At 35.4% G+C, this 72,089-nt stretch overlaps 3 protein-coding genes across 4 annotated transcripts; 1 reads left to right on the top strand and 2 right to left on the bottom strand.

The window, feature by feature from the left end:
* Positions 1-38,659: 38,659 nt before the first annotated feature.
* On the bottom strand, positions 38,660-39,276 carry LOC121230446 (uncharacterized). Its single transcript, XM_041115273.1, has 2 exons — positions 39,168-39,276; positions 38,660-39,035 (listed from the first exon to the last, which is right to left on the bottom strand). The coding sequence occupies exons 1-2, from the start codon at positions 39,274-39,276 to the stop codon at positions 38,773-38,775; spliced, it is 372 nt and encodes a 123-aa protein (XP_040971207.1). The 3' UTR covers positions 38,660-38,772.
* Positions 39,277-39,393: 117 nt separating this feature from the next.
* On the top strand, positions 39,394-44,363 carry LOC107887251 (uncharacterized). 2 transcript variants are annotated; one of them, XM_016811440.2, is made up of 13 exons: positions 39,394-39,610; positions 39,700-39,768; positions 39,875-39,926; positions 40,026-40,099; positions 40,178-40,308; positions 40,512-40,697; positions 40,836-40,953; positions 41,043-41,182; positions 41,335-41,451; positions 41,527-42,201; positions 42,837-42,959; positions 43,665-43,729; positions 43,917-44,363. In XM_016811440.2, exons 1-13 carry the CDS (start codon positions 39,586-39,588, stop codon positions 43,918-43,920), a joined length of 1,779 nt encoding a protein of 592 aa, XP_016666929.1. In that variant the 5' UTR covers positions 39,394-39,585; the 3' UTR covers positions 43,921-44,363. The 2 variants fall into 2 exon arrangements, with proteins under 2 accessions (XP_016666929.1, XP_016666930.1); XM_016811441.2 differs by lacking the exons at positions 40,836-40,953; positions 41,043-41,182 and having other exon boundaries at positions 39,404-39,610.
* LOC107887252 (enhanced ethylene response protein 5) lies at positions 44,356-48,227 on the bottom strand. Its single transcript, XM_016811442.2, has 13 exons — positions 47,855-48,227; positions 47,617-47,753; positions 47,407-47,500; positions 47,227-47,316; positions 47,044-47,109; positions 46,642-46,731; positions 46,505-46,561; positions 46,208-46,269; positions 45,508-45,595; positions 45,201-45,277; positions 45,046-45,120; positions 44,854-44,959; positions 44,356-44,771 (listed from the first exon to the last, which is right to left on the bottom strand). The coding sequence occupies exons 1-13, from the start codon at positions 48,020-48,022 to the stop codon at positions 44,640-44,642; spliced, it is 1,242 nt and encodes a 413-aa protein (XP_016666931.1). The 5' UTR covers positions 48,023-48,227; the 3' UTR covers positions 44,356-44,639.
* Positions 48,228-72,089: the final 23,862 nt, after the last annotated feature.

Genomic DNA, 72,089 nt, shown 5'->3' with positions numbered 1-72,089 from the left:
TGGACAAAACTTTGTTCTTTTCACCCCTTTTTCTTTTAATAAAATTTCATATTTCATCCATTTAATTCTTTAATACAAAAGACATGAAATGCCCATCGTGGAACATTTACCTAACCCATTATCAATTTTTATCAATTTGTACCATAAATTATGGATATCAAGTGCACATATTGTCTTCAACAACATCATAGCCGGCCACTTCATGTAAAATGGGAGGTTTGTCATGCAAATCCTCCTATTTTGCACTCCTATTTGTTTGGCCACTTCAATTTAGCATATAGCATTTTCAAACATTTTCACATAGGTCCTATTTCATAATTTCACCCCCTTTTTCTTATGGAACAAAAATTAACTAAAATTATCGGGTTCTATCTTAAGCTTGGGCCTTCTAGAGGCCCACTAACATAATTAAAGCTATGCCAACATTCACAGAATTCCCGAAAATTGGAGCGTTACAAGTCTACCCCCTTAAAGAAATTTCAGCCTCAAAATTCACTTGATCCAAATAGTTGAGGGTATTGTTGACGCATAATCTCTTATGATTCCCAAGTAGCTTCTTCCCTTCCATGATTACGCCACAGTACTTTTACCAACGGAACCGACTTCCTTCTTATAATTTTAACCTCTCGATCTAAAATTTGTATGGGTTCTTCCTCAAAGGTCAAATCAGTCCTTACTTCAATCTCCTCCACTGGCACAACATGTGAGGGATCCGATCGATATCGTCTTAACATAGCACATGAAAAACGTCATGGATTCTGTCTAACTCTGGTGGTAACTCTAACTGATACGGTACTGGCCCTACCCGCTTAAGAACCCGATAAGGCCCTATAAACCGCGGACTCAATTTGCCTTTCTTGCCGAATCTCAAGATCTTCTTCCAAGGTGAAACCTTTAAGAAAACCATATCCCCAACCGCGAACTCTTTGCGCTTTAGGTCCGCATACGACTTCTTTCTATCAGATGCCTCCTTTAATCGATCTCTTATCAACTTAACCTTACTTTCAGTATCTGCCACCAACTCCGGTCCAAGCACTTGTCGTTCACCCAACTCTGTCCAACACGTAGGCGTACGACATCTCCGCCCATAAAGTGCCTCATATAGAGCCATCTGAATACTTGCTTGGTAGCTGTTATTGTATGCAAACTCCGCCAATGGCAAGTAGTCCTCCCAGCTCCCACGAAAATCGATGATACAACCCCTTAACGTATCCTCCAAAATCTGAATAACACTCTCCGACTGTCCATCTGTCTGTGGGTGAAAGGCAGTACTGAAATCCAAACGTGTACCCAATGTCTCCTGCAACTTCTTCCAGAACCGAGATGTAAACCTAAGGTCTCGGTCGGAAATAATCGACACTGGCACTCCATGTAGTCGCACTATCTCTGCCATATACAACCTAGCCAACTTTTGCAGGGAGTAATCAGTACGAACTGGTATGAAATGGGCAAATTTTGTTAACCTATCCACCACTACCCACACAGAATCTTTCTTGGTGGGTGTCAAAGGTAGCCCACTCACAAAGTCCATAGTGACTCTCTCCCACTTCCACAATGGAATTTTCACCGATTGCAGTAATCCAGAAGGAAATTGATGTTCAGCTTTCACTTGCTGGCATGTCAGACATTTCCCCACGAACTCCGTTACTTCTCGTTTAAGCCCAGGCCACCAGTACAGTTCTCGCAAGTCGTGATACAACTTATTCCCTCCAGGATGCATGGCACAAAGTCCCCCATGAGCTTCCTTCAATATTGACTGTCTCAAGTCAGAGTCCTTCGGAACACAAATTCTTCCTCGGAAGCATAAAACTCCTTCAGTATTCAGTCCAAAATCCTCATTCTCACCCTTCTCAACTTGCTGAAATCGAAGAACCAACGAGTTATCCTTCAACTATTTTTCTTTAATCTGCTCAGTCCAAATAGGCCTCACTTGCAATTCTGCTAACAGACTCCCATCATCAAACAGACTCAAACGTGCAAACAAGGCTATCAAATCAGAAACAATCCTTCGACTCAACGCATCAGCCACCACGTTAGCCTTACCTGGGTGGTACTCAATCGAACAGTCGTAATCCTTAAACAACTCTACCCATCTTCGTTGCCTAAGGTTTAACTCCTTCTGACTTAACAGATACTTTAGGCTCTTATGGTCCGTGTATATGATACACTTTTCTCCATATAAGTAATGTCTCCAGATTTTCAATGCGAAGATCACTGCTGCTAGCTCTAAGTCGTGCGTAGGGTAGTTCGCTTCATGAGACTTAAGCTTCCGCGAAGCATAAGCGACCACCTTACCCTCTTGCATCAGTACACATCCTAACCCCACATGTGACGCATCGCTGTACATAGTGAAGTCCTTCCCAAACTCCGGTTGAATCAACACTAGTGCTTCAGTCAATACCTTTTTTAAATGGTCAAAAGCTTTTTGCTGACTCTCAGTCCAGAAAAATGCTACCCCTTTCCTTAATAGTTTCGTCAATGGTGTAGCAATCAGAGAAAATCCTTCTACGAACCTTCGGTAATAGCCTGCCAAACCCAGAAAACTCTGAATTTTCGATACTGATTTTTGTGGCTTCCATCCCAGAACTGCCTCAACTTTTCGAGGATCCACTCTAATTCCTTCAGCAGAAACCACATGACCTAGAAAATCCACTTCTCGCAACCAAAATTCACACTTACTAATCTTTGCATACAGTTCCTTCTCTCTCAGCACTTGCAGCACAATACATAGATGCTCCTCATGTTTCTCCTCGATTTCCGAGTATACCAGAATATCATCGATGAAAACTACCACGAATCGGTCCAAGTAAGGTTGGAACACTCGATTCATCAGATCCATGAAAACGGCAGGTGCGTTCGTCAACCCAAACGGCATAACTAGGAACTCGTAATGACCATATCGAGTCCTGAATGCTGTCTTATGAATATCCACTTCCTTTACCCTTAACTGATGGTATCCAGATCGAAGGTCAATCTTGGAAAATACTGAAGCTCCTCTAAGTTGGTCAAATAAATCATCAATCCTTGGCAAAGGGTATTTGTTCTTTATCGTCAGTTTGTTCAACTGACGGTAATCGATGCACATGGGCATTGTCCCGTCCTTTTTCTTCACAAATAGCACCGGTGCTCCCCATGGAGACACGCTTGGCCTAATGAAGCCCCTATCCAACAAATCTTGAATTTGAACCTTTAACTCCACTAACTCCTTTGGTGCCATCCTATACGGTGCGATGGACACAGGCGCCGTTCCAGGCAACAAATCTATTCCAAACTCAACTTCTTGGTTTGGAGGCAATCCTAGAAGCTCCTCCGGGAAAACATCTTAGAACTCCTTTACGGTCCTAACCTTATCCACTGTCAGTCCCTCCTCTTTTGACTGACTTACAAATGCCAAATAAACCTCACAACCTTTCCGAATCCACTTTTCGGCTCTTAATGCCGACACTACATTGGACAAATAATCCCTTCATTCACCTATCACCATAACCTCCTCATCCTTTGTGGTCCTTAACACCATTCATTTAGCAGCACAATCCAAAGTCGCTTTATGCTTAACAAGCCAGTCCATTCCCAAAATGAGATCAAACTCTCCGAACGGTAACTCCATCAGATCTCCAGGGAAAATCTTACCTTGAGTTTTTAAAGGTACATCCCTATACAGTTTGTCTACCCTAACCGAGTGACCCAAAGGACATAGTACAGATACCCCACTCACAATCTCCTCAGAGTGCACACCCAACGACCCAAATATGGCACATGCAACATAGGAATGAGTAGATCCAACATCCACCAAGGCAGTATACGGCATGCTAGAAACCAAATACGTACCAGTTATGATGTCAGGTGCGTCACCCTCCTCGCGGTGACGAGCAGCATATACCAAAGCTGGCTGACGAGCCTCAGTGTTAACAGTACCCTTACCAGGTGCCCCACATCCACGGCCATTGCCACCGCGACCTCGGCCATGACCTCTCGACGGTGATGGTCCACCTCGCCCTGTTTGCACGGGTTGCACAGCCCTTTGTTCAACCACTTGAGCCTGAGCTGGCCTCTTAGGACAATCCTTGATCTTATGTTCCTTTGATCCACAACGAATACAAGCCCCAAAACATTTCCAACATTCCCCCAGATGCATTCTACCACAATATCCACAAGCTTGTGGTCTAATAGTGTTCACCGGAACTGCTCGATTTGTTCCTCCATCCCAGCTCTCTTAACATTTCAGTTTGCAGCACCAGTTGGTCCAGCATCTCTCCTGAACCGATTTTGATCCCTGTCGCGATTCCTTTGTTCAGCTTGCTTCACCTCTTCGGCTATCTTAGCCTTTTCTACCAGTGCAGCAAAATCGCGCTCTCTTTGCGGAGCTATGAGCACCCTTAGCTCATCCCTGAGGCCATCCTCAAAGCAAACACTGTGCTCGTATTCGGTAGAGACAATACCATTAGCATACCGGCTCAATTGCAGAAACTCTAACTCATATTCAGCAACGGTCTTACCACCCTGGGTCAGGTTCAGGGATTCCTTCCTTCACGCATCCACATAGCATACTTCGCCTTGAAGGACTGCTTAAACAACTCCTAAGTTACCCTCTCAGCTGGGGTACCCTCTCTCAGAGTGATCCACCACTGATACGCCTCGTCTCGTAGTAAGGATACTACTCCTTTTAACTTTTACTCTACTGAGCAGTCCAAGTCATCCATAATCCGCTCCGTGTCTTCCAGCCAGTACTCAGCCACATTCGGGGCTACTCCAGATACACCCCTAAAAACTTCCGCTCCGTTGGCCCGTAGTCGCTCAAAAATGGACCCCCTATTCATGGGCCCGATATTAGCTCCGGCCACCCTTTCCAAAACTCTTAACATGGCCTAGGACAGAGCGTCATCCCCCGCGGCCCGATCATACGGCCCATTCTCATCCACCAGTGGTGGTCGTGCTACTCCAGCGGGTATGTGTTCAGAAGACGAAGATCCAACTTGAGTACTACCTCGGCCTCGACCACGGCCTCGAACACGGTCTCTTCCCTGAGTAGCTCTCGTACTCATATCGATTTATCTGATTACGAATTTTATGCAGTTAGTTTACTGTTTCCACTGTTTATTACAGAATATCTTATGAACAGATAAGGTTTCAGAGTTGTTCTCGCGTAACCACAGTTTAGCTACTATCTCAGTTTCCTAGGGCTTAGTTTACCCTACAGTCTCAGTTTCGTAGCCTTTACGCTATATTATCTATAGTACTATCTCTAACATTTACTACTAACTACAGTACAGTTCAGTATATAAAACAGAATAGTACTTACAGCCTTGGTGCTGGGGATTCTGTGTGCCACCTCATCAGTTTTCAGATAAACTTAAAAGATTTAGGCTTTTTTAAATCCATTTTCCAAACATTTGTGTTAAAAAAAAACAAGTTCGGAGATTATCTCCTTTAAACAGGAAATTTTCAAAAGTCAGGTTTTTCCAAAAATACCCTCTCTTTTTTTTTGGCATAAAGTTTTGAAAACCCTTTTTGAACCCGATCCACAGTCGAGTTGTTGCAATTGGGCTCTGATACCACTAAATATAGGACCCCAAACCTGGCCCAGACGTTAAGACCGAATCCGACATGCCACTTTGAAGTCAAAAACCCGTGTTCTCTTTTCAGTGTTTTAAAAGCCGACTTTTGTTAAACTAACCAAGTGAATGGAAGCTGGGCACCAGGTAGGTATCCATAATAGAGGAGGTGAGCCATGAAGGCTGCTTAAGTACCAAGCTCTCCGATTGGATCCAATCCTAGACATGCCCACATCCATTGCCACACTTGGTTATAACAAGTTGAAATTTCTTTGAGTGGTTATCTTTGGTAAATTGAATATTCGTGACATCGTGCTATTTTAACAAAAAAAACAAGTATCGTTTTGAAATTGTGCCCTAAGTCTAGCCCATCTGAATTATTATCCATCAATTTAAAGTTGTTTAAAATAATATAATCCCAGAAAATCAAAGAAGAAAATAAAGTTAAAATGGCCTTATTACAACCCAAAAATTAAATAGTAATTAAAAATAACTAAAGAAAACTAGTCTCTTTTTCAAACCCAAAAGTATTCACCATGGCCACTCTGAATCCCCCCCGGCTCCAAGTCACCCACATCAAGGCTCACCTGCAAGGTTAAAGAAGGGGTGAGTCTGGGGAAACTCAGTGTGTAAGGAAAACCCATTCAAAGCCCAAGTCAGCTCAAGCCCATTGGGCCTAAACCCATTCAGGTAACAGTGATACTGGGCCAGAGCCCTTTTCAGATTACAATAAACTGGGCCATAGCCCCTTATTCAGATAACAGTATGGCCCATAGGCCCATTTCAAAATACATGCAACTTCAATAACATATACAAGCCCATTTGGGGAGACTACTCAACCCACCAACCACTACACTCCACTCGTACCAGCCATACACTCCATGTGGGGAAGAGCTCAACCCACCCAGCCCAACACTCCACAGTTGCAGCCTTGCTGCTCAGTTAACAGTAAATTGAGGAAAAGCCTCCAGTACGTGGACAAGCCACTTTCAGTACTTCCTCCGTCAATATCCCAGTCCCATGCATCAGATAATAACAACATAGCATGCAGTAAATAACAACAGTCAAACATGCATTTAGGTCAATTTAACCCTAGGGGTATTTCGGTAATTTATCTCCTAGGGGTAAAACTGTAAATTTTTCCACTTTTAAAGGTATTTCAGTAATTTATCTATTTTAGGGTTTTTCATACATATTCCTACCTTTCAAGTACTAATAGAATTACGTACCGAGGGTTCTTACCGAATTGGGCCCGTTGGCCCATCATTCCAATTTTGGCCCATTAAGCCCAAAAATATCGAGGGCACAGAAATCATGCACTTTGCAGTCCAAACATTGCAGCTTACCAAAAACATTAATCGATTTACCTCACGAGCATTCGCACACCCGCAAATCTACAAAATACCGATTTTCGGCATTTCGGCTTTTCGACTTTTACCGATCTAGACTAAGAAAGAGGGTGTTAGTTACACACCTGTTTGCGACGATATGCTGATGAGATCCACACACGAACCGCCTACAATTGGATTACTAACACGTTAATCTAACTATTCAAATACAAACTACGTATTAACCCCTTACAATATTCGGCCAAGCACACCTACAGGTCATAGTAAGCTTATAAGAAATCAATAAGCAACTCATTAACAAATTTTTGTCAATGTTTACCACATAATCATAATTTCACTGCAAGCTGTCTTCCTGAGCAACAGTCACTAAATCATTTATAACTGGAGCTACGAAACTCCAAATCAAGTGCCGTTAATTTTCCCTAAAAATAGACTCATATATCTTCTATCCATAAAATTTTCAGAATTTTTGGTTTAGCTAATTAATACCAGATTTTTCTCAAAGTTTCCCATGTTTCATTGTTTGACTAATCTGACCACTCTTTATTACGAATCAAATTTCTCATTTTACAGAATTCAAAATATGTTTTCGTTTATTTCATTTGCAACTAGACTCATTAATCTTTAATTACATAATTTATTCAGCTTCTAATTCATCTCCCACAATTTATGGTGATTTTCCAAAGTCACGTTACTGTTGCTTTCCCAAGAAGATTTATTACCAAATCACTCTTTCACACACCTATCTTGCATGCATGTTATTTAAACATGTATATCACCAATCAATCATCACATATCTATGATTTTTACTTAAGCATAATTTCCATTTCATCATTTTAAAGCACAACATGTTAGCCGATTTTTCCCTTTAGCATCTAAGGCACACGCATGATCATTTGTTTGGCTCAACTTCACCTATCTTCCATTTTTCATCAAAAGAACATGAAACAACAACCATTTCCTTCATTTTAATTCATGACCAAATGCTCACAACACACCCAAAAACCAAAATATGCTTCAAGAGTTAAGGTAGAATTAAGAAGAACTCATGAACATCAAGATAGAAGCAAACTACCATGAACTTACCTTCAATTTTCTTCCCCAAGTGACCGAACATTCAAGAGCTTTCTCCTCTCCTTTCTCTTCTCTAACTTTCGACTATGATGAACAAAGATGGACAAAACTTTGTTCTTTTCACCCTTTTTTCTTTTAATAAAATTTCATATTTCATCCATTTAATTCTTTAATACAAAAGACATGAAATGCCCATCGTGGAACATTTACCTAACCTATTATCATGGAACATTTACCTAACCCATTATCAATTTTTATCAATTTGTACCATAAATTATGGATATCAAGTGCACATATTGTCTTCAACAACATCATGGCCGGCCACTTCATGTAAAATGGGAGGTTTGTTATGCAAATCCTCCTATTTTGCACTCCTATTTGTTTGGCCACTTCAATTTAGCATATAGCATTTTCAAACATTTTCACATAGGTCCTATTTCATAATTTCACCCCCTTTTTCTTATGGAACAAAAATTAACTAAAATTGTCAGGTTCTATCTTAAGCTTGGGCCTTCTAGAGGCCCACTAACATAATTAAACCTATGCCAACTTTCACAGAATTCCCGAAAATTGGGGCGTTACAAAGAAGATGAGTGATTTTAATTCATCTCTCCACTAACTTATTTATATACACTTAAGATTAAGTATTAATTAATCTAAATTAATCAAGTTTAATTCATTAATTTAAGAAATATAAATTAATCACAATTATGAAAATTTGGTTGCTATCGTCATCATTTCCCACTATCTCAAAGTAAAATAATGGTATATTTACCATTTTAGTCTTTAGATAATTTCTAACTAAGTCCTTAAGTATTTTCTAAATTAAAACTCAATAGCAATTGGACTTTTACAATTTTGTCCCTAAGCTTTAAGTAATAATTTTCTTGGTTAAATTATTTAACCAATCTTTAATATACTGCGATATCAACTCCGTACATCTTCCTGTTTTATTCTTACACGCAATCGATTTATTAAAATAGGGTTCCGAAACCATATTTTTCAACATCGAAAAAAATTGGGTCGTCACAATATGCTTCCAAGTTTACTTGATCTAATCTAATCTGTTCAAAGTAGGGAAGTTTATTTCCTAATCAATCTTCAACGTCTTGGTATAAACGATTTAGATATCATCGATGGCCTTGGTAACGCCCCAACTTTCTTATATTTGAATTGTTAAAATTATGTCAAGTGATTTGGTTTTGTTTGGTGGTTGGTGCCTTGGATGTCTACTTAAAGTCTTGTGTTCAAATCTTTGTATGTGTAATGAAAATATTTTTCGTTAGGGTAGAGTTTGATAAGATTTGTTAAGTTATAGGTGGTTCGTATAATATTTTATTTTATTTTTTATTAAAAATTTGATCTCCTAAAATTTCTCTCAACTTTCTTTCCCATGTTCATCTCCCTATTTTTCCATCGTCCCTCTCCCATCATCATCTTTGGTTACTTTTCTTTTCTTATTTTGCTTTGGTTGTTCTTGCTACCTTTTCCCTCTAGTGTTTCTTTTCTACTACAGTCTCCTCATGGCTGCCATTATTATTTTTCTTGACGTGTCCCTTTGTTGCTTCCTTAAGGTTTACATTCCTTCTTCAACTCGTTGGTTGTTTTGGGTAAGTGGTAGACCCTGTTTGGTAAGTTTTTGGTACTTATTTATCTATGAGGTGGTAAGTGGTTGAATTGGAGGGTTTGGGTTGAATTGATTGTTAATTAATTCTTACGATTTTGATTAGGTGCAGATTGTGAAGCAGTGAATCCTTCGATGAGTTAGGTGTTTTAGGTGTTGTTGAATTTTTGGGTAAGTGATCAGGCATTAGGTTTTTGGGAACTATTGTGTAACATCCCCTAACCCTATCCCGTAGCTGGAATAGGATTACGAAGTATTACCAGTCACTACAGTTCAATTACGATTATTAAAAAAAATAATTCAGCTTATAAAATATGTTTTATTGTCCCTTTAATGGCCCTTGAGACTTAAAGTGAATGTTAGAAGCAGACTAAGATTCAATTGGAAGCTTATAAAATTTTACGTGTAATTCTTAAAATTACCTTTAATGGACAGGACCACACACCGTGTGACCTAGGAGACACGCCCGTGTCTCCATGACTCGCCCGTGTTGTCACCTCGTGTGACTCACACGGCTTGGACATGCCCGTGTCCTTCACTCATGTACTCCTCTGATTTATTGCTCATGAATAAACTGGTTTCACATGGCCAAATCACACGCCCGTGTGCTCAGTCCATGTGATATTATTTTCAATTCGAACCTAGTGCAATTTTCACACGACCAAACACATGTCCGTATACTATGGCCGTGTGCTTCACACGGCTGAGACACACACGCCCGTGTGTCAGGCCGTGTGGACTCAAAATGAACCTTAATGTTCAAGTTTACCAACCCTGCAATCTTGGATAACAAACAAATTAACATCCAATTTTCCAACCAGTCCAAAATACAATTAAATACATTTAATTCATAATGAATCTGCTAGTAAAACAGTTTTACGCATGAAATTTAATAATCATTTAAACTTAGTAGCTTCAAACTCAATATATATGTACCAACTAGTTAATTCAAGGTATGCTATATAAAGGACTATATTATAGTTACTAACTTTGCATTCATAAGTTAACCATCAACATTCTTACATTAATCATACTTATACTCAAAATAGCATCAAAGAAACCTAGGTACATGCCATTTCTCAAGTTGAAATACTTCACCAAATATTTGACCTCGGGAGTTGGTTTGGATGCTGAAATGTTGGTTACCTTTATACCTAACCTGGGAATGGAAATAAACCGTACGCTGAGTATACACTCAGTAGTATTTCTATAAACCAATACTTAAATTTTACATCTATACTTTAACATTGATTTTAATAAATGATCATAACATGAAAATTCAATTAATTATCTTAATTCTATTAAACATATATCATTAAAATCAAAACAGTAAGATAATGCAGTTTCAGTCAGTTTTTTTCAGAATTCAGTACAGTAGATTGCCCCTATTAACGTAACTCGGCCCTGGACGGATACACGGATCCAACCCACACATCGGGAAAGTATACAGTGTTTCATTGACCGGAGCCAGAATACACTGTAACAGTAACAGTAACAGTAATAGTAACAGTAGCAGTACACAGAGTACCTCATCAGAACAAATCTGGAACAGTAACAGTAGCTGACACTTATAATGCCTCATCGACACAAAGTCAGAATATCCCTGAACACTACCAATCCTATGGCATGCCAACTATATCCGACTAGCCTGACACTGTTATTAGGTTTTCATTTTACTTTCAAATTTTCGTATAACAGTTATTACATTTCAAATTTAACAATATTTACCTTTAATTTACTTACCATACATAATAAAATAATACATACAACATTTAATTTAAAAGCTCAGTTTATAGAAATACAATCCGTAATTCTCGAGTTTCGTTATCTTCTCTCACTTTCTTTTTTCCCTTCTTTGATGACGTTTCCAGTGCTACGTTAGCTACGAAAAAATTAACATTTAAAATCATCAATACGTATCATTTAATAACACACTCTTCTATTTTCCATGTAACTTTTACATAAATTCCAATTTAGTCCTTCCACCATAACCATTGTTTCTCTTCAAATAAATCTCATATTTTCATTTAATACCTACTTTAAACAAGTTTCAGTTCTTAATATTCAATATAAAACATCAATTTTGAATTTCTTTCAATTTAGTCCCTCAAACATAAAACTTATAGATTCCTTTATAATTTAATCCCTTAATCATTTCTAAATTGAAATTCATTCAATTAAATCCCTAATTCAATAATTTGCTTAACATGAATCATGCCTTAAAATCTATGAACTTTCAAAATATCAACTTAAATCAAACAATATTTGTCTCTAGGATTCTAAGAACATCAAAATTATAAGAATAAGGACTAAATTGGCTTACCAATTAAGCTTCAAACTTTAAAACCCTAATTTCCCCTTTTTTTTCTTTCCTTTTCTTTCTTTCCTATTTCATTTTCATTCTCTATTCTATTTTCTTTTCTTTATTTCTTTTATTTTATTTTATGCTTTATTATATTATTATATTATATTTAGTAATAATTATTATTTGCTTAAGTAATAAGTAAATACATATAAGTATTTACAAATGTATAAACATGTGTATTACACATTACACTTGTTTCTTTTTGGTTCATTTGCTAATTCAGTCCCTTCAATTTTCTTTAGTCTATAATTAAACTTTTACACTATATTCAATCTAGTCCTTACACTAAATTAACCTTAATTCTAGCTAATTCACTTTATTAAAATCTAATTAATCACTCAATTAGCTTCATAAATATTTCTAATAAATATTTACGAACCCGATTTCCTGAAATTGTAAGCCAGAAACACGATTTTTGAGATCCATAAATTTTAGGTCATTACATTTCTCCCCCTTAATAAACTTCGTCCTCGAAATTTACCTGAAAAAAGAGATGGGGATACTGTGATCTCATTATATACTCTAGTTCCCACGTTACTTCTTCAATATTATGACTTCTCCACAATACTTTTACTAAGGGAACTCGTTTATTACATAATTCTTTTACCTCACGTGCCAGTATTTTAACTGGTTCTTCTTCATAAGACAAATTTGATCGAATCTCTATATCTTTAGTTGAAATCACATGATAAGAATCATTTATGTATCTTCTTAATATAGAAACATGGAACATCATGAATCTTCTGTAATTCAGGAGGCAGAGCTAAATGGTATGCTACTGGTCCAATTCTTTCTACAATCTCATATAGTCCAATGTATCATGGACTCAATTTACCTTTTCGACCGAATCTCAAGATTTCTTCCAAGGAGAGACTTTAAGAAATACTTTGTCTCCAACTGAGTACTCAATGTTTCGACGTTTCAGATCTGCATACGATTTCTGCCTGTCAAAAGCTGCTTTCAATCTTTCTCGAATCTTTCTAACAGTACTTTCTGTTTCTTGAATCAACTCTAGACCAACCATTTTTCTTTCATTCAATTTCATCTAACACATTGGTGTTCAACATCTCCGACCATATAGAGCTTCATATGGTGCCATTTGAATACTTCATTGGTAACTATTATTATATACAAAATTCAGCTAACGGTAAATAACATTCCCAACCTAATTCAAAATCAATGATACAAGCTCGGAACATGTCTTCTAAAATCTGAATAACTCGTTCTGACTGTCTATCGATTTGTGGATGAAAAGTTGTACTAAAATGAAGTCGAGTACCAAGAGACTCATGCAACTGTTTCCAAAACCTCGATGTAAACCGTGGATCTCGGTCAGAAATTATCGATACAGGAATACCATGTAATCTCACAATTTCCCGGATATAAGTTTCTGCCAATTTCTGTACTGTCCAATTCGTTCTAACTGCTATAAAATGAGCTGATTTTGTAAGCCGATCAATAACCACCCAAATAGCAGTTTTCTTACTTGCTGATAATGGTAACCTGGTTACAAAGTCCATTGTGATACAGTCTCATTTCCATTCAGGAATACTAATAGGCTGAAGTAATCCAGTCGGAACCTGATGCTCAGCTTTGATTATTTGACATGTCAAACATTTAGCCACGAATTCTACTATATCCCTTTTCATACCTGGCCACCAATACAGTTCCCGTAAATCACGATACAGTTTTATTCCTCTAAGATTTAATGCAAAAGAACTGTCATGTGCCTCTTGCAGTACTAACTCTTTCAATTCTGAAGTAGTTGGAATGCAAAACCGATTTTGATATCTTAAACAATCATGTTCATCAATGCTAAAATTTTCTATCATACCATCCTGCACCATATCTCTATTCTTAATTAGTTTTTCATCTTCTAATTGTACAGTTCTGATTTGATTAAACATTACCGACTTTACTCTTAATTCAGCCAAAAGACTTCCATTATCAACAATACTGAGCTGTGCAAACATTGCTCTCAATTCAGTTGCAACGTTCCTACTTAATACGACCGCTACCACATTAGCTTTACCTGGATGATAATTAATAACACAATCATAATCTTTTAGAAGTTTTATCCACCGACGCTGTCTCAAATTCAATTCTTTCTATGTCAGAAGATACTTGAGACTTTTATGATCAGTGTAGATATAACACTTCTCACCATACAGATAATGTCTCCAAATCTTTAGAGTAAAAATCACTGCTGCTAATTCTAGATCATGAGTCAGATAGTTACGTTCATGTGGTTTAAATTGTCGTGAAGCATAAGCAATTACCCTTCCACTTTGCATCAGTACACACCTGAGACCATTTAAAGAAGCATCGTTTACACAACAAAATCTTTTCCCGACTCTGATAAAGTCAATACTGGTGCTTCTGTTAACATTTGCTTCAACGTTTCAAAACTTTTCTAACATTGTTCACTCCAAACAAACGAAACATTCTTTTGTAGCAACTTTGTCATCAGTAAAGCTATCTTTGAAAATTCATTCACAAACCTTCGATAATATCCGGCCAAACCAAGGAAACTACATACTTCTGACACATTTTTGGGAACTTTCCACTGAATTATGGCTTCAATCTTCTTTGAATCTACTCTAATCCCATCTGCTAATACTATATGAAAAAGAAATACAACCTCTGATAACCAAAACTCACACTTGTTCAATTTCCCATACAATTGTTTCTCTCGCAATATTTGCAAAACAATTCGAAGATGCTGCTCATGTTCAGTTTCAGATTTTGAATATACTAGAATATCATCAATAAAAACCACTACAAATTGATCCAAATATGGCTGAAAAATTCGGTTCATAAGATCCATAAAAGAAGCCAGAGCATTTGTTAATCCAAATGGCATCACCAAAAATTCATAATACCTATACCGTGTACGGAATGCCGTCTTTGGTACATCACTCTCCTTTACCTTCAATTGATAATATCCCGACCTCAAATCAGTTTTTGAAGACACAGAAGCTCCTTTTAGTTGATCAAATAAATCATCAATACGAGGTAACAAATATTTATTCTTGATAGTCACCTTATTCAACCATCGATAATCAATACACAACCGCATCGAACCATCTTTCTTTTTAACGAATAACACTAGAGCTCCCCATCGTAACGTACTAGGTCGTATAAACCCTCAATCCAATAAATCCTGTAGCTGTATCTTCAACTCCTTCAACTTAGTGGGTGACATTCGATATGGAGGTATTGACACTAGATCTGTATTCAACTTCTCCATCAGGAGGTAGTCCAGGCAATTCTTCAAGAAATACATCAGGAAATTCACATACAGTTCAAATTTTACTGTACTGACTCTCAACTGAATCAGAATTAATAACATATGCTAAAAAAGAAGCACATCCTTAATAAATGAGCTTACTAGCTTTAATTGCTGAAATAACACGAACTGATCTATTGGTCCGAATACATTTACTTCAATTTGATCACCATTCTCATTCTGAACAGTAAATTTCTTTCTATAACAGTCCAAAATTACTCCATGTTCTGACAGCCAATCCATACCCAGTATAATGTCAAAGTAACCGAATGGCATAATTAATAGATCAACAGAAAAGATTTTATCTTGAATATTAATGGATATCTTTGACATATCTGATTCACTAACATAGTTTGCCCCAGTGGACTAGACACCTCTATCATTATTCTAGATAATTCAGGTTTTAAATTTCCCATCTCAACCAGTTTTATAGTAACATAGGAATGTGACGATCCTGGATCTATTAAAACATAAACGGGTTCTGAATGTAATAAGAATGTACTTGTTACCACATCGTGTGCATCTCTTTCTTCTCAAGTTCTTACAACATATGCTCGGACTGAGGCTGTTACTTCAGATTACTGTGTGGCATTTTCACTAGCTCTTCTAGTACCTCCTCTAGAGACTAGACCACTTCGGCCTGACCCTCGGCCTCTGGAAGCATATTCAGATCTTTATGATACCGTTGGTGTTGCCTTACTAATTTTTAAACAATCCTTTACAAAATGATCAGTGGGTCCACATCGGAAACAACCCCCAATTAATCTTCTACACTCATCTCTATGTCTGTTCCTGTAGTGTTCACATTCTAGAATTTCAGTATTCTGATTTGGACTTTTAACACTACTAGTGGATACAGTTGTCTGTTTTCTTCAAATTCTATCACCTCTTTCTGATCTAGAGCTGAATGTCCAATTATCTCGAGATTCCTTTAACCATTTAAGTTGTGGACTTGAACTAGTAGTTCTAGGACATTTTTCAGTTGAATGAGCAACTTCAGACTTCTTCTTTTTCCCTAGTACCTGTTCAATCATCTTAGCTCTTTATATTAAATCCGCAAATTTAGTGATTCGAAGTGGCATCAACTATAGTTTAAATTCATCATGCAACCCTCTCAAAAATCGTTTACATCTGTCAGCTTCAGTCGGTACAAATTCAATTGCATATCGGCTTAGTCTAAAAAATTCCCATTCATAATCCACTATAGATATTTCGCCTTGTTTCAAAGTTAAAAAATCCAGTTTTCTATCTTCCATGTACATTTCCCCCAAATATTTTTTTCCTGAAATTCTCTTTGAAAGAACTCCTAGCTTATTTGTTCTTCTGTATATTTTGAATTACTGTCTTCCACCATACATACGCTTCTTCTTGCAGTAAAGAAACGGCACACGTTAGAATTTCCTGTGGGGTACATTTAGGTTGCTTCAAAATTCTTTTTGTAGTTTCCAACTAGTTTTTGACTTTTGACGGATCATCTCCCTTCAAACCCAAAATTTCAGTAGCTTCATATTTACGCAATTCTTTAATCAGGGCTCGTTGGGTAGTAGGAGTACTAGTCGTTGCAGGTATGGTTCCTACTACTTTTTGAAGAGCATCAGCTATTACTCTGACTAATTCTGTATTATCTCTTTCACTAGTACCAACCCTTCCAGTATTTGACAGTTGATTACCTACTGGGTTTACACTTGGAGTTGCAGACTTTGATTCATTCATATCATACGGTTCATTATCTTCACTATACATTTCTTGATCAGTTTCTTCAATTCTTTCGTCAGACATCTTTAACACTATAAAACAGAAAGAATTCAATCAATATATAATTCAGCATCCAATATTGACTCAAATTTAATTTAAAAATGGCATGTACCTCTAGACTCATTTTCGAGCTTGATTTAGTCCTAGAATCAACTAAACCTAGATAGCTCTGATACCACTAAATGTAACACCTCCTAACTCTATCCCGTAGATGGAATAGGATTATGAAGTATTACTAGTCACTACAGTTCAATTACGATTATTAAAAAAAATCCAATTTATAAAATATGTCTTATTGTCCCTTTAATGGCCCTCGAAACTTAAAGTGAATGTTAGAACCAAACTAAGATTCAATTGGAAGCTTATAAATTTTTTTGTGCAATCCTTAAAATTTCCTTTAATGAACAGTACCACAAGCCCGTGTGACCTAGGAGACACGTCTGTGTCTCCATGACAAGCCCGTGTTGTCATCCTGTGTGACTCACACGGCTTGCACACGCCCGTGTCCTTCACCCGTATACTCTTCTAATTTATTGTTCATAAATAAACTGGTTTCACAAGGCCAAATCACACGACCGTATGCTCAGCCAGTGTGGTATTATTTTCAATTCGAACCTAGTGCAGTTTTCACATGGCCAAACACATGCCCGTATACTATGGCCGTGTGCCTCACACTGCTGAGACACACACGCCCGTGTGCCAGGCCGTGTGGACTCAAAATGAACCTTAATGTTCAAGTTTACCAACCCTGCAATCTTGGAGAACAAAAAAATTAACATCTAATCTTCCAACCAGTCCAAAATACAATTAAATACATTTAATTCATAATGAATCTTCTAGTAAAACAGTTTTACGCATGAAATTTAATAATCATTTAAACTTAGTAGCTTCAAACTCAATATATATGTACCAACTAGTTAATTCAAGGTATGCTATATAAAGGACTATATTATAGTTACTAACTTTGCATTCATAAGTTAACCATCAACATTCTTACATTAATCATACTTATACTCAAAATAGCATCAAAGAAACCTAGGTACATGCTATTTCTCAAGTTAAGATACTTCACCAAATATTTGAGCTCGAGAGTTGGTTTGGATGCTGAAATGTTAGTTACCTTTATACCTAACCTGCGCACAGAAACAAACCGTATGCTGAGTATACACTCAGTGGTATTTCTATGAACCAATACTTAAATTTTACATCTATACTTTAACATTGATTTTAATAAATGATCATAACATGAAAATTCAATTAATTATCTTAATTCTATTAAACATATATCATTAAAATCAAAACAGTAAGATAATGCAGTTTCAATCAGTTTCTTTCAGAATTTAGTACAGTAGATTGCCCCTATTAACGTAACTCGAACCTGGACGGATACATGGATCCAACCCACACACCCAGATAGTATACAGTGTTTCATTGGCCGAAGCCGGAATACATCGTAACAATAACAGTAACAGTAATAGTAATAGTAGCAGTACACAGAGTACCTCATCGGAACGAATCCAGAACAGTAACAGTAGTTGACACTTATAGTGCCTCATCGACACAAAGTCGAAATATCTCTGAACACTACCAATCCTATGGCATGCCAACTATATCCGACTAGCCCGACACTGTTAATAGAGTTTTCATTTCACTTTCAAATTTTCGTATAACAGTTATTACATTTCAAATTTAACAATATTTACCTTTAATTTACTTACCATACATAATAAAATAATACATACAACATTTAATTTAAAAGCTCAATTTATAGAAATACAAACCTTAATTCTCGAGTTTATTTGTTATCTTCGCTCACTTTCTCTTTTCCTTTCTTTGATGACGTTTCCAGTGCTACATTAGCTACGGAAAAATTAACATTTAAAATCATCAATACGTATCATTTAATAACACACTCTTCTATTTTCCATATAACTTTTACATAAATTCCAATTTAGTCCTTCCACCGTAATCATTCTTTCTCTTCAAATAGATTTCATATTTTCATTTAATACCTACTTTAAACAAGTTTCAGCTCTTAATATTCAATATAAAACATCAATTCTAAATTTCTTTCAATTTAGTCCCTCAAACATAAAACTTATAGCTTCATTTATAATTTAATCCCTTAATCATTTCTAATTTGAAATTCATTCAATTAAATCCCTAATTCAATAATGTGCTCAACATGAATCATGCCTTAAAATCTATGAACTTTCAAAATATCAATTTAAATCAAACAATATTTGTCTCTAGGATTCTAAGAACATCAAAATTATAAGAATAGTGACTAAATTGGCTTACCAATTAAGCTTCAAACTTCAAATTCCTAATTTCCCTTTTTTTCTTTTTCTTTCCCTTTCTTTCTTTCCTATTTCGTTTTCATTCTCTGTTCTATTTTCTTTTATTTATTTCTTTTATTTTATTTTATGCTTTATTATATTATTATATTATATTTAGTAATAATTATTATTTCCTTAAGTAATAAGTAAATACATATAAGTATTTACAAATATACAAACATGTGTATTACACATGTAGCATATTTTTACCATACACTTGTTTCTTTTTGGTTTATTTGCTAATTTAGTCCCTTCAATTTTCTTTAGTCTATAATTAACTTTTACACTATATTCAATCTAGTCCTTACACTAAATTAACCTTAATTCAAGCTAATTCACTTGACTAAAATCTAATTAATCACTCAACTAGCTTCATAAATATTTCTAATAAATATTTACGAACCCGATTTCCAGAAATAGTAAGCCAGAAACACGATTTTTGATATCCATAAATTTCAGGTCATTACATGTTTTATGTAGTTTAAAGGTCAATTCCTCATTCCGGTTTTGGTAATTAGTGTTAATTGGGTTCAATTGTGAATGAAGTGTATAGAAATCATTGCTACTGTGATACCGACTTTTCAACAACATTCAGTTGTGTGTTCTAACCCGAAAACATCGATTCAAAACTTAAAAAACTAAAAAATTAAGTTGTTTTCAAACTACAATCTACATCGCACGATCGCGTTTTAGTTCGTGTGCACCATACAAGCATGTGGTTGGTCGTGTAGAGTGCACGGGCTTGTGTAATTACACAGGCAAATTAAATAGGGCGTGTGGGCCACATGGGCTAGCTTGTTGACCTATGTGGGCCCATTTTGGTCTGTTTGTAGAGCCCATTTTTGTAATGCCCCAAAATCTGTTATAATTATTTTTTTATATGTTGTTGTTACACAAATGCATGTCTGCTTCAGTGGTTAAGGGTTGTGGGAAGTGTTGGAGTGGTTCCAAGTTCAAGCATTGGCTTGGGAAATTTTTGTTTTTTAATGAATAAACCCTTAGCTTTAGTTAGTAGATTTATAAATAAATCTTGTTAAAGATATGATAGAATGGGCCTGCTAGTCTAGTGGTTAAGTGGAGTGTTAAGGGGGTGGAGGTTTGGAGTTCGAATCTCTGCGAGATTAAAGGGGATTTATTTTTACTACTTTTCCATGGAAGAGTTGTAGTTTGACCAAAATTCTGAGTGTTTGAGGAGTGTGGGGATGTCGTGGATGGTTTTTAGAAGGTTTTTGAGGGATTTTATTTTATTTTGTTATCTCTTTTCAAAAAATTCAGCTCCTTTCACTTCTCTGAAGATTTTGAAGATAGTTTTCTCTGCTTTCGCAGGCTACTGTTCATCTTCTTGCTCTTTTCCTGACCAATTATTGCTAGGTGTATTTTCCTATAATTCTTTTGTGCCCTTCGGCTTTGCCCCTTCCCACGACAAGCGTTCCCTTCTCCTCTCTTATCGATTTTTTCTTCTTCTGTTTCCCTCTTTGTGCCGTCTTTTTTTGTTTTAGTGGCTTTTGTTCTTTGCATTTTTTCCCTCTGCCGAATTACTGTGGCTTTGACCCCTTTTCTTCTTTGGTTTTATTTTTCAATTGTCCCTTTCCCGTTATGCGGTTCTGCCCTTTTGGTAAGTGTGTGATTTGTTTTGGTTCAAACCGTTTATGTGAATATCTGTTAATAGGGGTTTCGACTGGAATGAAGGTAATAATTCAGGAGCTAGTGATCACTCTTTATCAACGGTTTATATGTATAAGGCCTCAATTGTTCAAGCAGGGTAAGTGGTTGTCAATATTTTGTTCAAGCAAAGGTTGTTTTAATTCGATTGATATGCAATTAAATTTGTGTCATGGTTCCGAATTAACTGTGATTTACGATTTGATTGTGGGGTTCTTTATTGACTACAAGTGTTGATAGTTTTGGGTGTGCTTTTGTGTTGGAAACAAACAAAGTGTGTAAACACAACCTCAACTATGGAAATCAGCAAAAGTAGGAGTAAGTGAACAACGACGCCACACGGGCGTACGCTCACTCGTGTGGTAGCCCGTGTGACTAAACATGGACGTGTGATCAATGAAGCCGGCCATGTGCCATTTTATGGGCTGGGCTGAATTGGGCTGTGTAGGCTCCACAGGCACGTGGGCCCCACATGAGTGAACCACGCTGAATGTGAAAATATTGGGCCAAGCCGTGTGATCCACACGACCAAGGTCATTTTGGGCCGTGTGGGCCCGCATGGGCCCTCAACATGGATCGTGGGCCCATTTTCACTGTTTGACTGCTAAGGTTGCACTGGTCGCCCAAGACGACTATGGACCTATTGTTGGGTCGGTAAGCTTACCTAGACCCCTACTTGACTGAATGACTGTTATGCCCCTGTGTGATGTATATATATATGTTCATGTATGATTATATTTTAGCATGTTATTTTTAACTATATTGAGTACATGTATAATATTATGATATGACATAACATGATTGTATGATGCATTGCATGGGGATGGGTTCTATACTGATCGGAGGAAGTGTACTTAAAGGCTTCGAGCCTATATTACTGGCAGCCCAGCTGCATATTACTGTATAGTGTCACATTCGGTACTTTTCAGAGTGTACGAATGGGTTGGTTGATTATATCCCCACGTGGAGTGTAGGGTTGGACAGAGATGGAGTGTAAAGGTTGGATGGGTTGGACTTGTATACTGTTTAAACTGTTACTGTACTGATTATTGTTACTGTAATAGGCCAAGGCCAAACACATGACTGTTTCTGTATTAAGATAGGCTAAAGCCCAAACTGATATTGTCACTATTACTAAAAAGGGCTTGGGCCCAAACTATGCTTATTTTCTGACCGTTTGCTTATATGGGATTACACACTGAGTTTTCGTAAACTCACCCTCCTGTTTTGTACAGGTAATCCCCAGACATAGGTGGATCGGTGCAACTGAGGACTCAGCAGTGGCCACACAACCTATCTAATTTTAAATAGGATTTCATGATTTCGATTTAATTGTTGGGATAATTTACTGTAATAATGGCCTCTTTGGATTTTTATTTGTTTTGGTTTATAACTGCTAGCAGTAGGAAAAAACGCGAGTTTTCAATAAGATAAATGTTTTATCAAAGATATCACGAATACGCAACTTGTTTTAAGAGCTTCCACAATAAATGATGTTTTAAAAATTAATAATGTTTTAAAATTTTTGACAATGACTCACATTTTGAAAATGAACGACACATCTTAGAATCATCATTAAGATCACACAAAGAGGTTAAACAGAAAAAGAGTTTTCATCGATATCACACTTTACGAAAAACACTTCAATGTGACATCGCCAGATTCGGCCATAATGTTAGGCTGGATTTAGGGTGTTACATTTAGTGGTATCAGAGCCAGGTTACAAAACTCGACTGTGGATTTGAGTTTCTTTTAAAACTTGGAATTTCTAAAAGAACTATTTCAAATGATTTGAAGTATTTTGAAATGTTTTACTGAATGTGTGGTACACTGAGTCTCTGGCGCCAATTCTGTAAGTCTTCTAAAACTGTTGTTTGTTTAAACTGAAATGCTGAGACTACTGTAGTTAGTAGACTGCATTGAAACACTCTAGTTAGGGTAAACTAAAAACTGTAGTAAGACTGCGACCTTCAAAAACAAACTCTGAATTACTGATACTGTTTTCCATAAAAATATCTGTTAATAAACACTAGAACTGTAAACTGATGCATAAAACTGTTAATACAGATAAAATGTAATTCGATAATGAGCACCAGAGGTACTTGCGGATGGGGTACAAGAGGCCGTAGAGGTGCTCGACCTGGGTCTTTGTCGTTTGGCCACATACCTAATTTAGAAACTAGTGAGACACCGACTTCACCTGTGATTGAGACTAGGTCTCATGATCCAACGGGTGGGGACGATGTACTGTCCCAAGTAATGCTAAGAATTCTAGAGAGGGTCGTAGGGACCAATCTTGTGTTGTGGGACGATAGTCGGTTAAAGAAAGATTCCGGTCTGATGGAGCTAAAATTTTTAGGGGTATTGCTGGAGTTGCTCCTAATATGGCTGAGTATTGGATTGAGGCCACAGAAAGGATCATGGACAATCTCAACTGCACCCCAACCAGAAACTAAAGGGTGCAGTGTCACTGCTGAGGGATGAGGCTTACCAGTGGTGGCTTACGGTTAAAAAGGGCACTCAGCCTTATTGACTATCCTGGGAGTTTTTCAAGACTACTTTTTAGGGAAAGTATGTGGGTGCTAGTTATGCGGATGCTCGGAGGAGAGAGTTTCTGAATCTGACACAGGGGGATAGATCAGTGGTTGAATATGAGGCTAAATGTTTACAACTAAGCCTCTATGCACGAGGGATGGTGACAACTGAGTACGAGCGATGTGTTCATTTTGAGGATGGTCTCAAGGATAGTTTACGTATTTTGATAACTCTACAGAGGGAGTGAGATTTTGTTGCATTAGTTGATAAGGTGAAGATCACTGAAGAGGTGAAGCGTGTTGAGCGTCTGAACCGTGAGAAGCAGAGAGGTAGGAAAAAGAGGGATTCGGAGCCCTCGAGTTCCTTTCTGAGGCTTAAGAAAAAGGCCAAAATTGATGGGCCGGTCAGAGTTGGGGCCCCTGTTGCTGCTACTGGACCGCAGCCCCATGCTTATTGTGGGAGACGCCATCAGGGCGAGCGCTGAAAAAGGACCGGGGCATGTTTGAAGTGCGGATCATTGGAGCACCATATCAGAGAGTGTCTACGGAGGTCTGATCAGATGCAAATTCCAGGTTTAGGTACTACGCGGTCGCTGAGGGGAGTTTAGCAGCTACTGAGAGGCCGTGGTTAGAGAGTACCAGGCAAAGGTGTTGGGCATACTAAAGCGAGACAGCCAACTCTAGTTTATGCTGCACATCACCGAGAGGATGGAGATGCTCTAGATGTTATCACGGGTATGTTCTTTATCTATGATATACCTTATATTGCACTGATAGATATAGGATCTACTCACTCCTATATAGCTTGTACTATGTCCGAGACTCTGGGTATCTTGGTTGAAAGCACTACGAGTGAGGTTACTGTATTGAGTCTATTGGGACAGTCGGTGAGGGTAAATAAACTGTTCAGAGATGTTCCTTTGGAGGTTCAAGGGGTTATCTTTTAGGCAGATTTGATGGAACTTCCTTTTAGAGAATTTGATTTAATATTGGGAATGGACTGACTAGTTAAACATCGAGTGAGCTTAGATCGCGCTACTAAATAGATTGTACTGAGAACTATGGAGGACGACGAAGTAGTTGTAATTGGGGAACGTCAGAACTACTTGTCGAATGTGATTTCTGCATTAAGGGCCGAAAAGTTAGTTCGAAAGGGATGTGAGGCATATCTGGCCTACATTAATGTTTTAGATTCTGAAGTTTCTTCTGTTAAAGATATTAGAATGGTTAAATATTTTTCGGACATCTTTCCTGAGTAGCTACCTGGGTTACCTCTAAATCGTGAATTTGAGTTTGGGATTGAGCTCTTGCCAGGTACAGCTCCAGTGTCCATAGCCCCTTATAGAATGGCACTGAAGGAGCTTGTGGAGCTTAAAGCTCAGATTCAAGAATTACTGGATCGTGGGTTCATCCGCCCCAATGTGTCTCCATGGGTAGCACCAGTTTTGTTTGTGAAGAAAAAGGATGGATCCATGCGTATGTGCATTGATTACCGGCAACTGAATAAATTGACCATTAAGAACAAGTACCCCCTACCAAGGATAGATGATCTATTCGACCAGTTTTGAGGAGGTTCAGTTTTTTCTAAGATTGACGTTTGATCAAGGTATCACCAGTTAAGGATTAAGGAGGCTGAAGTGCATAAAATAGCATTTAGGACTTGATACAGTAACTACGAGTTCCTAGTAATGCCATTTGGACTGACGAATGCACCAGCGACTTTAATGGATCTGATGAACCGAGTGCTTCAGCCCTATCTGGATAGGTTCGTAGTGACTTTTATTGACGACATTCTGGTGTATTTGAGAACTGAAGATGAGCATGATGAACATCTCCGAGTGGTTCTGCAGATTCTGAGGGAGAAACAACTGTACGCTAAGTTCAGTAAATGTAAGTTTTGGTTAGGAGAAGTAACATTTCTGGGCCACGTGGTTTCTACCGAGGGGATTAGGGTTGATCCTCGAAAGATTGAGGCGGTATTGGAATGGAAGCAACCTGTAACACCCCTTACCCGTGTTTGACACCGGAACAGGGTAGAGGCATTACTGGACTTAATCACTAATCATTGTATAAAAACCGATTCATAATTTCACTCTAATTTAAAACTTTTTCAAACACATTCAAGCTGTCCCTTAAAAAGAGCTTACAAGGCCCATATCATGCTTTAATTCAACCACACACATAGGCAAGCATGCACATTCATAAATTGCATCATTTAATTAATAACATAATCAAGACTATCTACATTAAATGACTTTATACAATAGAGACCTTCAAATAACATAGGTTAGTATTTTAAGCCAATTCCTAGCTACTTAATAACAATTAAATGAGTCTCCATACATGCCAAAGACTTAAAATACTTTAAAACCTTTATATATCGATCAATACTTTGATAGTGTGATTTAACCTCCGGCGACCTCCAACCTGAGCTAACATCTACGACACTATAGGAAAAAGGAAAGGAAGGGAGTAAGCATTATAGCTTAGTAAGTAAGTATGTAAATATTAATAAACAATACATTATCATACTTTTAAAGTCACAATATGTTCCCAGAATATTACCATCACAAACACACATACTTTCACTATTACAATCATAAACAGGTTCAAAATAAGTTGTCTAGCAGAGTACCAGCAACTAAATTATTTATTTCTGGAGCTACAGAACTCCAAATTACAAACTGTTAATTTTCCTTGAAACTAGATTCACATATATTCTTACCATAAAATTTCAGAATTTTTGGTCCAGCAAATTAGTATAGTTTATTCATTTAAGTTACCCCTGTTTCACTGCTCAACTGTTCTGACCACTCTTCACTACAAATCAATTTTGTCCTCATACAGAATTCAAAGGATGTTCTCATTTATTTAATTTGAAACTAGACTCATTAAGGATTTCAATCATATAAATTATATCCCCTAATTATTTTTTTAAAATTTTTAATTATTTTTCCAAGTCAGAACAGGGGATCACGTAGTCATTCTGAACCAGTCTCTCAAAAACTTAAATATCTCATAATATAGAATTCCTTTGCTTGCTCTGTTTCTTTTATATGAAAATAGACTCATTAATATTTAATTTCATATCTCATTGAGCCTCTAATTAAATTCTTACTATTTTTGGTGATTTTTCAAAGTCACGTCACTGCTACTGTCCAAAACAGTTTTATTGCTAATTCACTCTTTCACACTTTCTTTGTATTAACCTCATTTTAACATACATATCACAAATCATTTTCACCACATTTCATACATCACAAGTATAGGCTCATGATTACAAGGTCACCATAAAATCATCCTCATGTATAACTTACTTGTTTATAACCTTACCACATCTCAGTCACTTAATGAACACATCATTCACATAACCAAGTTCTTGCACTTATTCATCACAAAACTCACAAAGCAGTACATAGTAAGTCTCCTGTTGGACACTTCAAATCAATCTTCGATACTTGGTGGTTTCAGTACATAGCTCCACCCATCATATAGTTCGGCTTTCTTGTACACATGGTGAACACTTAGTACCACCCATGTGACCTAGCCAGTTTATCTCATAGCTCTCTTGTCTACATGGTGTCCTTCACCTGGAACCACGCATATGACCTAGCTACATATATTCTGTAGCTCTCTTGTCTACATGGTGTACACATAGTATCACCCATGTGACCTAGCTACATCATAATGTCTCGTAGTTCTCTTGTACACATGATATGCACTCAGCACCATACATGTGACCTAGCTACATACCATCTGTATCATCCAATCTTTCCGAAGGTTCAACCGGGATTTCTCTCTCTTTTCCAACAATTTCACCAATCAAGTAATTATCAACAAACATATTTCCAATATTATTATAAAATATCATAATACAAGTAAAATTGATGTATTACTTACATATAAACTTACATCTCATTTAATATCAAGGCAATAACATTAAATTACACATTGCATTATTAAAAATCATATGAACTTACAATTGCTCATAATATCCATAATCATAGAAATCACATTTATGTATGATAATTCAATGCACTTCATGTACCATAGACATATTTTTAAATCAATTCATAAACTTGGCACCATAAACATTTAATTTAACATAATTCAATTAATTCATTAAATTTAACTTTCAAATATAAATTACAACATTATTACATTATTATTATCATACCAACTTACATACTTTCTCATTTCCATGTTGAATTAATATTGAACATTTAAATCATCATAATTATACTTACTTTCAACACCTCGGCAATCATAGTAAATATATCAATTTTACATTGAAACATGCATAAATTAATGCTTATTATACATATGAACTTACCTCGATACTAAAACGGCCATTTTACCAACTTTCCTGATTTTCAATTTTTCTCTCATTCTAGATTCAAATCACGTTTTCCAAGATCTAAAACATCATATTTTACTTATTTAATCAATGTACTATTCAAAACAGTCCTTAACTCAAACTTTGGAAAAATTACAATTTTGCCCCTAAACTTTTGCATATTTACACTTTGCCCCTAGGCTCGGGAATTGAACTTCATCCCTTATTATTATGTTTTATGACATCCTGATCATTTTTACCTTCTATGGCAGCATCAAATTCTCACTCTAACACATAGTTATGAACAATAACAACTTTTGCCGATTAAGTCGTTTTACTCATTTTTACTTAAAACCGCTTAGCAAAAGTTGTTTAACATAATTTCAGCCTTTATATTCTACCATAAAACATCAAAATAAACACATTTCACCTATGGGTATTTTTCCAAATATGAACCCTAGCTTAAATTATTGCTAGAATAAGCTTAATCAAGTTACTGGGATTCCAAAATCGTAAAGAACTTGAAAAACGGGGCTAGAACGGTCTTACTATTGAGCTTGGAAAGCTTGAAAACCCTAGCCATGGCTTCCCCCATGCTAATTTCGGCCTCCATGAAAAAGATGAGTCAATTTTGGCTTTATTTTCCCTTTTTATTTCTTTTAATTACCAAATGACTAAAATGCCCTTAAGGCCTTTCTTTAAAATTGTCCTATTCATGCCCATTTTTCCCCAAACGAAATATAATGGTATAATTAACATTTAAGGACCTCCTCTTTAAACCCCCCATTTCAATCATGTACTTATGAATTAGAACACATATTTTGCAACTTTTTCAATTTAGTCCTAAAAGTCCAATTAAGCACTTTATCAGTAAAATTACTTAACGATATTTTTACACAATATTTTAATCAATAAATAAACCTTAAAAATTGATCTGAATAAATTTTTCAACTTCAAATTCGTGGTTCTAAAACCATCATTCCGTTTAGGCCATAAATCGGGCTGTTACAGCAACTTCTGCAAATAACCCCTAATAGGCAAATTAAACATGCAATCTATAAAATTTCTTATCAATACTTTAACACATGCATCTAATCACTCGGTAAATCATAAAAATTAATCGAAATAAACTTTTCTATCTCAGATTTGTGGTTTCGTAACCACTATTCCATTTAGCCCTATTTCGAGATGTTACACAACCTAAGACTGTATCAGAGATCTACAGTTTTTTGGGACTGGCAGGGTATTATCAACGATTTGTAGAGGGTTTTCATTGATTGCAGCACCTTTAACTAAGTTGTTGCGTAAGGGAGTACCATTTAACTGGACTGATGCACAGCAAGAGAGCTTCGAGAAGCTCAAGAAGGTACTGACTGAGGCCCCTATCTTGATTCAGCCAGAGTCAGGGAAAGATTTCACTGTCTACAGCGATGTATCACATGTTGTTTTGGGATGTGTATTGATGCAGGAAGGCAAGGTAGTAGCGTATGCATCTCGTCAGCTAAAGATTCATAAAGCAAATTATCCGAAGCATGAATTGGAGTTGGCTGCGGTAGTATTCGCACTAAAAATTTGGAGGCATTATCTGTATGGTGAGAAGTGTATCATCTACACTGATCACAAGAACCTCAAATATCTCCTCACTCAGAAGGAGCTAAATCTTAGGTAGCGTAGTTGGATTGAACTGCTTAAAGACTATGATTGTACGATTGAATACCATCCTGCTAAGGCCAATGTGGTGGCGGATGCACTGAGTCGTAGAGCTATGACTGATCTGAGGGCGATGTTTGCTCACCTCAATTTATTTGATGATGGTAGTTTGCCAAGCTTCAAGTTAAACCAACGTGGATGGATCAGATTAAGGGTAAACAGATGGAAGACGAGTCGTTGGGTTTTTGTTTTCGATAGGTTGAGAGTGGAGACACTGTGGATTTTGGAATGAATAGAAAAGGGGTGCTCTGTTTCTATAGGAGAATCTATGTACCAAATGATACTGATTTGAGGCAGTCTATACTATGAGAGGCGCATAGTAGTCCTTATGCTATGCATCCTGGCGGGAATAAGATGTACCGAGATCTTCGTAAGTTATATTGGTGGCTGGGTCTTAAGCGTGAAGTTACCGAATTCGTGGGTAAATGTCTAACTTGCCAGCAGGTTAAGGCCGAGCATCAGTTACCTTCGGGTTTGTTGCAGCCAGTTAAGATTCCACTTTGGAAGTGGGAGAGAGTAACTATGGACTTCGTTAGTGGGTTGCCCCTAACGCCTACTAAGAAGGATTCAGTATGGGTCATCGTGGATTGATTGACTAAGTCCGCCCATTTTATACCAGTTCGTACTGACTACTCTTTGCAGAAGCTGGCTAAACTGTATGTGTTTGCGATAGTGAGACTGCATGGGGTACCGGTTTCCATAATATCTGATAGGGATCCTCGCTTCACGTCTCAGTTCTGGAAAAAGTTACATAAAGCTCTAGGTACAAGATTGGACTTCAGTACTGCGTTCCATCCTCAGAAAGACAGTCAGTCGAAGAGGGTGATACAGATAATGGAGGACATGTTAAGGAGTTGCGTGATTGATTTCCGAAGAAATTGGAAGGATTACTTATCGCTAGCAGAGTTCGCTTACAACAACAGTTACCAGTCTAGCACACAGATGGCACCCTAGAGGCATTATATGGGCGTAGGTGTTGCACTCCTTTGTGTTGGACTGAATTGGGCGAGCGTCGTGTTGTGGGTCCTAAACTAGCTTCTGATACCGAGAATAAGGTCAGGTTGATTCGAGATTGACTGAAAGAGGCATCTGATAGACAAAAGTCATATACAGATCTGAAGCACTGAGAGATAGAGTATTATGTGGGGGACTTCGTGTTTCTCAAGGTCTCACCATAGAAGAAGATGTTAAGATTTGGTCTATGGGCAAGCTAAGCCCTAGAATCATTGAGCCTTATCGTATACTGAGACGAGTGGGTCCAGTTGCCTACTAGTTAGAGCTACCTCTAAAATTGGAGGGGATTCACGATGTTTTTCATGTGTCGATGTTGAGGCGCTACCGCTCTGATCCCACGCATGTTGTTTCTGTTGAGGAGATCGAGGTTAGGCCAGATCTGACTTTTGAGGAGGAGCTAGTCCAGATACTGGACCGTGATGTTAAAATTTTGAGAAGAAAGTCCATCCTACTGGTTAAAGTTCTTTGGAATAATCATAGTTCTAAGAAGGCCACGTGGGAGCCCAAGGATGCAATACAACAACAATATCCTCATCTGTTCTGATCAGGTAAAATTTTGAGGCCAAAATTTTCTTTAAGAGGGCAGAGTTGTAACACCCCAAAATTTGTTATAATTATATTTTTATATGTTGTTGTTATAGAAATTCATGTCTGCTTCAATGGTTAACAGTTCTGGAAAGTGTTAGAGTGGTTCCAAGTTCAAGCCTTGGCTTGGGAAATTTTTTCTTTTTAATGAATAAACCCTTAGCTTTAGTTAGTAGATTTATAAATAAATCTTGTTAAAGATATGATAGAATGGGTCTGCTGGTCTAGTGGTTAAGTGGAGTGTTAAGGGGGTGAAGGTCTGGAGTTAGAATCTCTGAGCGATTAAAGGGGATTTATTTTTACTACTTGGTTGTGGAAAAGTTGTAGTTTGACTGAAATTCTGAGTGTTTGAGGAGTGTAGGGATGTAATGGACGATTTTTAGAAGGTTTTTGAGGGATTTTATTTTATTTTGTTATCTCTTTTCAAACAATTCGGCTCCTTTCACTTCTCTGAAGATTTTGACGATAGTTTTTTTTGCTTTCGAAGGCTACAGTTCATCTTTTTGCTCTTTTCCTGACTAATAATTCTTTTGTGCCCTTTGGATTTGCCCCTTTCCACGACAGGCATTCCCTTCTCCTCTATTATCGATTCTTTTCTTCTTCTGCTTCCCTCTTTGTGTTGTCTTTTTTTTGTTTTCGTGGCTTCCATTCTTTGCATTTCTTCCCTCTGCAGAATTTTGTGGCTTTGACCCCATTTCTTCTTTGGTTTATTTTTCAATTTTCCCTTTTCCCATTACGCGGTTCTGCGCTTTCGGTAAGTGTGTGATTTATTTTGGTTCAAATCGTTTATGTGAATAACTATTAATAGGGGTTTTGACTGGAAAACAGGTAATAACCGAGGAGCTAGTGATCACTTTTTATCAGCGGTTTATGTGTGTAAGGCCTCGGTTGTTCAAGCACGATAAGTGGCTGTCGATATTTTGGTCAAGTGTTTTGAAAAGGGGTTGTTTTAATTTGATTAATATGCAATTAAATGTGTGTCATGGTTTCGAATTAACTGCGATTTAGGATTAATTGTGGGGTTGTTTGTTGACTACATGTATTGATAGTTTTGGGTGCGCCTTTGCGTTGGAAAGAAACGAGGTGTGTAAACACAACCTCAACTATGGAAATCGACAAAAGCTGGAGTAAGTGAATGATGACGCCACACGGGCGTGCGCTCGCTCGTGTGGTAGTCCGTGTGACTAAACATGGGCGTGTGATCGACGAAGCCGGCCATTTGCGATTTCATGGGCTGGGCTGAATTGGGCCATGTGGGCCCCACACGGGTGAACCACACTGACGTGTGGAAATATTGGGCCAGGCTGTGTGATCCACATGACCAAGGCCATTTTGGGTCGTGTGGGCCACACGAGCCTGTAGGCCCATTTTCACTGTTTGACTGCAAAGGTTGCACGGGTCACCCGAGACGACTGTGGACCTACTGTTGGGGCGGTAAGCTCATCTAGACCCCTAATTGACTGAATAACTGTTATGCCCATGTGTGATGTGTATATATATATGTTCATGTATGACTATATTTTAGCATGCTATTTTTAACTGTATTGAGTACATGTATAATATTATGATATGACATGACATGACATGATTGTATGATGCATTGCTTGGGGATGGGTTCTATATTGATCAGAGGAAGTGTACTGAAAGGATTCGAGCCTATATTACTAGCAGCCCAACTGCATATTACTGTATAGTGCCACATTTGGTACTTTCTGGAGTGTAGGAATCGGTGGGTTGATTATATCCCCACATAATGTGTAGGGTTGGACGTAGATGGAGTGTAGAGGCTAGATAGGTAGGACTTGTATACTGTTTAAACTGTTATTGCACTGATTATTGTTACTGCAATGGGCCAAGGCCCAAACACATGATTGTTTTTGTATTGAGATGGGCTAAATCCCAAATTGATATTTTCACTGTTACTAAAAAGGGCTTCGGCCCAGACTATGCTTGTTTTCTAACTGTTTGCTTATATGGGATTACACACTGAGTTTTCGTAAACTCACCCTCCTGTTTTAACTGTACAGGTAATCCCCAGACATAGACGGATCGGTGCAACGGATGACTCAACGGTGGCCACACGACTTATCTAATTTTAAATAGTATTTTATGATTTCGATTTAATTGTTGGGGTAATTTACTGTAATAATGCCTCTTTGGATTTTTATTTTTAATTTTGGATTTTTATTTGTTTTGGTTTATAACTGCTAGCAGTAGGAAAAGACGCAGGTTTTCAATAAGATAAATGTTTTATCAAAGATACCACAAATACGCAACTAGTTTTAAGAGCTTCTGCAATAAATGATGTTTTTAAAATTAATAACGTTTTAAAATTTTTGACAATGACTCACATTTTGAAAATGAACGATACATCTTAGAGTCATCATTAAGATCACACAAAGAGGTTAAATAGAAAAAGGTTTTTCATTGATATCACACTTTACGAAAAACACTTTAATGTGATATCGCCAGATTCGACCATAACGTCTAGGCCGGGTTTGGGGTGTTACAATTTTTGGTCGAGAATAAGATTTTGAAATCAAATCTTTAAATACTCTGTAAGTATATAAAACTGTAATTTTATGTAATTGTATGTTAGTAAGTATGGTTATGTTTAGTAACTTTATTTAAGTTTTGTGATAAATTTGTATTAATGACACTGATGAGCATGTCATATTTTTGTTTTGATAAGATTATATGTTGCATGAGATAATAGTTTGATAATGCATGTCCATTGGGGTGGGATATGGTATGTGTTGGAGAAAGTGTGATTCTAGCAGTATTACTGCAATTTTGGCGGTATATCCGCAATATCTATCTTGCAGCTCAGCCACATAATTGCTGAATGGCATACGACCATGACTTGGTGTGATGGATGGATGGGCTTATGTAGTCCTATTTGGTGTGATAGGTTGGATGGAGATGGTGTAGCGAATGAAGGTAGGATTATTATATTCTGATTTGTTATTCTGATATTTGCAAATAAGCATGTTCTGTATGATTTTTGTATATAGGCTAAGGCACACACTAAGCTTTTTATCTCACTCTGTTAATTTATCATATTTCAGGTAATCCTCTGACTTAGGATTTGGTAGCGATCTCGAAGCTTGATTCGGTTATTTGAACTCTAACTTTGTTTTGGATTTTGTTTACAGACTTTACAGACTTTTAAATTGTTAAATTTTGAGACATTTACTTTGGTTTTTGGGTTTTGCAAAATATACTTCTAATTAGTATTTTGATAAATAAGTATGATTTATGATAAACTAAACCAGTAGAACGATTTGTGGAATTTAATTATTTCCCTAAAAATAATAACTCTTAAGGGATTTTTCTGCTGCAAATATATAATCAGAACAATGTGTTTTACAAAATAAGGAATTAAGGCAAAATGGTTTCTATAAACTAATTCTATAAACAAATATTTCAAAATACACTCATACTTTATTGTGACAAACACTTTTTCTTGAAATTGAAGTGATCAAAGTTTTAGGGTTTCATTGTAACCTTCATAATTCATCCATAACATCTAGGTCGGGTATGTGGTGTTACTAGCTTCCACTCATCCAAAGTATCAGCAAAGATCAAAGCCCAAGGATTTTTATTGCCAAAATTTGCCCAACTCTAAACATTAAAAGGTTAGGAGTTGAGTAGTACCAGACACTAGTGGGCACTACTCCTTGGCATTACTTATAAACTGTCTCAACACTTGCTATAAAATTATTTTTCTTAAACAATTTTTCCTACAGTGCTATCATCTAAAGTTGTAGTAGACTGTAGCTTTTCATTCCTTTGCACCATCAACTGCACCATATTTTCTATTCGAGTATCAATGCTTTTTTGTTAATCCTCCCACATATTTTGAACTATTTATTCATGTGCCTACATAATTTCAAGCTATTTTTAAATGGTCGTGACTTGTTCCTGTAGTTGATTTAATCTAGTTTAATGTGTTTTAATGTTAGGGATCGACCTGTATAAACAACGAAGTTGTAAAAGTAGAGAAGGATGAACACAAATATTTTACATGGAAAACCCTCAAAAAGGGAAAAACCACTGGCAAAGAAGGCTTTAGCTTTTCACTAAATAGTAAACAAATAAGGGTACAATATGGAGAAGATAACCTAAATGTACAACATGTACATTACTCAAAATCTCGATTACAAAGCTCAAAATCCCAAAGAGAAAATTGGTAAATAAAACCCTAAACCTCATAGGGTACTCACTAAAGAGGTATAAAATACTCCCCATAGTTACCACAAAACTCTCACCAAAACTAATATGTGATTACGCCTTGTCGCCCTTAAAGAAAAAAGGCTACAAGCACATCTTGATTAGCTTAACAAAATAGGGATATAATGACCCCTTTAAATAGGCTAAGATTAGAGTTTTAATCATACTAAAATATCCTAGGAATAATTAAAGTCTAATTAGGAGAACAAGTCCTGTTTGAAGTCTAAAACGTAATTGTAAAATAAGAGAACACATCATGATGTTATTTTCGCCTCGTCATGACATCTCGAGCCATGATGTCATGATCCTCCTCATCGCAATGTTACCATCTGTTTCTCTAGAAATACAAGGCACACCCCACAAGTATCCACCTTGACTCGTATTTATCATACCTCCTTTTCCATGCCCCGTCACGTGCCAAACTCAAATTTTTTGCAAAATTTTAACCAAGTCTAAAACGTGCTCGAACTTGGAAACTAAAAGACTCCTAGTTTTCAAATAAAAGTTGTATAATGTAACAAGGGTCAGTAATACCCAAATATGAGAGAAAACATTAACTCTCTCCACCTAAACTGTAACCCTTTGTGAACCATTCGAGTCTTTAAAACCAAAAGGGGATAAGATTCTTCTCTAAATAAGGCACATGTCTGACATCTAACACAACTCCACCATCATTCGAATTATATATGGAGAACAACTAATTATATATGGAGAACAACGAATCATCATCCTTGTGCTCGGCCATATCAACTACCTCTGTAATTATTCGAAATTGCTAGAAACTAAAATTTGTGGTCCATATAACTTCTCAATATCCAAAGACATTGTTGTGCCACTGAACTAGTTAATCTGCGGAAGCTGAATCGTAGCTTTGATATTAGTTTGTTGGGGATCAACATGTATAAATAATGAAGTAGTAAAAGTGGAAAGGAACAAACACAAATATTTTACGTGGAAAACCCTCAAAGAGGGAAAAACCACGGGCAAATAAGGCTTTGACTTTTCACTAAAGAGTAAACAAACGAGAGTACAATATAGAGAAAATAACCTAAATGTACAACTTGTACATTACTCAAAACCCCGAATACAAAACTCAAAATTCCAAAAAGCAAACCAGTAAATAAAACCCTAAACCTCATAAGGTACTCACAAAAAAAGGTATAAAATACTCTTCATAGTTACCACGGAACTCTCACTAAAACTAATATGCGACTACATATTGTCTCCCTAAAAAAAGGCCTACGAGTACATCTTGATTGGCTTAACAAAACAGGGATACAACGACCCCTTTAAATAGGATAAGATCAGAATTCTAATCATACTAAAATATCCCTAGAATAGTTAGAGTCTAATTAGGAGAAGAAGTCTTGCTTAAAGTCTAAAACACGGTTGCCAAATAAAAGAACACATCGTGATGTCCCGAGTCACGACGTTGTGGTCCTCTTTGTCGCAACATTGCCATCTATTTCTCCAGAAATACAAGGCACACCCTACACTTAATCTACTTATTTTTGTTTTTACCAAAGTTGGTGTGAATAGATAAAACTTTTATACCAATTTGTTATGAATCCAAGTGGTGGATTCAAGTTCGGTGAAGAATGAGAAATTTCAAAAGAGAATTGAAAGAAAGAAAAATTGAATTTCATTTTGATAAGAATTTATTACATTCCTTCAATATATTTGGCTTAGGTCATGTAACTAACTATAGGACATTTGGACAGTTGTAAAATAGTACAAGGCTAACCAAAATTAGTTATTTATATATATGTATCAGTCGTATTCAAATTTAATTCTAAGCTCAGCTGGCTTTGTCTTTATTAGTCGCTACCCTCTTATCTTTCTCATGAGTAATCTTCTGAAAGTCTTCATTGTAGGGCTTTGGGCCTTTCGTACCCCAATTTGTGCCCACACCCTTATTAGTCTATTCCTAACCCTTCACCATCTAGGTCGTCTGCTTAAGCTTTGTGTTCAAGCCCATGTCCACGCCCGTTTTCATGGCAGGGTTTTGTGCTTTTCTTTCTTTTGTTTGCTTATTGTTTTGCTTGTCCTTTTTTTTTTTTAATTTACTTTCTTGTAACTTGTTTGAGATCATTGAACTCTTTTTTATCTTGTCTTGAATGAATGAAGTTTCATGACAAAAAAATATGTACTTTTTTTATTTATTTTGCAATTAATATGCATGAACAAAATAATAGAAATTTTCAAATTTCATAAAGAATTTGAAGAAGGGATTCACTACGGTAAAATATAAAATTAAACTTCAAAATATCGTTTCTATGTAATTTTAACATGTTATTTTAAAATTTTATATTATTAAAAATATTTAAAAATGGTTTAAAAATGAAATAATTTTTATATTATTTGTTTTTAATATTATTAGAAAAATTGTGCACTCAAGGGAGCAAATTCAACAATTTGAGTCAATCCTCTCAATAAACATTAACAAATTTATTGGCTTGTTACAGCTTATAAGTAAAAATTTAAAGACTTGACTAAGGGTAGGTTTGGATAGGCGAGGGCATGCAGTGCAGTGCGTTTAGTTTACTTCTTGTCTTACGTTACAGTATCGTTACAGTATCTAATTTCACTGTCATTGTTATTTTTATACTAACCGCAAGAAAACGCACCGTCCATCCAAATCCAAATCCACATTTAATAATGTGAGATATGTTGTTTTCAAATATCCCTTATTCTTGACAATGAAAACTTCATTTATTTTTAATAATAAAAGATAGTTTTTTAATTTTAATTTTTACCAAATATAATATCACATTGTACTTTGTTTTTCGATTGGTCTTGTCTTTTTAATGTCTATATTATTACTTTGAATATCTTTTAACGATAAATTAATTTCTAACCCACCAACAATTTTCATAGAAAAAATTTCTATTGATAAAATTATACTAGTTAAAAATTTAAATGATAAGGGTGATAATTTCATCTTTATAAAATAATAATAATAATAACCACAATTAAGTTTACAATTTAGCTATATGTAATTAACACAAAACTTATATGATATGAAAATTGTGTTCTTCTCGTCAAATATGTTTAATTTAATTTTCTTTCAGTTCTTCATGTCTTACGTCCAAAACTTTTTCGTCTTTCCTTTTTATTCTCAAAATTTGCTGTTAATAATTTTGAATGAATTGTTTATTATTTAAACTTTTAGAAGTCATTCTCAACAAAGAGATTATTCATTTCCCTCTTTGCTTTGCTTGATTTTCGAGTAGTTATGTTATTCTAATCCTTCATTTTTATTGAAATGTTTATTTTTAACTCACAATACATTCCAAGTACTATCAAAAGCTTTAAAAAAATAGAACATACATGTGTATGTGACACTTACATTTAGGTCCCAGTAACATAGATTGTCTGACCTTCTTTCTTCCTGTTGCAGCATATATGTTTGCAAAGGCAAGGAAGGAAGAAGGGTTGAAGCAATGCGGATAACAAACAGAGTGAAACAAAAGAAGATTTATCTTTTGCTCCAGAGACAACTCCATGAGGTAATGACAAACCACCAATCTTTTCCAGTTGTTGCACTATCTTTGAAGGTTTTGGACTCCATTCCTGAATATCAGCAGAGAATGGAAAACTCAAACCTAATGATCCTGAAGAAAATCAAGAAAAGATTTGAAGATAAGGCTGTTTTCAAGCAATTTATTCATGCAATCTCTATGGGTTTGTCTAATCTAAACCCATATTCCCTTTTTTCCCCAAAATATAGAGAGAGAGATGGTTACTTATTGCTCCTGCTATGTTAGTTGCCTTGATAGAGGGTAATAAGGGCCAGCAAGCAACTGGACCGATTGGCTTTATGTGAGACAAAGGATAGAGATCGACTGCCCCCATTTCCCTGCTTTATAGATGAGCCATAAATAATTTTGAAGTAGTGGGGTCCTTTATGTAACCTTTCCTTCAAGTCCAGCCACATATGTATTTTTTTTCAATATGAATTTCTTTTGAAAAAAATTGAGCATACATATGTTATACACATTCATATCCAGAAAACGTCCTCTTCCTGATAAACAATGTTTTCCTTTTAAGCCATCCTTTCAAATTATCAAATTTGGCATGATAATGCTAGTTTTAGTCACTGGTTAATCTCTCTTATCATCATCATCTCTGCTTTTCTAGTCTCACAGAAAAGATTTCTCTCAAATGCCAGGAACCATCCAAGTTTCAGGTATCAAGTTTTGTCTTAACTGTAATTCCAATATGGTAGTTGAAGTTCATACTCCTTTTTCAAGACTTCCCTCATTGAATTCATTTCAGTTCTGGATTTCAAGGGTCTCCATTCATCATCATTATCATCATCATCATCATCAAAAGTATCAATAAAAGGTAAACCAATCAACATTTTCTTGTCCAAATTTTCTTATCTTGAATGGCTATATTCTATACACTGTGAGAAGAAAATTTTACCAGTGAGTTCATCTTCATAACGCAGTTTCCAAGGGAAAAATAGAGTACCAGACTTGGGACAAAGGGGAATTCTCATTGTAATGACTCTAAACATTGTTTTGACATCCTTTGATTTTGCTGTGTTTTAAAGTTGTGAATTTTGCTATTGAATTCCAACATGTTTTGCTATTGCACAGTCCATTGACAACCCTTCGTGACAACTTGATTATAACAATACAAGATGCAGAGGGAAACGAGATTTCTCATACAGGTTTGTGCCTTTTCATTTTCCATAAGCATTTAGAATATTAAGAGTTAGTCTGAGTGAAAAAGATATGGCATGGGGCAGGACTTGAAACCAGATTGGTGGTTGAGAAAGGTGTTTGGGATGACATATTTCCCCTTGAAGGAGGTGGGCATGCTCATATGAAGTTGCAGTTTTTCCTCAATGAAGAAGAGCGCCAGCAAATTCGGATAATGGTATTCTTTTTCCCTTGCTTTGCTTTTGATGCAATAAATGACTGATCATACAAGATTCCTTTTATGTGTGCATTAAACCATCAGCCAGAATATGGGATGCACTGCATTAAGCTGTTTGATAAAATGCATGCCTATGGTATCCTGATAAACCTTATTCCTTTCCGTGGCGCTACTAAGTTATATATTTCTAAGATCATTTTCAGAGGGAATCTGCACTGAAGAAGAAACATGAAGAGCTTTGCAATAGTGGTCATGGAAGTCCCAAAAATGCTTCTGTTAGTTATAGTGAAGCCAGTCAACTGTCTGTCCCCTTAAACAACCCCAAGGATGCCAAATTTGATATCGACAACAGAGACAGAAGTTATTCTATTCAGAAGCAAAAGAGCACAGTTAAGGGTTACTTAGCATTACACTAAAAACCCTTTTTCTCTTCACTGACAAAAGCCTCAAGTTTTCTTAATGTTCATTTCATATGGATATTTAGAATGACAGAGATGTCCATCTAACTGAGTTGTATGTTTCACCAGGATTCAGTTCCTTCAGAACCAGAGAAGCATAATAACTCAAAGAAGAAACATGAAAAGCTTCGCGATAGCGGTCATGGAAGTCCCAACCAGGCTTCTGTTAGTTATAGTGAAGTTTCAGGTTTGATATTGCGTACTCAATTTTCATACGACTTAATCAATCCTAGAAGGCCTTTTTCTTGATGTATTTAAGTGTTGCCTCTTCTGAAGGATCAAAAGAAAGTTCATTCCGAAGTGGATTGCTAGCCAATGAAGCCAATCAAGTGTCTGTCCCCTTAAACAACGCCAACGATGCCAATTTCGATATCACTAGCAGAAACAGAAGTTCTATTCAGAAGCAAAAGAGCACAGTTAAGGATTACTTAGCATTACAGTAAAAACCTTTTGATCTTCACTAACAAAGCCCTGAGCTTTCTTCATTTTCATTTCATTTGAATATTTAGAATGACAGAGATGAAAAGCATCAGACATGTCTATTTAACTGAGTTATGTATTTCACCAGGATTCAGTTCCTTCAGAACTAGAGAAGCGCAATAACTCGAAGAAGCCGAGACCTGCAGAGAAATGCCATAGCAACGTAAAGAACATGATAAATGCATTTGAGGGTAGTCTATTTCAGGTAAAGTGAGCATTGTCCATTTGTTATTGCAACTTATACACATGATTATGATCACTGGAACTTGATCTGTGGCAGGATGTGAGACCTTCTATTAAACCACCACCGAAAATATCTCAGACGAGAAAGATAGGAGCCAACTCTTTTCTAGTAAATTCACATCTCAATGAAGCTGAGACAGAAAAGATCATATCGCCAAAGGTAACATTAGGAACAATCAATAGGGAAAAAGTGCAGACATTTGGTTCAGTGGAACCTATATATGGGGCTGCACCATCCAAAGAAAGCGAGCAGTTGAAGGATAAATTTAAAGTTAAACAAAGAGAAAGTGTGGTGAAGGAAGAGAAGAAATATTCCAAAGATTTCAAGAGAGCATCAATAACAGAAAAAGCCGAATTTTCTCAAAGAATCCTTGACAAGTATTCAAAAGGTAACCAATCTTGGAACCTGTTTTCTGCAAAGCAACACTCTAGAAGAAAATCGGTAACAAAGGAGGGTAAAGAAGAAAATTTTCAAAAGGATCCACGAGAAGCTGAAGGAACTTCAAATGGAAAACGAAAATCAGTGGCTATTTGGAGTAATCACCATTGTTCCATTGGTAGCTCTGGCCTCTGGATATTTCCAGGTGAAGCTACATGCTCATGCATAACAACTGGGGCCAAACAAATAATGGATCAAATGGGAGGTTTTTGCGATGAAGCCAATACCCACCAAATAAATTTGAGTTCTTGTGATCCGAAAAGCACAGAAGAGGTTTGCAAGATATCCCATATAGTCTTAAGGTCTTACTAATATTGGATAAATTAATTTTATTATCTCAAGTCACTTACATTTATCATGTTTTACTGCAAATTATGTTCTATCTGATTAACTGCAAGGCTTTACGTATATATTACTGTGCTTGAGCTCATGTTTGGAAATATAACTATGAATATTGAGTAATCCTTCTGTAGCATACAAGATGAAAAATGCATCTTGATGGAATAAAAGGTTTAAGGAACCAATATTGCTCACTGTGTCAAGCACTGTACAGAATATATACCTTAGCAGATGTTACAAATAAGATACTAATTTGTTTCCCTTTTTGGGATATACCGCTTATGAAGGAACAGTTCAGAATAACACAGTTAAAACCATATATACATATATTAAGTTTGTCATCCCTCTTTAGTGGACATAATGCAAGGCTGGAACTTTCTGATGCATCTGTATTCAGATGGTCTAAACTACTATTATCACTCTAGGATACATACATATACATACATATATATATATATCAAGTTCTTGGTTTGGTAAATTAGCAGCCTGCTTATAAACTGTATGTTGCAGGGAAAAGGGTCACTTGATTAAATTTGTCAAATGTGTTCAAATTTGCTTGTTATTTCCAGGCTAATGATGCTGATGGTGGCACTGCTATTGTGGAGAATGAAGATGGGAAGACTTCTGAAAAGTTTGGACGAAGGGTTGGGACTTCCATGAATCCTGAGGAATCCATTGGACCTTTTGGAAAGGTTATATTTTTTGCTTTGCTATTGAAGTAACAAGATATATTTTCCCTTGCAAGAAGATAATGGTTCTTCTTCCTATGAAGGTTGACATAATGCAAAGCCTTCATATTTTCCCCTCGACTTCTATATGATTTCTTTTTAGCATAGAGCTAGTGCGGGAACAAACAAAAAGCTCAACACATCTAAACACCAAAATATCAGTGAAATAGCATCTAAAACAAACATATACATTTAAGCATCAAAATAACTAACACAAGGACCATATGAAACACCATAAAACTAGACACCAAAAAAACTTACACAAGGATCTTAGTTAACACCAAAATTGTATGATATAGCTTGTATGAACAGATGAGACTAGTATTATGATCAAATGGCAATGTTTTTATTTCTCCATTGTTGTTCAAAATGTCTTACGAATTATAGCATGGTTTTCTGATGAGTGTTTATAGCAGCTGGACAGATCAAACAATTAGTTTATGGTCATGGATGCATATTTGCAATGATCTGCAATTAATTAATATCTACTGAAATGACAAAAATTCTCCTCGATTTAATATTTAGAATTCCATTGAAATTTGAATCATCCTGTTATTGTAGTCTCTTTGTTGTTGTTGTCGCCATCTAATACCTTATAGTATAGTAGTGAATGAGCTTCTTTCTGCAAAATGTCACTGCTAATTTTCTTTTTCCTTTTCTTTACGTCAGGTGATTAAAGTCGTAGTCATGGTGGGCTTTGCAACTTTGGTTCTCCTAACAAGGAGAACATACAGGTATTCATGTTCTATGTGTAACAATCTACCATCACATACTGATACTGCTGGGATTACCTTTCTTTACAAACATTGCACCAAAAGATGTTTAAATTGCATCGCAAGCCTAAATAACTCAAAATAAACATGTAAAAGCTACATAGTATGCCTAAGCTGATTATGTATTGCCTGTTTTGTGAACTTGCAGATGAAGTCAGCTGCTGAGAAATTTGTGTCTACTTTTGTTCCTTTTCTTCTATTTTCTAGAGTTAATCCTCTTCCAGTACAACAAATGCTAAAGGAGCATGTTCACTTATCGATGTAGTTCTGAGTTTACTTGGAGGGGGTCGATATCACCAGGTTCTATAATGGTTCAAGCCTGGAGCACTAATAAAATGAATGGTATACTTAGCACCGAGATAAAACAAATGTAAATTTGTTATCAATTTTCCATCTTTTCCATTCTTCAAAGGTAAATTTTACCGTTTGTAATTATATTAAAATTGCATCATTTTCATCCTTAGTGAATAACTTGCTCATATTCATGCATAAATTGTTGTATAATATAAACAAAAGTTACTATATTGAGGTATGTCTAGGTTGACATATGGCTTCAGTATAAATAAATAAAGTCAATAGAATTAAAATTAAATAATTATCTAAATCTCTATTTTTTTATTACAATCAATTTAGTAAAAGTTTATTCCTGAGGTCATTAAACAACAAGATAAGGAAAAAGGCCAAAAAAGCTTTCTATGGATGATTTAGCTAGGCCTAAAAGGAATGGTTAATACACTGAAAGGCCCATGGAAATCCAGCTTGACCAGCCATTTCTTTATAAAATTCGTCATTTTACCATCAAACTAGCCTGCATATAATCATCAAACCTCAAAAGTTTTAACTTCTATATTACCACTACAGAGAATTATGTTTATGAGTTAACAGGCTTTCCATTTAATTTGGGGAAAGGGTCTTGCTTGCTTAAAACTACTACTTTGCTCTTGTGAGCAAAGTACCCTTTCACAAGATTTTTGTATATAAGAATGGTCATTATACACTCAACCTGCAAAATGGAACAAAAAGGAATGGTAAATTCTCATTACCAAACACAACTGTAGGGAAGACTGTAAACGGAAAATACATACCTCGTCTAGATCCATGTCCATCTCAAGCCATTTCAATGATTTGACAATTACTTCCAACTTCAACTGGTGAGCTTTGCCTGGGTCCTTTTGCTTTTGGATGAAGTAACTATGAGATGAGAATGTTCAGAGTCAATATTATGAGCAGCAACGATTCAAAATATCATAAAGGGTCATTTCGTGTAAAGCACTTACATTTTTTTGACCAATCTTTGGTAAACTTGGAGCTCGAGCTTCTCCAGGACAAGGTACACACCAGATCTCAAAAACCTTATAGATGGGGCGAAATAGTTAGATCAGTCTTAACAAGGTGATTTCATTATCAACAGAATTGTGGAAGATAAACTTACTGGTCTTCATGTTCTTGGAGAGCATGCCGAAGAAGACGGAGATCACCCCTTTTTAGAGCTTGTACAACATCATTGTACTGCAAATACAACCATTGCTAATTACTAATTTGATACATTGAAACAATAGCCAAAGCTTTTAGAAAATATATGCAATTTGCCTTTTTCATTCATCCGATTTTCTTTTGTTCCCTTTAATATTAAATCACACCATATATACACCTCCAAAAAAAGCATGAGTATAAAGCATCTAGATGTACGCAAGGACTACATAGAAAGAAAAATAGGCACAATAAGAGAGAAACTGTACCTCAAGGAGGTTATACTTCTCTAGGAGGCAAGTTTTAGGTAAGATGCCCAATGAAAGCTTGACTGGTATCAAGTATTTTAATATCATCCTACAAAAATCAAACCAAATAAGAAGCAAGAAATGCTAAAAACTAGACTTAACCTGCTACCTCATGTCAAAGTTTGATGCAGAAGTAAGATTATGTAAAACAAGTTGCTCAACGGTTTAGCATTTATTTATATTTATCCAGTGAACTTGAATGATGAGGATGTTACTACAGTTCTATCATTTTCCAACCTCTAACGTCAAAGCATCCACAACTGGGATTTTGGATTACATTGAAGATAGAAATCACTTTGTATGAATATTAAAGGAGTTCTTTTAATACTGAAAGAAAAATTAACTTCATCCGCAGCCAGATCGGATCAACTTTGATACTTCCATGAATATAATAAAATGGGAGAAAGAAAAAAACAGAATAAGGACATTAATGATAAGTAGAAAAATCGTCAAGAAATAGATTAGAAATACTAGTTGAAATGAAATAAATTTGAAGCATATGTGTTTGAGGCAGTTACATTAAAAGAGGAAAATTTTCACCTAGTTGTCAAATTAGACATCAAAATGATCAATGCAGCTACAAATTTTAATAAGGCAATTATTATGGCTTCTGTAGCATGCAGATGCAAGATATATATACCAAAAGCACACATAAACAAACCTTATATTTGCTTCTCTAAGAGGGTTGCAATGTGTCAACGCATATGATAATTTATGGTCAGCCTGCCCAGTCAAACAGTATATAGGACAAAGAGTAAGTTCCCATTATATTGAATTTCTTCTCACTCTTAAAACCAGATAAAATTAGTAATGAGAAGCTCGGGTGCTAGTTATAAGCAGGGTCCCAAGTCTAAATGATTAATCATGCTAGACAAACACACGAAACACAATCACAAATGAAGTTTATATCTCAAAAGGAAAGAAGGAAAGCTTTCTCCATGGAATTTAGATCACTTACAGCAGGAAAATTTTCATTAAAAACTTCCAAACGCCCAGTGTAATACATGTAGGTGACCTGGAAAAGGAGGAAGCATTCATCAAATGGCTTGCCGTTTGTACACATGGAAAATTCCAGGGGGAAGATAAAAGAATTACTTTGTCTCTTCTAGGAAATTCTTCAAAGTCAAAAATACGAGCAGTTTCAATACTTCTTATTACACTTCGACAGAGGTGTACTGTACCAAGCTGCAAAATAAAATTTAATGTTCATACGCAGCATAGTCAATTGTGCCTTTCTCAGCTCAAAAAAGAAGATACTCATAAGTGATGTTGGGATGGAAAATCATTTGAATTTCTTTTGTTGTGCATGGTGGAGGAAGAGAACACAATATCCTAGGCCAGGGGCTGAGAAAAATCTTAAAACGCTTCTTAAACCTCATACCTAGTTCTAAGCATTCAATCCATTTTCCAAAACCAAATTCACTATAAATATAGAACAGCAAGCCAAAATAGTATGTGCAAAGCAGCAAGCAAAGTTAGAAGAAACATAAATATCACCTTGAAGTAGATTTTAAACAGTTGGCAAGTCACATATAATGCTCCGACTCGTTTTGGGCCTTTTCCCTGTAATCCATGTGTCATAACCAACAATTAGGAACAATGGTAATTAATTCAGAAAATGAAGTCTAAACAACTTGATAATGGGCAGATAAAGTATTTTTAGAAGACAAAAGAACCTACAGCGAGAACACCAAATACTTTCATAAGGAATGAGCCAGCTCCTTTCAACTTCTCAGGGGACTTTCCATTAGAAGACAACTCTCTATCAGCCTACAATTACAATATCCCAAACTCAATTTGCATAAAATTCAAATTGTTTTATGAGAAACCACAAACTACAAGGTTTTGCCATCAATATACCCTTTCAGCAAGAACCCTAATTTCATAAGCAATAACATACAAGGCCTCCAATGCCCACGCTGATTCCCAATTTCGAAACTCCTGAATAAAAGCACTGCCATTACAAGATTCCAACAATTACCACACTGCATAAACCTCTCTAATTAATTAAAGAAAAGACTGAACAATATCTTGAAGACCTAAAATAAAAAACGGAAAAAAGTAAATTACTTTGCAAATTTTTCAAACGCATGGTAGGCTTCAACCAAGTTTCCAAGTCTGTAGCTTTGCAAAGAACGAAAAAGCGGGGCCAAAATCTCACCAAACTGGGAAAACTTATCCGATTGTTTTATCAATCTATTAGCATCCTATCAAAAAGAAAAAGGGGAAAAATTCAAAATTTGACAAATTTCTTATGACTCCTTAAACAATAGATAACAAGAACAAGCAAAGAAGAAGAGAGATAGACCTGGAAGAAGTTTAGGGCGTCAGCAAGGGAAAGGAGAGAAGGAGAGTTGGAGGAGAAGGAAAAGAGCTGAGCAAGGGAAGCTACATCTTGGTACGAAACGGCGTCGCAGAACTTGTTTAGGTAATCTGTGATTCTTCTATGGGCTTCTCCCATGCTTGGGTACGCCATTGCTGCGCTAAGGTTTTGATTCTTATGATCTTATCAACCAATATTTATGTATAAAAATTGTCTTTCTTGATTAGCTGCTCTGCAACTTCAACATTACAAAAATAATCCCTTGGTTTATTTAAGGTTGCGTTTTGGTTACCGAAGTTTCAATTGCTAGGTAACAGTTACACAAGTTATCCATTTATAACAATTTGATCATTATGTCATCACTCAACTTTAAGATTGGGATATTCATAGTTGGGCTAAAATCAAATTAATCTATCGAATCGATCTAATTCAGTTAATTGATTGGTGAGTGAATTTAGTTTGGTCGAAGATCAGGTAATGATTTTTTTAATCTTAATTATCAATTAATTCAGTTTGAAATCGAGTAATTAATCGAATTAACCAATTAACCAAAATATTTATTGTTTTTAAGACTTATGTAGTATTTCTAATGTCTTATTTATTGTTTTCACCTCCATTTAAAGTTTTTAAAACTATTAAATAAAAGAAAATGAACATTAGCAATATATTTTTTATATATTTTATACTTATTTTAACCAAAAGACAAAAATACATAAATTTCGGTTAATTTGGTTAACTAACCGAATTAATCAAGATATTTCGATTTGGTTAATGTATTTGAAAAAAAAACTTTGATTCAATTAACAATTAAAGATTTTTACATTTTGGGTAATTTGATTAATAATAATTCGGTTCGGGTATTAACCAAATCGATCGTTTGAGCATCCCTATTTAAGAGTGTAACAAGAATCACAAGTGATGTTAAATGTTGATTGGCTTCCATGTCATCTCCATGTAATTTAAACATGTTTTTTTTATTTATTTTTCTTTATATTCTTTTTTTTTTCTTTTCATTTCTTTTCTCACCATCTCTTTTAGAGCTATCCAAGGGTCAAGTTACTCGCTCAAGTCAGAAAACCCTCTCGAAATATGGAAGGGTTTAAACAAGTAGACAAAACCTGAAAAATGAACTTGAACAAAAATACAAGCCTACTTTCTAATAAATCGGGTTTTAGGTAAAATTTTTAAAATTCGAGCTTAGCTTGACCCGACTTGTAACACCCCTAACCCGTCTTTATCGCCGAATTAGGGTTACAGAATATCACCAAACAATTCTAAACAATTTATACCAAAATGTGTCATTCAATATTAAGTAACGAAAACTCATTAAGAACTTATAAAAATGCAATTTGGGCCTTAAATCGGGCTTTCGAGGCCTTAAAAATAGTTTGGAAACAATTCAGGACTAATTTGAAATAAATTAGAGGTTTTAAGAAAAAGTTGCAAAAATGTGAAAATAAGGGTCACACAACCGTGTGACATAGCCCAGGCCGTGTAACAATCAAACAAGGGACACATGGCCGTGTCCCAAGCCATGTCCTCACCTGTGTAACTCACTGAGTAGGGTCACACCGCTGTGTCACAAGCCATGTAACTCTCTGACTTGCCACACACGGTTGTGTGCCTCACTGACTTAAAACATTAGGAATTTCACAAATGACACACGGCCATGTGACAGCCCGTGTCCCAGGCCATGTGCACCAAGTTTGACCCAAAAGTCATGTTATTTTAAGATCAAACCAAACCTATTCCACCACTCCAATTATGCACACATTCAATAGACCTAGACACTACTCCAACACACCTAAATGTACCAAATCAATCAACCTGTTTCATCCAACCAATATGCCATTCAAAGACACCACACATATATATATATTAAACATTTAATCTCAAAAATGATCAAAAGACCTCTTTTATAAGACATTAAGCAAATAAGCATTTCACTATGACTAAAATCACTTCATTCAACAACTAAACATCAAGGTGTTCATATATGCATTATATATGTATACTTGTTTCATCAATACAAAACATACCCTAAGCAAAACACACATCTCATTCAAGAACTACATCTATCAACTTTTCAAAACCACATATTTATCTATATATACATGCCACTGCCCAAAAATACAAAAAATACCAACTTAGATAGATAGTGTGAGTCGGTTGGTTGATCCTTCCAAAGAGTCAGCAACGATTATCTACAAAACAATCCACAAAAACCCGTACACTTACATAACTTAGTAAGGACATAATATAACGTTTAATATAAATACAATTAAACACGATTCACATTTTATTTGATTACTAAAATTTCAATAATGATAAGATTATGTAACTATATAATGTTCTCAAAGATACTAGAATAAAATCAAGAGCATGTATATGCCTTCAGGAGTACCGAAGTACTAACAAGGACACGAATGTGCATTCAGGGGACCCAAAGTACAAACAAGGGAACGAATGTGCATTTAGGGGTACCGTAGTACAAAGATGGGCACGAATGTGCATTTAGGGGTACTGAATTACAAACAGGGGCATGAATGTGCATTCAACGGTACCAAAGTACAAACAGGGGCACAAATATGCATTCAAGGGTACCAAAGTACAAACAGGGGCATGAATGTGCATTCAGACATTAATTATCTATAAAAATATTAACTAAAGAAAAATAATTTAAGAATACGAATATAATTTTTTGTACATATTGAAATACCATGTACTTACCTATGATTTAATTCCAGTCAACACGCAGGGACTATTCCGCTATCTTCCCCTTTCCTCGGTTATTGTCTTTTTTATTCAAGTCTTGATCTATATAATAATTAAATAAAATATATTAATCTCATGCATATTTCACGTTCCATTCAATACATATCACCCTTAACTTTTCATTAATTACACATTTTCTCTAAACTTTTATAGCTTTTGTAATTTAGTCCTCTAACCCAAAAATAATCAAATTAACCATTTTGTCAATTTAAAAATTATAAACGAATAATCTAGGCCCTTAAACAGTCCCAATTATACTTCTAAATCACCATCAAAACTTGAAAATTTGACATTTTAACAATTTAATCCTTAAATAAAAAAACTAATAAAAATTACTTCTCACAACAACCAAATACCACAATCAAAGCTTCAAACACATAACTATCATAAAAAACAACCAAAATTCATCAATGACAACTTCTAAAATTTTTAACAGATTGAAAAACAAAGGTACGGGTTAGCTGGACCCAGTTGCAATGATCTTAAAAACATAAAAATCACAAGAAACGAGTTGGAAATTACTTACATGCAAGCAAAGAACATAGCTGAACCTCAAGCTTGATAAAAAAGGTGTTTTAACACCCTAATTTTTGGTTGCTTCCTTATGGAAGATGATGATACTAATTTTAATTAGTTTTCTTTAGTTTTGTTTTATACATTACCATTTTACCCTTAAATTTAAACTCATAAATTAACAACTAAAAAGGTCCTTAACCGTCTAAGTCCTCTTTTATTTGATGGTTAAACTATCATATCATTATAATTCAATTATGTCCAGATTTAAACCTTTTTCAACTTAGTCCTTTTTCTAAAATTAGCTATCTAAATGTTAAAATTTTAAATCCAAATTTTAATATCACTCTAATGACTCCGTAAATATTCTATAAATAGAATATTTACGAGTTGACACGATAGAAATTTGTGGTCCTGAAACCACTATTTTGTTACCACTGAAAAACGTGATGTTACACGATTGCATATAAAATATACATTATACATTATATTTATAAATTTTTAATATATAAAAACCAACCCAAATTCAAATGTTTTTAATCCATAGTCTAAAACTATCTTAAACAAAACCCAGAGCACAAATCAAACCCAAACAACTCCTAAAAGGAATATAGAAATCTAAGACACTTGCCAGACCCCACTTATTTAAACAAAAAAAATAAAACTATAAAACTAGCCTAGGTGATTACTTAAAGGTTTAAAGTATTAAAGGCTAGTTTAGCAATGCTTTTGAAAAGTGTTTTTAAAAAGTGCCGTAAAAAAGTGCTTTTGAGAAGTACTTTTGAAAAGTTTGGTTTAAGATTTGAGTGTTTAGCTTTGCTTTCAAAAAGTACTTTTGAGAAATAAAATGTTCATTTTAGAAATGATATTATCAAGTAACAAATATGCATTTAAATAATGTTTAAATTAGTTAATATTATTATATTTTAGTAAGAATATAAAAAATAATTTATTATAACTTGTTGTTAATATTTAATATATGAAATATAAAATTAAAATATTTTTAAGCAATAAATATTAATTATTTATAAAATTTAATTAAAATATATAAACTATATTTTAAATATTTAAATATAACCATTAAATATTTTTAATTAATAATTTTAACACATTTGTAATTAAGCACTAAGAAAAAAAAGGAAAAGTGCTATATTGTTGTAAGGGTGAAAAAGTAATTAAGCACCAAAAGTGCTTTTGGAAGAGGAAAAGTTAAAAATTTTAGCTTCTCATTTTCAAAAGTGCTTTTGAAAAGCCAAAAATTTCAGCCAAAAGCAGCTTGTTTAGCACAACTTTTCTTCCAAAAGTGTTTTTCAAGCCAAAAGTGTTTTTTTAAGCATTACTAAACACACTCTTATGTATAACAAGGGTGAAAAGGAAACGTTAAGACAAGATTGGTTTAATAAAATATTTTAAGTAATTCAAAATTCAAATAAAGGAACAATCAACACTTCATTCAAAGATGATGATAGTTCAACATTATTTAGAATAACATGATTTATTTGTTATACATTTAGCATTTAGCAGCGATGGAAAAATGAAACTAGACATATTTAAATAGGACCAGGCTAGGCCAAACCCAAATTACCGATATTTAAATGCGGATCAACTTAAATAAAATGTCATGTCCATATTTCGAGTCGGGTTGAGCCTAAATAGAAAAAATGTTTAAAAATAATTTATTTAGGTCTGATCCGGTCCAACCCACAAACAACTCTAGTTTCTCTCTTTCTTTTTTTTCTTTTCTCTCTTCTCCACCTATTACAACCCTAGCCACTGTCATCCAACCCGCCATTGGAATGATGTGGCCCAAAAAACTTTAGAAGAAAACAAAGAGAATAGAAGATAAAATGAATAGAAGATGAGAGAAATCAGGAAGAAGAATACTTATCTACTTTCTTGCTTGCCCTTTTCTAGTTCTACATAGCATAATAAAGGAAATAAAAACAATAAGGAATTCAGTTTAAGAGTTTGTTACAAAACAATATAATCGTTGCTGACTAAGCCACTTATCCAATAAGCCTTGTTTCATCTAACTACTTCTACACATCGTTTTCCTTAAACTAAATGCCACAATTTCCATTAATTTTGATTTTGTCTCATAACAAATACCTTCCCCTCAAAGGTATCCTTGACCTCAAGGATCAAACTGAGGAAAACTACTCTTTAATTGTTCAAGGGTATCTCATATAGCATCTAGAAACAAATCTACCCACTCTACTAAAACATCAGTCACAACACTGTTGCCACGTTTGACCATTCAACTATCTAAGATGTAATCTGGCTTTTTAGACCATAAAGCTTACTGAGTTGAAGTTGGCCCTACATGTTTCTTGAATTAGGAAACATGGAATGTAGGGTGGACTCTGGACCCTGGTGGAAGTTGCAAACAATAAGCCACCTTCCTAACCTGAGCTAGCACTTGAAAAGGACCAAAGTATTTTGGAGATAACTTTTGATTCAAGATTCTTCTGACAGTATGTTGCCTATATGGTTGCAACTTCAAGTAAACCCAATCACTTTCCAGAAAATGTCTCTCACTTCTATGCTTGCCAGCCTACTATTTCATTCAGTCTTATGCTCATTTCAAATGGAAATGAAGTAGCTTTCAAGCAGCTTCCTCTATTGCAAGCTTCTGTCAACTGATAACACAGGAGAAGTGCCTGCCAAGTAAAGCATATGATGTAGAGGGGACTAGCCATAAAAGGCCTCATAAGGAGTGGTGTGGATGGCTAAGTAATAAGTGGAGTTGTACCACTACTCAGCCATAGGGAGCCATAGCAGCCAATCTTTTGGCCTTTCCCCAATTATTCACATTAGGTACCCTTCAAGACACCAGTTGAGGACCTCAGTCTACCTATCCGATTCTGGATGATAGGCACTTGACAAATTGAGCCTTGTTCTTACTCTTCTAAACAAATCCTACCAAAAGTTGCTAACAAAGATTTTATCTCGAATCTGGCATTCCATGAAGCTTGAATACATAGTTCAGAAATTTTTGTGCTACTACAACAGTTGTAAAAGGATGTTTAAGTGGTAGGAAGTGGTCAAACTTAGTAAGGCGATCTACCACTACCAGAATGACATACTTCCCTTTGGATTTTGGAAGCCCTTTTAGAAAATCCATACTAATAGAAAACCAAGTTTTGTTTGGTACAAGTAAGGTTGTAACAGACCAAGTTTGGCTACAATTTCATCTTTACATCTTTGGAAAATTGGACACTCCTTAACCCACATTTTGATATCTCGAGTCATTCCCTTCCAAAAAAGCAAAAAAGCTATCCTCTTTCGATAAGCTTGGCTACCAGAGTGGCCTCCTATAGAGCTAGCATGAAAATGGTAGAATAAAGCTTGTTTAAGATTGTTATCTTGGCCAACAACAAGTTTACCATTCCTTCTTAGAAATCTACTATCCCACATGAACTTAAGATGTTGAACAGGTTGGTGCTGAACCTCTTCACATAGTTTGTGTAATCTTCCATCAGATTGGTACAATGTTCAAACTCTTTCCAACAATTCAAAGACCACAGTGATACTAGTCAATTGCCATACTTGTCCTTCCAGAAGTGACTTGTTTTGAGAAAGAGCATCAGCTACAATATTAGAAGATCATTTCCTGTAAATGACCTCATAGTCATACCCCAACATTTTTGTAGGCTACCTCTGCTGAAAAAAGGTTATAACTTTTTGGTCTGACAAGAATCTCAAGATTTGGTGATTAGTCCTTATTTTAAAATATCTTCCCACCAGGTAGGCATGCCATTTTCTCACAACTAACAAAACAACAAGCATTTCTTTCTCATAAATGAATAATGCATGGTGTCTTACCCCAAGGCTTTTTTTCTGAAAAATACTATTGGTTGTCCTCTTTGCTGCAAGACAACTCCAACACTAAAATTGGAAGCATTAGTGTCCACATAAAATTCCAAATTAAAATTAGGTAACACTAGCACTGGTGCTAAAGAAAGGACCTTTTTAAGCTTTTGGAATACTGTAGTGGCTTGTGCATCTCAAGACTAAGCATCCTTTGTGAATAAATTGGTGAGAGGTTAAGCTATAATACCATAGTGTTTGATAAAATGCCTATAGTAACCTGAAAGACGTAGGACTCCCCTCAAGTCTCTTATGTAAGTAGAAACTGGCCAATTGGCCACACAATCAACCTTAGTTGGATTCATAAGAACAATTCCTTTGGTAATTACATTGCCCAAGTACTTAACCTTTTCAGTACCAAATGAACATTTTCTTTGCTTCACAAACAATTAATGTTGCTTAAGAATCTAAAATATTGTCCTCAAGTGTCCCAAATGTTCCTCCCAAGTAGTTGAAAACATCAGGATGTCATCAAAGAATACTAGAACCGACCTTCTCAACAAAGGCTTGTAGATTGCATCCATGAGGGCTTGAAAACCTGATGGTGCATTAGTGAGGCCAAAGGGCATCACTAAAAATTCAAAATATCGTTCATGTGACTCGAAAGTTTTTTTTTATAAATGTCAGCTTCATGCATCTGAATCTGGTGGTACCCTGATCTAAAGTCTAGTTTAGAGAACACCTTAGATTGGCCTAACTCATCCAACAATTCTTTAATGATGGGAATAAGAAATATGTCCCTGAAGTTCAGCTAGTTAAGTTTTTTGTAGTCAACACAAAGCCTCCAGCCTCCAGCTTCCATCCTTTTTTTTTACCATAATTATGAGAGAAGCAAAGCTACTATTACTATCCATTATGACGCCTGCTTGAAGTATCTCATGTATGATCTTATCCATTTCAGCTTTCTGGGCAGATGGATATCTATAAGGCTTTATTTTGGTAACCACTCTCTCATCCTTTATGAGAATCTTGGGTTCTTACAACCTTGTAAGTGGTAATCTAGTAAGGGTATTGAAAATATCATCAAATTCTTTAATAAGCAACTGCAGATCAATAGGAAATTGAAAAGAAGATATTAAAAAGGAAATCTAAATAGTAAATGTAACACCCTTAACCTGTATCGATCGTCAAAATAGGGTTACAGAGCATTATTGTACTAACGAAACATTACAACATACATTTTATATATTAATATAAACATAACATAAATCATTCACTTACATATATATCATCCCTAAATCGAGCCCTCGAGGCCCTAGAAATTCATTAGAAACAATTCAAGACTAAATTGGAAACATTTGGAAAGTTCAAGAAAAAGTTAGAAAATTTTGACTGTAAGGGTTACACGACGTGTGGCTAGGCCGTATGCCTCACACGATTGAGAACACGCCTGTGCCTTAGGCCGTGTAATAATTGAATTAGGGACACACGACCGTGTCCTAACTTGTGTCCTTACTCGTGTAACTTTTTGAGTAGGGTCACACGGTCGTGTCACATACCAGTGTGTTAGGCCGTGTGTAACAGCTTGTTTTCAGTAAAATCAAAACAGTGGTTTCGAGACCATATATCTAACGATAATTTTTTTTTATTTTATTATTATTTTAATATCTACAGAATGTTAATAGGGTCGTATTAAAATTTTGTTAAGAAATTTTGACGTTTGCATGTTTAATTAAGTGAAAATGATTAAATCGTAAAACGTGAAAAAGTAGGGTTCTATAAGTTAAAAGTATCAATTAGCTATGAAATTTTAAACTCATTAGCTATGAAATTTTAAACTAAGAGGATTTATACTGTAATTAGACCATTATTATTATTAGTGGACAAAAATTGGCATGAAATTGATATTTTATTTGGTTTAAATTAAATGTTAGTAAAGTAATTTAATAAATAAGTAAAGTAAAATAAAGAAACAAAAGGTATCATCTTCCATAAACATTTTTCCCAACCAGAAATAAGGAAGAAACCTCCATTGTTGCCCATTGAACATTCGGCTAAAAGTGCCCATTGCATGTAAGTGTTACTTTGTCCCGTTTTTAGTGATTTATTTGAAGTCGTTGTAGCTTAATCTAGCTAGCCCGGGGGTTAGTTTGAAAAATTGTTAAAGATTTAAGGTTTCGCCATGAATATGTTTGTATGGTCTTTGATGTTTGATAGAATATTACGAGTCCTTGTTGTTAATTAAACAAGTTTTGTAAAGAGATTTTTGATGAAAATTGCATTTAGGGACTTATTTGTACAAATGATAAAATTTTAAGTTAAATTCATGACATGGTGATTTGTATGAGTTGGTAGATGTCCCTAGTGAACTTTTCTAGCATGAAATAAGGATGAAAATGCTTAAATTTCAATTTACGAGCTTAAGGACTAAATTGTAAAAAGGTTAAAATATTAAGGGTAAAATAGTAATTTTTCAAAAAATGAAATATGGCCTGAATTTAATGATAGAAGTATTAAATGGAATGAATTTTTTTATCTAGATCAAGATAAACCTCGTACAGATTTAGATTGCAAAAAAGAAAAAGTTTTAGATTGATCGACTATGTTTTTACGCTTTGTTTATTGAGGTTTGTTTGTATGATTAAATAACATTTAATGTTATGTTGATCTATATGTTATTTTCCGTGTAACTAAATGATGTAAATTCAACGATGTCATGATGATTATCAAGCCCCGTTTGAACCTTAGGAATTCGTAGGATACAAATGACATGTCATTAGGGCTTTCATGTTTTGGGTACTGGTCTTGAATGTCCTACTGATGGTTGAGGTCCTATATTTGTTGTGGATGCTGCACAACTCGTGTGAGCAGCATCGTGTAGCTTACAGTCCAACCCACAACTTGTGTAAGCAAACCTATTTCACAGCTCGTATGAGCAATAATGTAAAGGAAAATAAAAGGTTACTGTTATATGTTTAGCACACTTCATGTGAGATTTCCAGCCTATCTGATGTTATTCTAAATGGTTCAATAGGTATAAAAAGGAAAGGAATGGTAAGTGTTCAAATGAACTATGTCATGAATCTATGAAAAGGTTTGAAATGGAAATGTTTAATGAAGGTATGTTTATGTTCATGAAAAGGATGAATTGAAAGGTAGTATGTTCATGTACACCTAGGTTACCTTATGATAATTCAAGTGAATTATGTGTTAATGCACTAACATGTGTTGTTGATGGTGCTTAGGCTTGAGCCAAGCTTATGGTTAGATTTTATCATGCTTAATTTTAATGTTATGCATTGAAATGGTAAGTTATGTTCATGTTTTATGAACTTACTAAGCATTATGTGCTTACGTAGTTTTCTTTCTTATGTTTTATAAATAATCGGAAGCTCGACCAGTTTGGAAGCTCATCGGAGATCTATCATACTATCCAGCGATTATATTGGTAGTTTTTGATGTTTTGGCCAACGTTATAATGACATGTATAGGTGGACTTGTGTTTCAAAGCTAGTTGATAAGTTTGGCATGTATATGTTATTTTGGTTGATGTACATTTTGGTACTTTTGATGCCTTTTTGGTATGTGTTAATATGGCTAAGTTATGATGCATGTTTGAGTGACCAAAATGGTATGTTCATATAGGAGTTCTAATGTTCATAATTATCGTATATTTTGGAAGTGGTATTGAATTATATATGAATGACTAAGATATTTTAAGTATGTTTGAATGATTGTAATTGAGGTGCCTTGTATGGCATATTGGTTGTATGATAATGGTCTATTGAATTGGTCATTTTATGCATATTTTGGTAAGGTATTGAAGCTTTGAGATTGCGCACAAAATACTTTTAGGTACATGCTTGATTTGGATTATGGAAATGGCTTGATTTTGGCCAATTTCATGTCCACACGGCCTGAGACATGGGCGTATGACTCAGCCGTGAATGACACACGGCCATGTGAAACAGTCGTGTGTCCCCTATAGGTTTTAAGGTTTACAAGTCAGGCTACTACACGGCCTAGCACATGGCCTAGCACACAAGCATGTGGCTTGGTCGTGTGACTCAACTTCGAAAGTTACATAGGCACGGATACGGGCTGGGACACTGCCATGTGACCCCAGCAGTTTAATTTTTCCATCTTTTTCTTAAATGTTCCAAATGTTTCCAATTTAGTCCCGAATTATTTAGAAATGTATGTGTTTATGTTACTTTTATTCGGTAATGCTTTGTAACTCTATTCCAGCGATAGACACGGGTTAGGTATTACACCGTGTAACTCTCGAAATATCCTCACACGCCCGTGTGCCAGGATGTGTGCTAGGCCGTGTAACAGCCTGACTTGTATACAATAAAACTTACAAGGGACACACGGCTGTGTCGCCAGGCCTTGTGTCTCACAAGGCTGAGTCACACGTCCGTGTCTCAGGCTGTGTGGACATGAATTTGCCCAAAATCAAGCCATTTTCAGCACCAACTCATGCAACTACCTAAAGGCCTTTAGTACACAAAATCAAGGCATCAAAACATGACCAAAACCTACATGAAATGACTAATTCAATATTCCTAGATCATTCAACCAATATGCCATAGGCACCTCAAATGCATTCAACCATAACCTACCTAAATATACCAATAATTGATCATATTTTCATCATAAAAAAAAAATCAACTTCTAAAAAATCATGCCATAAATATGACCATTAATACTTCATCACAAACATGCTACTTGAACCATACCATTCATGCATCACAATTACCTAAAATGACATAGTTTGTCAAGCATCAAAAGGTACCAAATCCAAGCAACTTATTCATGCCATAATCATCAACTAACATTAAACTATATACAAATACAGATCCACTTATACACGCCATTATGACCTTGACCAAAACATCAAAACTACCGATATGTATACTACATAGTGTGATAGATCTCCGACGAGCTTCTAAACCAATCGAGCTTCCGATAATCTATAAAACATAGGAAAGAAACTACGTAAACACATAATGCTTAGTAAGTTCATAAAACATGAAACATAACTTACCACCTCATCTAAATAACATTAAGTATAGGCATATTGTACTCCAACACAAGCTCGACACAAGCGTAGGCACCATCATCAACACATGTTAGTGCATTACTACATAATTCACTTGAATTAAACATATGATAATTCATTTCCATGTGAACATATATCATTTGTATCATTCAATCTTTCTATGAACATAACATATTACCATATAACTATAACATTTCCTTTACATCGTTGCTCACACGAGTTTTGAAATGGGCCTACTCACACGAGCTGTAACATCTCAAATTTGGGCCTATTAGAAATAGTGGTTTCAAGACAACAAATCTAATGTAAAATTTTTTTTATGATTATTTTGAGGTCTATGACATGAAAGCATGCAAGTTTGAAAGTTTCATGAAGAAATTCTAGGTGTAAGGTGTCCAATTAAAAATTAGGGACCAAATCAAATAAATTGCAAAACTTGTGTTCTAGAAGCAATTTGTATGAAATTGGTTTGGGTTATTAATTAGGAGGTCTTAAGTAGAAAATTTTCCAAATTCTAAGTTTTTGGACAAAAATGGGCATGGATGGAAAATTTTGAAAGTTTAGTAAGGAATGTCATTTTAGTCATTTAGTAATAAATGAAATAAAAGGGAAAATCAAAGAAAAACTCACTCATCTTCTTCCTTGTGGCTTCTAAAATTTGCAAGGGTTTCATAAGCTAGGGTTTTGACATTTTCAAGCTTGATAGTAAGTGACTCTTAGCCCTGTTTTTAACGTTCTTTACATTTTTGAAATCCTCATATCATGCTCTATCCATTTCTACCCATATTTCAAGCTAGGTTTCATTTTAGAAATTTGACCCATGCATGAGATGATTGTTCTTTGATGATTTATGGAGGATTATGAAAGTTAGATGTTAGATAAACATCTTTTACTAGGTGATTTTTCATGAAAACACCTAAAAGGGACCTATTTGTAAAAGGTATAAAATGTGTGGTAGAAATGTGAAATAGAGAAATATATGAGCTGTTATGAGCTTAGAATAAATTTGGCTAGGCTTGGATAACCAAGAAAATACATGCATTTCATTTTACGAGTGTTAAGACTAAATTGTAACAATGTGAAAGTTTGGGTAAAATGGTCATTTTGCCCAAGAATGAATTTTGGGGTTGAATTTCAATAATGTGATAGAATAATAATTTATTTTGTTTATATAGACCCTGAGAGACCAATTTCAGAGGTTGACTGTGGAAAACAAAAGGTTTCGGAATAACCGAAATCCAAATCCAAAATATCTTCCAGGAAAGTTCGTGTAACCCGAATGTATACTTTTTAATACTTGAAATTGTATATTCTTTAATATGATGAAATTTAGATATTCATGGTATAATAAATCATGTTATATGAATGATATGATGAAAAGAGGACTGAAAGTCCCAGTTGAGTGAAAAGGATGTCCGATGGATTTTCCTAAAAAGGAGTTGACGGTAAAAATGATCTAGCCCGGATGAGTGTTCCTTATGTGATCTAGCCTCCCGAAGAATATGTGTTTTAAATGGATTTAGCCTAGACGGGTAATCCAAACTAGGATCTGAATTTAGCCTGGACTGGTAATTCAGATCCGAGCTCATTAGAGTAATTGTCATTGCGGGGGATTTAGCCTGGACTGGTAATCCCGACATTGCTCTATGAGTTTATACTACAGGGGATTTAGCCTAGACTGGTAATCCTGCCGTAAAGATTGAGGTTCACGGGAGTGAGCTTGTTGAAAAGGTCACTAATATGAATTGAAGATAAATGAGTTAGTACGTTATAAGTGTACAATGGAATATCCATCGAGAATCTGAAGAATTCAACAGGATTAATATGAAAAATGGAATACTTGAAATGATGAGCTTATCTAAGATCATTATTAACATGTATTGTTATGTGACTAACTTGATGATTGAGTGCTTGTGATAGGAAAAATATTCTTTTCTTGATGGATGGCCACCTATGTAGTTGTATGTTAAAAATAACCGGTAAGTTTACTTTCCCGTTATACGAACTTACTAAGCATGTTAATGCTTACCCCGTTTTATTTTCCTTATCTTTTAAAGCTTGCGAACTCGTGAATATTGGAAGACGGTTAGAGCATTGGTCACACTATTGACGAGTCTCGTTTTAGTATAAAGAACTTTTATTTCGTTATAATGGCATGTATAGGGCTTTTTGATTATTTTGTTATAAGTGTCATTTGGTTAGCCAAAGAAATGACTTATGAATATATGTTAATTCATTTTGTATATGGCCATGAGATGTGGCTTATATTGATATGGGTTGTAACCCTGCTGAATATACATGTTTAAGTTTAACTGTTTCATGTGATGTGAGTGTATGGTCTAGCATGGATGGATGTGTAAAATGAGGTCTAATAACTTGAGAATGGTTATGGCATAAAATGTGTAATGTGATAATGATAGTCCTTAATGCAAAAAGGGTAACTTAGCATGTGCTAAACAAATGAGATCAGATTAACATGAAATAGATTATGCCAAAGTGGTTTAAGGGTATGTTTAGACCATGTTATACACCATTGAAGCTAATAAGTGTGTATGGTTGTGAGAGGGTGACCAATGGTTTAGAAAATAACCTTTAAATGGTCTACACGGGTAGAGACACGGTCATGTGTTTAGGCCATGTGTGACACACGGTCTGCCCCTATGGGTGTGTTGTCCGACCGTGGGTCCTCTGCACCTTAAAATTTCAAGTCAATATGCATGGTAGTAAACACACGGGCAGAGACACGGCCATGTGTTTTAGTCGTGCGGAGGACATGGCCTCTGGCCACGGGGGTGTGCCTTGGCCATGTGCATCTAAATGGTTGTTGACGTCATAAACAGAATGTCAAGGTTTTTGGACACGGGCGTGTTCATAGCCGTGTGAAGGACACGGTCCAAGGACACGGGCGTGTGCTAGGCCGTGTGAAAACCTCTGTAGGTTCGAAATGAAAAATAAATCCATACGGGTAAGGTACACGGGCGTGTCCCAAGTACATGGGCGTGTGCTCTGCCTCTACACAGGCGTGTGAGGCTTAAAGCATAATTTTTTCCTAAGTTTTCCTCAAGTTCTCGGTTTACTCCCAGACCATTTTTAATGTCTGTTTTGGGCCTCGTAGGCCCATAATTGGGATATTAGAAATATGATTGATGGGTTTTATTTTGGAACAAAATTTTATGAACCGATTTTACTTGAGTACTTACGAAACTGTATGGTAATACCTCGAACCTTATCCCAATCTCAGGTACGGGTAAAGGGTGTTATACAAGCTATGGAGTATCCACAACAAATGCAGGACCTCAGCCACCGGTAGGACATTCAAGACCAGCACCCGAAACATGAAATCCTTAATGGCATGTCATTTGTATCCTACGAATTCCTAAGGTTCAACTAGGACTCATTAACCATCATAGCATGATTTTGGATGTACATTGTTCAATAGCATTTTAAATACATATTAACATATAATTAAAACAACATAAACATAATAATCCATACATGTGAACTTACCTCAACGACTAGGGCGTAGAAACGAGATCAATTAATTCGAAGATTTAACTTTTCCCCAATCTATATCCGTATGTAGTCTATCTTGATCAAAATAGAAAAATTTAACCCATTTCATATCCCTAGCATTCAATCTAGTCCACATTTCATGTTTGGCAAAATTTCTATTTTACCTAACATTTTAACTTTTCACAATTTAGTCCTTAAGCTCATAAATTTAAATCTAAGCATTTTCATCATTTTCTCAAGCTAGTCGATTTCTCTAGGGACCTATATCAACTCATGCAAACCATCATTTCATAGATTTAACTTAAAATTTTATCATTTTTACAGATAAGTCCCTAAATATAGTTTTCATCAAAAATCACTTTACAAAACTTGTTTATTTATCAACAAGGACTCTTAATCTACCATTAAGCATCAAGAATCACACAAGAGCATTCATGGTACAACCCTAAATCTTTAACAATTTTGTAAATTGATCCCTGGGCTAGCTGGATTAAGCTACAATGACTTCAAAAACATAAAAATCATTAAAAACAGGATCAAAATCACTTACATGCAAGCAATGGTAGTTACCAAAACTCAAACCCCAGCTATGGCTATTTTTGCTCTTGATTTTAGTGAAAAAGATGATACAATGGTTTTTACTTAATTTACATTAACTTATTAATTAAATTACTTTATTAACCTTACATTTTAACTTAGAAATCACTTAATTTATGTCCATAAAAGTGCACTAACTATTTTAATGGTCTAATTACAATCTAAGTCCTCTCACTTTAAAGTTTCATAACCATTTGACCCTTTTTAATAATAAAACTCCACTTTTGCACCTTTTACGATTTATTCCTTTTCACTTAATTAAACATGCAAACATCAAAATTTTGTAAGAAAATTTTCATACGTTCTTACTACCATCCCATAGACATTAAAATAATAAAATAATAATAATTTACTCATCATGTAACAGCCCAATTTTGGGGCTAGTTAGAACAGTGGTTTCGAGACCACAAATTTGACCTAGGAAAATTTAATTTTATTAGATTTTTATGTTCTACAGTTTTATGGAACTATTTTGTGAAAATCTAGTTCAAAAATTTTGACATTTGGGCACATAATTTAGTCAAAAGGACTAAATTGTAAAAAGTGAAAACATTGAGTTCTACATGTTAAAGGTGTCCAATTGCTATGAGATTTTAAATTAGAGGTCCTTAATTGGTAATTAAACCATTTTTTAAGTTAGTGGACAAAAATAGACATGGTGAGATAAAATTTTAAAGTTTGGCAAAAAGGGCATTTTGGTCATTTGGTAAATAGAAGAATAAAAAGGGAAAATCAAGTCAAAATTGTGTCCATCTTCTCCTACCTTGGCCAAAAATCTCAAGCTCGCCATAGCTAGGGTTTTTTCAGCTTTCAAGCTTGATAGTAAGTGCATTCTAGCTCTGTTTTTAATGTTCTTTACATTTTTAAAGCCCTCGTAACTCGATATACCTATTTCTACCATTATTTGAAGTAGGGTTCATGTTTAAAAATTTACCCATGTGTGACATGCATGTGTTTTGATGTTTAATGGTAGAAAATGAAAGTTTGATGTGTAATAAACAACTTTTACTAAGTGATTTTTCATGAAAATACCTAAAAATAACCTATTTGTAAAAAGATGTAAAATGGGTAGTAAAAATCTGATTTGATGAAATATGTGGGTTGATATGAGCATGTATATGGTTCGGCTAGGCTTGGATAACAAAGAAATTGAATACATTGCATGTTACGAGCCTAAGGACTAATTTGTAAAAGTGTAAAACTTTAGGGGTAAAAAGGTAATTTTTCCATAATGTGATGTTTGGAATAATTTGAGTAATGTGAATATTAAGTAAGCTAAATTTGTTATTATAGATCAAGAAAAAATAAGTACGGACCTTGATCGGGGAAAGAATAAGGTGTTTGACGATTAAATCCTTATCTACTATTTTTGGTGACGAGGTAAGTTCGTATGTAAATAATACATTGTTTATTTATGTTTTAAATATTTTAATATTGTATAAATTTATGATTGACTCTTGGGATGAAATTGAACATGGATGACGAGTGAGAAATATCCCGATTGAACCTTAGGAATAGTTAGTATACAAATCTCATGACATTAGGGTTAGTTGAGATTACGTGTAAGACCATATCTGGGATATGGAATCGGTATTAGATTTTGTGTAAGACCATAGCTGGGCTATTGGCATCGATATGAGATCCCATGTAAGACCATATCTGGGCTATGGCATTGGTATGATTCTGCGTGTGAGATTTCTCGAGTATCATTTAGTACTCCAAGTGGTTCAACAGGTAACTTAATGATCATGTTAAAGTTATGAAAGATTATGGTATGTTGTGGAAGACAGTGGTATGTTGCAAGTTGGTATAGGTATGTACACAAAACTCATGCTTAATGAGCTTGATATGTGATGAACCCTTGGTAAGATTTGATTGAGCAGGTTACGATATTAAGGTTTTAATACCATCTATGCCAAGCTTAATTATGAAATTTACAATGACATTTATGTTAATTTACTTTATGTTAAATATATGTTAAAGCCTATTATTTTCATAGGAACTTACTAAGCTTTAAAGCTTACCTCCTTACTTTTTCCCTTGTCTTATAGTGTCACCAAGCCAGCTCGGAGATCGAAGACAGTCGGAGATCCATTCACACTATCAAATTTTCATTTTGGGTACTTATGATTACATTATTTTGAGTTATGGCATGTATAGGGACTTGGTCATTTTGTTATATGTCATATTCAATTTGGCCAAATGTGTTAGCTTGTAATGGTTGATAATTCATTTTGTAAATGGCCACTGAATTTGGCTAATATTGGCTAAGTATATAATCATATGATGATGTTTTCATGAATATGGATTTTGCATGGTTTAAGATGATAAGTATGAGAAGTTGTATGTGATAGGAAATAGCATGTAATTGATGTGTGGATGACTTGGTTGTGGCTGAATTGGTTGTATGTATATGCTTGGATTTGTGTTGCTTGTTGTTGTGTAGGTTGGTGCAAGTGAAGGTGGCAAGATGGCTTCGTAGATAGCCTTATTTTGTCCACACGGCTTGCCCTATGGGTGTGTGATCCTACCGTGTGTCCCCTGCATCTTGAATTTTTAGCTTTGAATTGGCCACCCGGGCAGAGACATGGCCGTAGGTCTCAGCCGTTTAAAGGACACGGCCTAGGGACATGGGCGTGTGCCCAGGGCATGTGAAGTTTGCACTTATTTTAGGAAAAATTATGAAAATTAAATCGCCCACACGGCCTAAGCACATGGGCACGTGACTTGGCCGTGTGACTTCAATTTGTTGATAACGTCTTAAACAAAGAGTTATACGGGTTAGGGACATGGTGTGACCACACGGCCTACCCACACGAGCGTGTCCCAAGCTACACAGGCGTATGACCCCTATTTTGATGAAAAATTTTCTAAGTGTTGGGAAGTTTCTAAAGTTATCGGTTTAGTCCCAAACCACTACTAAGGTATGTTTTGAGCCTCGTAGGCTCGATTAAGGGATGATATGAATATTTTTGAAATGTTTTAAATTTTAGTAGAAATTCATGTCTTGGTTTTGAATGTTTGTTTGAGTTTAAGTCCGGTAATGCCTCGTACCCTGTTCCGGAGTTGAATACGGGTAAGGGGTGTTACACATCATATTTGTGGTCATGAAACCACTATTTCGATTTCACCAAAAATGGGCTGTTACAGTAGAAGTCATGACCATGGTACAAGTACCTAACAACTAGTCCTTCATAGGAAAGTTGTAACACCCCTCATCTGTCTCTATCACTAGAATCAGATTATGGGATACTATAGTAGTCAACAGAAAGAGAACATGTGAATTTAATTTAAAAATCCAACAAATCAAGCTTCAAATCTTAAACAATCAAACAAACATGGTTTTCATACAAATTTGAACTTAAATCAAGCTTACGGAAGCTTTTAAATTAAACAAGAATCAAATAGGGACTTAAATAAAAACTTAACAAAAAGTGGGGAAATTTGTAAACCAGGGTCACACGGTCATGTGACGAGGCCTGTGATAGGATGAGGCTGTGTAGAGCTAGATAACATGGTCGTGTATCCAAATCGTGTCACAAACAAAAGTCATGTATAATAAGGTCACATGGCCTTGTCGTTAGGTTGTGTAATAAACTAAGACCGCGTAGACCTAAAGGTAAAATTTTGCAAACATTCACACGACCATGTAGCCAAGCCGTGTAAGAGACTGAGATCGTGTCTACTCAAAATCACACTATCCATACAGAGCACACGGCCATGTCACTTTCCCGTGCATGACACACAGTCGTGTGTTAGCCCGCGTGTGCCAAAATGTACCTTATAAACCAAGTCACACAATCAACTGTTTACTCAAGCTACAAGCATGCCACTAACCATTTAATAAACCTATTACACCAAACGTATACCAAAATATGCCATTTGCCTAGTTTTAACCAATATGCGATAAGACACCATCACAAACAGTATCAAGTACCAAAGTGTTTCCTACTTCATACTAGGTTTGGGCATAACTAAACAAATGTCTTATGGAATATCAAAAATTCAATAACTTCTATCATCAACCATTAGCCATATAGCAAAGTATTTCCATCCATGCAATTGACACCAAAAGAACAAATGCGCCTAACATGTCTATAACAATCAAACCAAATATCAAACCATTATGCCATATATTCCAAGCAAAATCTCTCCTATCCAATTATTCCATAACTTATTATGACTAACCAAAAAATTATCTCATTCTATCGCATACCAAGCTCAATTACCACATTCAAAATTATTATATCAAGTCATGAGCAACCACGTCATTTAGCCAACAAGCACACATCCTTTGTGCAATCACAAAACATACTTACTTTTACAAAACACTTATGTATATATAAATAAATCCTATTATATGCCACATAATCAAAATAACATGTTTTCAAAGTCCACTAAAAGATGGCTAGATAATGTGATCTTCAAGTTAACCCGATCATTAGGTTCCACAAAACGATAACTACTAGAAATAGGAAAATTAAATAAAGTATGCTTCAATGGAGCTTAGTGCGTTCACATGCTGAAAACAATATAACATACCTTATTATCAAAGTTTAATTAACAAAACAATTAACTAACATTAAACTTGTCACCACAACCATATCGAAAGGTGAGTTCATCACATACAAGCCATATAACCTTTCAATTATACAAGTTGATTCAATACCAAATCAAATTAACTTATCAATAAGCATAAACATATTTTCAAGTCATTCATCAAGATTTTATCACACTACACCAGTTATTAGTCATTTTATCTTTTAACAATCATAGTTCAGCCCATACATAGATATAAATACTCGGTTATCAACCAAAAACACACCAGAATGCTCAAACGAGCTAATCCAACAAAGAACACACCTGGGCACTGAGTGTCAAGCTCGAAGGCTAACATCCCTCTAGAAACACGCCTAGGAACAAAATGCCAATCCCATAGGCATCACACCCTCCCTCAGAAACACATCTAAGTCACTATAAATATAACTCAATAATTCGCAACAAATGTTGGATTGCAGTACATTCAATGTATAATAATATATCATCTGCCATCATCTGCCATCATCTTGTCACATATGAAACCCATGCATTGCACAAAATAACATATTACCATACCAATTGTATCCTATGCAATGTTTATCTAAGCTCAGTACATATAACAGTATAACACGTTTCAATCCAGTTCTTTTTCTCACCTTATACCAATTTGCAGCCTTTAAGCATACATTCAAATATTCCCAAAATATACAGTTCAACGTAAATATTACAAAATACATGGGACTATACTGTGTGAACTTACCAGAGGAAAACAACAAAGATAGAAGTGTTAGGGGCTAATATGTAATTTTCTTTTTTCCTTAATCATTTACCGGTTTTTTATCTATACAAAAATTCATTTCAATTTATCAGTCCCAATTACCTTATAACATTTAATTTAATGCATATGACCTCCTATTATCATTTTTCAAAATTTCCCTAAAGTTTTGTATTTTATTCAATATAGTCCCTAAAACTGAAACAAGCTTATTTTTTTTACAATTAAGACTAAAAATTGAAGAAAAATTCATTTCCATCCTTTTAAAGCTCACAAGTAATGAAATTTACATGAAATTCATGCCAAATTCAACGTATTATCATTTTAGTCCCTAAAATCAAAACTATTCAAATTTATTTTACAAAATAGTCCTATTTCGATATCATGCTTCAAATTCAACCATTAACATACAAAAAGCTTTAAAAACAATAATGGTAACTTTTAAAAACTTTGACAGTATTACAAAATAGTCCTTGTGCTAGCTAAATTAAGCTATAACAATATCAAAAACATAAAATTTACTAAAAATAGGCTTCAAATTCACTTTCATGCAAGGACTAAGCTTGATCAAACTTCCTTGGCTACCAACAATGGTGTTTTCTATGAGAGAGAAACAAAATGGAGAAGGTGATGTTTTATTTTTTATGTTTTAAGGTTTTATTTACTTTATTTTAACTTTAATTAAACTAAAATTGATTAAAATAATAAATATAAATTGTAAACTAGCATGAATATGGCTAAATTTTCATATAAGACCATTCAATTTTGTTTTTGCACTCAATTTGCACTTATAAACTAATAGCGATTAACTTTTTCAATTTTTAAGATTTAATCTTTTTTTCCTTAATTAACTAATTAAACATCAAAGTTAACGGACCAAACTTCAGTACGACACTCTAATAATCTCGTAAATATGAAATAAATAATATTTATAGACTCACATGTCAGAATTGTGGTATCGAAACTACTTTTTTGACACCATTAAAAATGGGCTATTACAAAAGCATTTTGAAGTCTGACTTGCTCATCAAGTGAACCACGCCTAGAAGAATACCCCTTAAGGTACAAGGAACTCCTTCAGTTATAAAGTACATGGTCTTTGACCGAAAATTCCAATTGATCAATCCCAATGAAAGTAGCCACTAGATACCAAAGACTAGATCACACCCTTTCAAGGGTAGCAACATGAAATCAATCACAAATGTGGATCCCTATGCTTTCCAATGAACCCTTCTACAAGTTCCTTGAGTAAACACACTCCTCCATCTGCCACAATCACTTTCAAATAATTTTGCTGCCCTATTGGAAGAGCCAGCCTATTGGCCAACTTAGTGTCCAAGAAATTATACGTGCTATTTGAGTCCACCAATACAATAGCTTTTTCCTTTCCCACAACTAATTCAAACCTCATGGTGTGTGGTCTTTGTGAACCACGCAAGGCATGTAATGATATAATGGATTCTTATATAGAATATGGGTTCTTATATAGAATCCCCCTCTTCTACAAGTTCCTCCAACTGATTAGAACACTCTTGAAAAACCTAACATTCACCATCAGAACAAGATTTGAGGAGTACCTGATACAGTTAAGTTTTGACACATTTATGGCCTGCTTAGTACTTGGCACCACACAAACAACACAACCCTTTTTGTTTTCTTTCAGCAATGAAAGCTGAACTTATACTCTTGAAATTACTTTGAGAGCCACTGGAATTAGTAGAATCCTGTTGGTGATTGCCCCCTAAATAGGTAATAACATTTACTTAGGTGGTACCACAGAAGAGCTAGTTGTAGACGCAAATCGATTAATAGAACTAGATGCATTGAAAAAACCCTTCCTTTGAGAGGTATAAAGGATACCCTCTACTTGTTTGGAAATATGGAACCATTCTACCAAGGTTTGAGGCCGAAACAACTATAGGTACTAACTAATCTCCCACTTCAAGTTACTAACAAAAATACTTAAAGCATATGGTTCTAGCAAATGTAATTGGCTTAGTAAACTTGTAAACTGATCATGGTACTGTTCTACTAATCTAACTTGCTTCAAAGTCACCAATTCTGATATTGCAAGCACTTAAGTCGAGAATCAATGAGCAACTGAAGAAGAGAAGAAATCTACACGACCTCAAGATGATGAGGTCCCAGACATTCAGATGAAAGGTGAAATCAAGATGAGTTAGGTGGAGCACGTCAGGACAACATGATGTCTTGGGCACCCAATGAACTAGCAGCAACGTTGGGATAAGCTAGGTGGAGTATGTCGAGATGACGTTATAACTGTTGGAGAAAACAACCATGTGGACTTCTTCTCCTAGTCGAACTCAATTTTGTACAGGGTTATGTCAGTCATATTGGACCCACGTCCCAAGCCTATATAAAGGGCCTTTGGAACTATGTTTAGATTAATTAGAGTTAGAGAATAATATTTACATTATATGTAACGCCCCAATTTTTGAGAATTCTGTGAATGTTGGCATAGGTTTAATTATGTTAGTGGGCCTCTAGAAGGCCCAAGCTTAAGATAGAACCCGACAATTTTAGTTAATTTTTGTTCCATAAGAAAAAGGGGGTGAAATTATGAAATAGAACCTATGTGAAAATGTTTGAAAATGCTATAGGCTAAATTGAAG

This window comes from Gossypium hirsutum, chromosome A06, assembly GCF_007990345.1.
Source record: "Gossypium hirsutum isolate 1008001.06 chromosome A06, Gossypium_hirsutum_v2.1, whole genome shotgun sequence".
Classification (NCBI taxonomy): Eukaryota; Viridiplantae; Streptophyta; class Magnoliopsida; order Malvales; family Malvaceae; genus Gossypium; species Gossypium hirsutum.
This window is presented reverse-complemented; position numbering and strand designations above follow the sequence as displayed.

Bases quoted from the DNA above. Each gene is read 5' to 3' on its own strand.
- LOC107887251 (XM_016811440.2), top strand. From the start codon at position 39,586: ATGCCAGGAACCATCCAAGTTTCAG. The intron at 40,954-41,042 runs GTTTGATATTGC...CCTCTTCTGAAG, and splicing joins TAGTTATAGTGAAGTTTCAG to GATCAAAAGAAAGTTCATTC. The intron at 42,960-43,664 runs GTTATATTTTTT...TCTTTACGTCAG, and splicing joins CCATTGGACCTTTTGGAAAG to GTGATTAAAGTCGTAGTCAT.
- LOC121230446 (XM_041115273.1), bottom strand. From the start codon at position 39,276: ATGGGGGCAGTCGATCTCTATCCTTTGTCTCACATAAAGCCAATCGGT. The intron at 39,036-39,167 runs GTAACCATCTCT...GATTTTCTTCAG, and splicing joins TAACATAGCAGGAGCAATAA to GATCATTAGGTTTGAGTTTT.
- LOC107887252 (XM_016811442.2), bottom strand. From the start codon at position 48,022: ATGGCGTACCCAAGCATGGGAGAAGCCCATAGAAGAATCACAGATTAC. The intron at 47,501-47,616 runs GTAATTTACTTT...TTGTAATGGCAG, and splicing joins GCGTTTGAAAAATTTGCAAA to TGCTTTTATTCAGGAGTTTC. The intron at 45,121-45,200 runs GTAAGTTTATCT...CCCATCTATAAG, and splicing joins CTCCAAGAACATGAAGACCA to GTTTTTGAGATCTGGTGTGT.